We start from the raw sequence: 72,089 nt of genomic DNA on the forward strand, positions 1-72,089 counted from the left end.
GGTATAATACGCTTAATAGGGTTATACCTAATGTATAATGCTCTTACGAGTGTTTCTGGGTATGCATGGGTGTTTATACTCCTCACAGACTAAGTCTTACTATTACGGATAGTCCTTATCTCTTATGGACCCTAAACGGGTCAAATCTAACCATCCAAAGTGAGTAGTATCGATACCCTAGGGTCAATTATCGATACCTCTATGAGTATCAGTACCAAAAATACATTCTGTTACGAAATTTGGGTCACAATATCAATATTGTCACCCTGAGTATTGACACTGCATGGGCAATATCGATACTCCCCTTGGCAGTATTGATACTCCAGTCTAAAATCCCTAATTTTTGCCCCAATTTAACCAGTATCGATATTGTTTATTTAGTATCGATACTCGAACCCTGAAATAGGTTTTAGGCTAAAAAAACTAAAAAAACCACCCAAAATGACTTTGTTTAGTTTTTAAACTTATTATGAAGCTTTTGCAAGTTGATCAGGGTCTTAAGGTATCATAAAAACATAATATGCTTGAGAAATCAAAGATAAACCCTAAAATGCTCAAATCACCAAACAATAACTTGAAATTTATGAAAGTTTAATACTCCAAAAGATAGAAATACCTTACCTTGATTTTAGAAACCTGAAATGAACCTCATTTAGCTAGCAATCACCTTCTTCAAGGCTTGGATGATAAAAACCCTTTTTTTCTTACAAAATAAAACCCAAAGCTTGAATCTTCAAAAATGATGTTGCTAGGGGTTTATTTGGATGAAAAATGAAGTATAAAAGACCTCATGATCTTACCTTGCTATGGAACTTGGAAAGGGAAAGAATAAAGAATAAAAAAAGAAGAAGATACAGAGGAAAATAAAATACCCACATCCAAAAAGAAGTAAACCCCCAAATGTTAGTTTTAAATTCCATTAACGGTATAATTGCACTTTTGTTCCTTCATATTTTGTCCTTTATTTAAAAATTTCATTTTTCTGGCTAATTGGGCCCCAAAACTAACCCAATTAATCCCAACAACTTAATTTATAAAATTCACAAGGTTCACATACCTCTCTAGTAAACTCGAAGCTACTAGCCCAGAAGTTGGGGTGTTACAACTCTATCCTCCTTAATAGAAATTTCGTCCTCAAAATTTACTCAGCCCAAAGAACGACTTATCCTTAAGTCAAACACTTAGGAACCTTGAAGTACTTAAACTTATATCGAAATTATTTCTGAAGGAAAAAATCCTTATAAACTGACATGCGGCTCAGAATTTTTAAAATCGATCAATAATTTTCTGAGGGTGCTACTAATGCCAAACTTCAAGAGAAAACCTTCAAGAAGCATGAAAGTAAAGAAATCACATTGTCAATGTTTGGCACTATACGCTTGAAACGTTCCACAAGGATAACGCTGCTATAAGATTCATTACTATCGTTAAATATCTGTTCTGGTTAACCTTACTTAATCGAGTTAACTCATTGCATAACCCGATAACCTCTTTTACTTGTTGAACATAGGTAACTCATCATACCACACCCCGATATCTTACGACACTTACCAATAATGTCTCGATACCGGCTACTAAAGAGGTGATGACGATTATCGACAAACGTCAATCTCTATGCTTCTAATACACAACTTTGATTCAATACTCAACCACATAATCTGACTGTTTCTCATATACCTTGCGGCCTACATAAGCTTTGCTCACTTGATCGAGCATTTAAGATACTCACAACTAAAAATCGACCACCCATCTAGCGAAACTTGCAATATTTGACTCTCTCGAAGAGTACACAACACAAAGCAGAGATCTTACACGATTGAACCCTGACTTAAGGGTTATGAGACTCGACATCTTGCACTCACTAACGTTTACCATCATTGAATTATTTGATGATATCTATCGCTAGTCATATGCCGCTTAATGAACTTGATTTTTTTTAGTCTGAAGCACCCAAATTTTGTGATACTATGCAACGCTGCATACTACTATGTGTTGTATATATACCAACACGAAGACATGACTATCGAGGTTTGGCTCACTTAGTTTGTTCACTTACCGATCGTGCATGGATACATACCAACAAAATTAGAGGAATCTTTGTACTTCAAGAATAACAACTCATTACCTGACCTTTAGTACGCTTAATACATAGGGCAAAATTTAGGAACTTGTGTATCGAAACATATATCTTTCTAACTTACTCATCGAGAGTCCTTGGGGCATCTGTGCCCAGTTAGCAACTAAAGTACCATGACACTGACTAAGGTATATCTTGACGTTTCTAGAAAATAGAGTGATTGACATATTGGTTAAAACGACTTGGGTATTCTTAACACTTGTGGAGATCTTCATCTTTAAAGCAAAACTTGGGATTTCAAAATTTTCTGCAGGTTGATCATACAACCCCTTGAAGAAAATCTATGATAACTTTGCTTATTCTACTAGGGTCTACCAACACGACACTTAGATCCTCACACGAAGGTTCTCCTTATCTAGTTCACTATTTATCATAAAAGAATGGATGTACTCATGCATACTGAAGCAATATGAAAAACTGAGACATCTAAAAATATACCTGACATCTCTTCTACGTAATCGATATCCTGACCCTACTCTTTTACTATCTGACAAGCGGGATCAAACATCATCAAACTAGAAACAGGTCAAATTGCTCCTCTACTCTCCTGCCCGAGCATAGAACCAACGCCAACCAATCTAGGACATTCCTTCATAATACATGCCAAGGACCCATAATCATAGCACTTTTTAGAAAGCTTGAAGCACATTTTTCGATATTTTTGCCATAATGCTCACACTCTGGATACCTCAAAACTCCATCAGAGCCTCTAGAGCTTGCTACAAACGAGGAAGCTGGCAGTCTTTTACGAGACCCTACGACTAACCTCTGACCCAGTTAGAGTGACGAAGCTCACGTCACTCTCCTCTACTCACGTGGACCTCTGGTTCTGTTGGCTACTGACTGAGATCAGTCTTCTGGCACATAAGTATTTATACTCGGGCTATTTGATTCACCCAACAAACTCTTCCTCATAGCTTGCACACTCTCTACGGCCTGTCGTGTCAAGTCTGAAAACACTTTAGGTTGGTCTACCGCCAACTGCTCATGGATATCAAGATGAAGCCCCTCAAGGAACCTCTTTCATCTCAAAGGCTCGATCGCAACTAACTCTGGTATGTAACGGCTCAACCAAAAAAATCCCTCTCGTACTCGAACACTGAGCGAACCCCCTGAACCAACTAAGAGAACTGCATGCTCAAACCATCTATATACGCCTTGTTGATGTACTTACCTCTTAACTTAGTTAAGAAACGATCCCACGTAGGCTTATCTGACTATAAAGACATCTCTACAATCTCCCACCAATCGATAGCATAACCCTTGAGTAAAGCAGTGACACACTCTAACTTACCTTCTGGGGTAAGATGATGCTACCTCAGAGTCTTCATGGTCTCTCTCAACCATTGATCGATCAAAATCGGATCATCATCGTCTGAACCATAAAAGTGAAATGTCTTATAGCTCATCGTATCTCTACTGGGGTCTCGACCAACACTAACATACTTTGGGTGGTCGGTTGCATAGTTTGTGCTCTAGGAATGAGATTTACTATCTCCCTAAGAGTGGAGGTTAAACCTTTGAAGAAGGTCGCCTCTGTGACTCACGTGCTTAATGGAATCCGCTGATCCTCCACCCTAGGCAGGAACTCCTCACAGACACTGACTGGATAAGAGTCTCAACTTTTCATCCTATCCTCAAAACTATGCTCGGAACTATCGGCCATCACAACGCTCTACAATACAGATTAAGAAATGAGCACTATCAGGATTCCAGACTTATACAAGTACTTTAAGAACCTAGGAACATGTATTCACTCACACCTTACTAAAACTGACCACTGGGTCCTAGGACTGACTCAATCTGACGCTCTTATACCACTAAATGTAACACCCTAAAATCGATTAGGCCTAAAACGCCACACTAAGCCACTGAGGTAACCCCTGAATTTTAAACCTGTTCATTTTCTTTTCAAACATACTAAATGGTATCATAACAAAACATAAATAACTGTTATAAAAATATTTTACAAAATCGAAACTCTGTGACACATAATTTAAAACCAAAATAATACAACATTGATTTTAATAAACTGAATACATAAGTAAGGTTCTATGAATACATATGCCCACTAAAGCTATAATATATTACTCTGTCAGAGATGCTGGAAGCAACTGTGCTCCATGAACTACCCAAGCTACTGACCTGCCAACGAAAAACATCTGAAGGTTGAGCTTACAAAGCCCAACAGTATAATCACTAATCTAGAGTAGCATAAAAATGTCATAAACATAAGCATGCTGAATACATGGTACTAAGCAGTAGGTGCATGTATAACCTAGATCAAGTGCTACCTACTTAAGGCTTTACTGCTCTATCACTAAAGTAGGGGCCTCACACTTCCCTTAATCTTCTGCTAAGGGCCTCGCCAAGGGTCTCTAACCCTAATATTTATACTGATATACATTACCTAAATGACACCCGAACGTATTGTGTTTTATCTGAATGCACCCTGACATACTGTACATTATCTGAATACAAACCTGACTAACATCTGGTCTCGCATAGCTCTCAAACACTAGTTATTCGGGGAACATCAGTGTCATATAGTATCGACGTAATTTCTACATACATAATGAATAATCTCCTAGTCCTTACATAACTATCAGGTAGATCACTGAGAGGAACCCAATGTCACATAAAATCGGTACAATTCTCACACAAACTGAAGCATTGGCTTGGACTCACATAGCCTTCAAGCCAAACTTTAACATATATGACATACTGAACTGATAGGACTATATATGCATGATTGACAAAAACAGACATGGGATAGGTTTGGTGGTGTGGTCGGAGGAATTCATGTGCATCTCGAAATGACACCCCAACCTATCTTAATAGCCTAGAGGTAAGAACCGAAATTTACGTGCATCGAAAGCTTACCTGACTGTACTGAACTGACATAACTAACCATGCATATTTAATGCCCACAGGCCACATAACACTGACATTGCTAACCCACTCCTCGTGATTATTCGAGCCTCACACCTTATTTAGCCCCTAAAGTGCCTCGTGCACTGGTAACACTCCAAAAAGGCAACTAAGATAACCTGGGTATACCTTAACATAGTTGGACTCACTAAAGTGAAATCAACGACACTCAATTGCTAACTCGCTCGTTCTCTCATCTAGAATGTTATGTGAAGGCTTACTTATTATTTGAGGAACTGGCTAGCCCAATGTTTGGCTCGGGTTCATTTTTTAGCTGGTTTCAAGCATTTTTGACCTATGAAGTCTTCTTGACTTTTAATTCTATATTTATTAGCTTTTCAATGTACTTTAAATCGTATTAATCCAATATCAAGAGATCGAGATATATCCAAATTACTGAATAATATACAAGTTGAAAACTCATACGGGATTACAACCATTCATCTCATTCAAAAGAAAACAAAGGAGCCACTATTAACTAAAATACTAAACGGCTAAATATCTTATGAACATAGGATTTATTTAACAACCAACAAACCTTAACACTAAACACGTCTAAATATCCAATTATTCTTGAAGTTAATTTAGAAAATAAATGTTCTCTTAATTAATTTTCGCAACTAATGCATGTCACATCATTGTACATTAAAAGGAAATTTAATGGATATTAATATAATGTTATACATTATTGCATAACTCTCCTCAATATCCTAAATATTAAAACGAAAAAGAATTATAAATTAAGAATGTTAGAGGTGAAAAAATTTAAGAAATTGAGAATTTACAATGTTATGGTACAATAATCTAAGAATTAGAAATAAAAAATTTAATATAAAATAAAAATAAAAAATATATAAGAAGTCAGGTATTGAGTAGTTGGGTATCCGACTAAGTGGAATTTTGTTACTCGAACCTAATCAGAAAACCCGTAAAAAATAACGATCCAAGTACTTGACCCGTAAATCCAGATATTTACCGATAATTTTTATGTTGATCTAGCTTCGGTTGATCTAACTGTATTACTCGATATTTGGCATATGAACTAGTTCAATCTTCTCCTACATGTAATGGGGAAACTAGAACCTGTAACTTAATACGACCGATATATGTGTTCATAATATACTATAAGAGAAGAAGGAAGATTGATCTCGTTGAGTTGGTACTACTCATTTCTTATGTTCCTGCTTCTATTCAAATGGTCTATAGATAGGATCCCATAAAATTAGAAAAAAAATGACAAGGCAATTTATAATGTTATGTAGCGTACTTCCCTTCAAAACCTCTTGAACTAAAAAGGTACTTCCCTTCAAAACCTCTTGAACTAAAAAGGACGACTTGCCCTTCTTGAGTTCACTGAAATTTTCAAAGCTCATGCTTTTCGTAGCCATTGAATCTGACATATTCATCGTACTACTTATCGGATATCTCTTGTAATGATCCTCGCTCAAAACTATCTATATACATCCTCAATTGAAGATATTTCAACGTAATACACTTAATAGGGTTACACCTGATATAATCTGCTCTTACAAGTGTTCCTGGTATACATATTTATGTTCCTCACGGACTAAGTCTTATTATTACTGATCGTACTTAGCTCTTATGAACCCTAAATTGGTCAAATTTAACCATCCAAAGTGAGTAGTATCGATACCCTAGGGTTAAGTATCGATACCCCTATGAGTATCAGTACCAAAAATGCATTTTGTTGCGAAATTAGGTCCCCAGTATATATATTGTCACCCCTGTAATATTGATACTCCTCTTAGCAGTATAGATACTCCAACCCAAAATCCCTAATTTTGCTCCAATTTAACCAGTATCGATACCGTTTATCCCAATATCGATACCCAAATCCTGAAATGGGTATTTCAGGCTCAGAAATCACTCAAAAATCATCCCAAATGACTTGGTTTGGTTTCTATACTTATTCTGAAGATTTTTCAAGTTGATTAGGGTCTTAAGGTATCATAAAAACATGTTATTAACACCTAAAACATGATTTGCTTGAGAAATCAAAGATAAACCCTAAAATGCTCAAATCACCAAATCTTAGCAATTACTTGAAATTTAATACTCCAAAGGACTAGAAATACACTACGTTGATTTTAGAAACCCGAAATGAACTTGATTTAGCTAGCAATCACCCTCCTCAAGGCTTAGATGATAAATACCCCTCTTTTTCTTACAAAATAAAACCCAAACCTTGAATCTTCAAAAATGAGGTTGCTAGGGGGTTATTATGATAAAAATGAAGTATAAAAGAGCTCAATATATTACCTTGCTATGGAACTTGGAGAGGAAAGGAAGAAAGAAGAGAAAAGAAGAATATGAAGAGGAAAATAAGATACCCAATTCCAAAAAGAAGTAAAACCCTAAATTTTAGCTTTAAATTCCACCAATGGTATAATTGCACTTTTGATCCTTCGTATTTTGTCTCTTTTTTAAAAATCTCATTTTATGGCTAATTGGGTCTCAAAACCCATCCAATTAAGCCCACCAACTTAATTTATAAAATTCACGAGGTTTACATACCTCTCGGGTAAACCCAAAACTATTAGTCTGAAATTTGGGGTGTTACAAAACTAGTGGTGACACAACCTCAAAATTTCAATTAGCAAGTCATAGGATAAATCATTCAAAAATCTTTGGTAAGCCATTAAAGATAAGAGGAAATGGGTAAAGATAAAAAAGTTGAAATCATACTTACATGGAACAAGATTGAGCCCTCAATATATTTTATAGAACAATCCAACAACAGAGAATGAAAAAAAAAAATAAAAAGTCTAAGAAAATCTATTCATTTTCCAATAGTAGGGGTAATCTTATAACTCAAAACTATAAAAAAAATGACGTGACATCTTAAATTATGTCACTGTATAATACTCTTTAAACCATATGCTCATTGCATATCATAGTCAATCTAAGATTTAATAGAAGACACTATCTTTTTTTCCTTCCTTTTCCTTTGGATTTATTACTCTAAAAATTCATTTACCTCTCAACAAATTGGCTGAGTCATGATTCTCCATTCAAATAAAAAAGGATGATCATAAATTATGTTGAAAATTTTATTTTTTTATTTAGGGTAAATTATCGAATTGAAGTTACATCTTTAATATTTGTAAATATTAAAAAACTATAATTAATATTATAACATAACAAAAAAATATAACATAACAATATTATAAACAAAAAAATTATGTATTTGATTATAATATATATTTAAATTTTATGATTTTATTTTTAAAAGAATATTAATGATAAATTTATTATTGTTGTTTATTTTAAAGGAAGTCGAAGTGCTCTAGACAATATTTGTTAAGTTTTGGATATTTTCTAATAAAACGAACACCGAATTCACGTTTAGGAGGTTAAAAATGAGTGAATTAAAAATTTTAGGATCTAACAGTTAATGACGATGACAGTCGATATCGATCGACGGTGACGAGCAACGACAATAATGAGTGATGACAATGACGAGAGACTTTGGTAGAATTTATGGGTCAAACTGATAATTTATTTAAAATTTAGGGGGTCCAAATGATATTTTATCAAAAGTTTAAGTTCAAATTAGTATTTTGTATAAAGTATATGGGTCAAACTAAAAATTAACCCTTTTTAACTTGCCACGTCATCATACTAACAATTTACAGACTAAAATATAGTAGGCAAGAACCAAAGTGATCAAAATTTAATAAATACAAAATGTAAGTGACCAAAACTTAATTTTTTTTTAATTCAATTAGAAAAAATGTATAAAATAAAAGTGACCAATCAAGTGGTTTAGCCAAAATATAAACTTAATAAAATAGTATATAGATATTCTTTGAAGCCGTCAACGGCACCGTTATTGCGTTCCCTTATTTTCGCTCCAGTTCTCCATTTTTTCCACATACCAGATTCATCTGAAACTAACTTCCTCTCGTGACTCTCTGCCGTGCCTCCGACTCAAACTGTAGCTGCCACCGGAAAATTTAGTAATGGGCGGAAAATTTAGTAATGGCCTTCATTTCCCTCAATTTTTGAACGAAATATATAGAAAATAATCAGTCTAATTCCCCCCCCCCCTACAATTTTCTTTAATCCGATTTTCTTCACTTCTTTCCTCAAACCAAACTGTGCAGCGACTGATTTCCTACCTCCATTTGTTTGCTTTATAATTCACTTTTTTTTTTTCATCTTTAGATTTCATTTAATTCGGTCTTTTCTTCCCTACTTTACTTATTTCTTTGTTTCTTCAGCTGAATGGAGTTCTAGAGATTGCTAAAATTTCACTCAAGCCTCGGTATTCTTTTTATTCTCCATTGCCTTTCAACTTTATTTTAAATCCGTTTTGGAATTCGGTGGTTCTTTGGCTTCGTTATTTTCAATTTTAGTTATCTATTGGCTGCAACTTTTGTCATGCTGAGAATATGTAGAGCCGTGATGTTTTATTTGGTGTTTAAGAACATGCATGCTTAAATAAATCAAACGAGTGGGTTATGAAGCTGTTTGGCTGAATCATATATGCTTTTTATGATTGTTTTCCGTGTCTTGGCATTCAAAGGCGTAGAATTCAATTCCATTATCAAAAAAGTTGTTTGCTGCAGAAATTTTTCCTTCTGATTCTTATTCAGGTTATCGAGATCATATTCTTGATTAGATAACTTCTGCATAACTACTAGACACCAACCTTTAAGCTACTGCTTCACACCATGTACCTGCAAAAGTTAACAGGAAAAAGTCATACACTTACCATGGGCTATTCTCATTTCTTTTGATCTAGAAGCGTGCAGCAGATCTATCATCTTTTTAAACCTTTTGTATGACAAAGTTGTTATTTAGAAATGTATGTAATTTTTTTGATATGCTAAATAACTGTTAATATGCATCTTATTTTGCTAGGACTGCCGGTTTTTTTTTTTCCATCCTGCACCTCAAGAGATATAGAGGTTTTAGTGCTTAGAGTACACCTTATGTCATTGGTAACACTTAAAATCACATTAATTCAACAGTACAATATAATAAGTTAAGTAGGAGAGGTTAAAAGGGGAAAGAAAAGGAAATAAAGCCAGAAAAAACCATAGCAAATAAGTGATTGGGACACATTTTCTTGGTGGAATCAAGCGTAACACAATAACACAGACATTAATGCCTCTTCAACCACAAGTCAAGGCAATTATATTTAGACAGAAGTCTGCCACCCAAAAAGAAAGAATGCTTACACATATATCAAATAAAATGAAAAAACGGTCCATCTTTCCATACCTGTTCTTGATAATCTCTATTTTGGGTTGTGAAGAGTGCGGTGTGGTTATTCCTATCTTATGCAAAGTAAGATGCTGTGCTGCAGGACAGGAAACGATTTCAAAAAGAAAAAAAAGATTTGATGATGATTTGTTTGCAGATAGCCGATCTGGATTGAAGGTAAATTGTAGATATTACTTTTTGTTGGAACTCCTTAAGTTTTATGTTCAACATGTTCCATGATTTTCAGTTGTCCATCATGTCTGTTCCTCGAAGCTCTGCAGATTAGTTATGATTAGTGACACTAAAATCTCTCGCATTTAGTTGCCCAAAAAATTTAAAATAAATATGTACGAAACATAACAGCCATTATGATGGCAGCAGCAGTTTCCTATTTCAACATTTTGATTTGATTCTACTGCTGTTACCTTCTGCAGTAAATATCCTTACTCCATATTTAATATCTTTATTATTTACATTGTGACTCTAGGTTTAACAGCTTTATTTTTCTTTCTTTTGATGCTCTTTTTCCTTATTTTTGAGAATTGTTCTGACCATTCCAATTTACTGATTATGTTTAATAGTCAAAACTTTCCTCTGCCAGTCTTCAGTCTCTTCAAGACCAAAATTTGCTCCTTCAACTAATACTGAGATTATCCTTCGCCATTTTCTTATTCCATAAAAGAATGCTTTCTTCTCATTTATGCTGCTACATTTGTTTCTGCTATTTGAAAAAAATAAGGTAGACCTGAATTAGATTGCATGAGGAATTCATGTAATTTGCAATGTTTCAATGGGCTGTTCAGAAAGAATATCAGTGCTTAACCTTGCATTTGAATGCTAATTAGTTTCAAATTTCTGAATTGTAACTAAGTCGTTTTTTTCTTTGTATTTGGTTGTAGAGAATGTGGAGGACAACAAACAGAGTATTTTATTTTGGGTTTCTAAAGAAATTAAAGTATTGGCTCAAGTTAGAGATAGTGGAGTATTTAGTTGCTGCATTATCCTCGCATAAACTTTATTGTTATTATTTTTTTTATGGCCTAGCATAGGTTAAAATTAATCACATTTTCCTTGCATGCTTAGTTTTTCTTCTTCTTTTGTTATCTCAAAATTAAGTTGTTGCTTCTGTTTTGCCTATTGACAAAAACTTCAATTGCAATATTATCTTAATTTTGTTTGATTTAATATGCGTCAATAGATGCCGCGGAGGTCAAAAACTTCTTCTGTAAGCAATCTTCCTGTCATCCTGAACATTGATGACTTTAATAATGAATCCAATCACAAAATGATTCAATATATTGTTTATTGCACCAGATGTTCCCAAATTGTTGGTCATATACCAAATTAGTTATTAAACTTCAAAAGATTCTAATTTAATCTCAAACTATCAGTATTGTTCCAATTATGTCCTTCTATTTGCTATTTTGTTCACTTTTCATTAAATGTTGGTGACACATGTCATCATCTAATTGTGACACATTTTTTTTTAAATTTTTATTTTATATTTTATTCTTGTATTTTGAAAAAAATAATAAAGGAACAATGGTAAAAAATGAAGTAAGAAAAATAAGTGTTGAAATCATATGGTGACACGCGTTGCCATTTAGCACTGACAAAAAATTAACAAAATGGATAATGGAAAGACCTGATATGGATATTAGTGATAGTTTGAGAACTCAATTAGAATGTTTTCAAGTTTAGAGACCAGTTCAGCAATTGACCCATAATTTTCTGATGTCTGATGCAAATAATCCTTAAATATAGTTTGAAATAAAAATGGCCATAGCCTGTCTTACTTTTCTCATTAAATTCATTGGATAAGTTTATGATCAAAACTTAATTGGTAGGGTGATTTTTCATTTGATGCATTATTTGGCAACTTGGTTAATGAGCTCCTGCCGTCTTTACGCGAAGATGAAGTAGATTCAGCAGATGGACACGGCATTGGAGGGACTGATGCTCTGCCAAATGGACATGCCCGTACAACTTCTGATGCTACAAAAGTTGCGCAAGGACTCAATGCACCTCTATTCCCAGAAGTAGATGCTTTATTATCACTGTTCAAGGATTCTTTTAAAGAGTTGATTGAACTTCACAAGCAGGTGTGTTCTGTAATATGGGTTTGATGAATCCTGTAGGATTCATATTAATTTTAATATTCTTGGTATTGGTTGAAGATTGATGGAAAACTCAACAATCTCAAGAAAGAGGTTTCTACCGAAGATGCTAAGCACAGGAAGACACTAACTGAGGTCATTCTGCAGAGTTCCTTCATACCTTTTCTTTGAAATCTTCACGTAAAAATGTCAATAAAACAAGAACTTATTTCTTTCATGCCTAAACTTCAACAGTTTTATAGTGAATATTGAGATAAATTCTTCTTGTTTTTGTTTTAAAATTCCTTCACATTTTTACCTTGGCTTAACCACAGCATGACATTACGTAAAAAATCAGATATTTTTTTAAGATCTTTCAAAATTATAAGTTTTTAGGTGAATGTGAATCTAATATGGTTTTGGATCTCCAGCTGGAAAAAGGTGTAGATGGCTTATTCAACAGTTTTGCAAGGTTGGATTCACGTATTTCAAGTGTTGGGCAGACTGCAGCAAAAGTGGGAGATCATTTGCAGGTAAGATTATTCATTATTTCGGCTACCGCTAACTGGTTTATTTGCTACTAGATGGTCTTGCCATTTTTCTAGTTTGATAGCATTTCCTAAGTGCATTTATTTGTTATCTTCTGTGTTCAGAGTGCAGATGCTCAGCGTGAAACTGCTAGTCAAACCATAGAGCTCGTAAAGGTAGTGTTGGTCTATTTTGTGTCCTATATATTGCTTAAATTGCATTAACACGTTCACAATTTTCTTACTTGCAGTACCTGATGGAGTTTAATAGTAGCCCAGGCGATCTAACGAAACATTCACCTCTATTTTCTGATGACAGCCGTGTTGCTGAGGCTGCGTCAATTGCACAAAAATTGCGTAAGACGACTTTACTTTTTTAAAGTTTTAGTTGTTTCACAAATTCAAAAGCTTTTTTATTATCAGATGTGTACATGAAAAGGAGTGACTGCACGAGATAATAATGAATTTGTTAGGGTAAAAACTGTTTGAAAATTTTAACTTGGCAAGTTATAATATATTTTAGTATGGGCAACTTATTTCTAACTACAGCTTTTGGAATATGAATTTTTATTCTTTTAACTACTTTATAAACAACCTTTTTATCTTCGGTAGGATCGTTTGCTGAGGAGGATATTTCAAGAGCTATGCCATCAGTTGCAAGTGGTACAACTGCCAGCAGAGGATTGGAAACTGCAATTGGTAATCTTCAGGAGTATTGCAATGGTATGTAACTGTTTTATTACAGTCTTATTGTATGAAGCCCTTATGATCTATGAGAGTGGTAAAAGAGTTAATGAGTGACTTTTAGATTGCAAGGGGAATTTTGATGAAAAACTTTAGTTACCTAAAATAACTAGTCATTGTACCTAAGTTCTTTTTATCATCCTGGTCCTTCATGAAAGCTTTAGAATTAAATTTTCAAGGGAAAGAATCCACTAATTCTGTCTTATTAATGGGTTTGCCTATCATGTTATGACAAGTTTATCATGTTTCCCATGTGGTTTTATCTCTTTTGCCAAATCTCTGTAGAGCTGGAGAACAGATTGCTGGCTCGGTTTGATGCTGCATCACAGAGAAGGGAATTGTCCACCATGTCTGAATGTGCTAAAATTTTATCTCAGGTATTATAAATTGTATATTACTCTATAAAATTGTAACTCAATTATCAATTTATTCTATTTCAAGCAGGCTATTTAAATTTATGAAAGGGTCGTGTTAATCAATTCGGAATGTCTGTTTCTGGAAATTGCAGTTCAACAGGGGCACTAGTGCCATGCAACATTATGTAGCGACCCGTCCAATGTTCATTGATGTTGAAGTGATGAATTCAGACACTAATTTAGTTCTGGGCGACCGAGTTTCTCCTAACTATGTTGCCCGTGGTCTTTCTAAATTATACAAAGATATTACAGGTCTAGAGATAGGTTAATATATGTAAATTGAAGGGCTTGAATTCATCACCAAATTCTTGTATCTATGTTGTTTCTCCTGCAGATACTGTACGAAAAGAAGCTGCCACAATTATGGCAGTATTCCCTTCTCCTAATGATGTTATGTCAATCTTAGTTCAGGTGCCTTGATGATTATGTTCTTCATGTTCCCATATCAATGCATTTTTTCAATTCATGTGCAGCAGCACCATTATGAATAAAGTTTTTTTCTAATTATGGCTGGTTTCTTATGTCTCTTGCAGCGAGTTTTGGAGCAGCGAGTTACTTCTCTTTTGGACAAATTATTGGAGAAACCATCTCTTACGCATCCCCGTCCCACGGAGGAAGGTGGAATTTTATTGGTGAGTAAACTTATAGAAAATTAATCCATTTTTCCTTATTCTAATTGTAAGTAGATGTGACACTTGACTTCGTATCATATTCCACTTGAGGCTTCAGTATCTGAGAGTGTTAGCTGTGTCGTATGAGAAGACTCAAGAACTTGCTAGAGACCTGCGAGCTGTTGGATGTGGTGATTTGGATGTTGAAGGTAACAATATTACAGCAGCTCCTTTGCAAATAACCTTGTTCTGCACATTTCTTTTATAATGTTAACTACGTTTTTGGAATCAGATAAATTATTATTTGATTAAAGTAGATAGTTTAAGGTTGGTTATTTGGAACTACTGATGGGATTTAATAAAAATAGACCAAAGTAGATAACGCTTGTGTCGGATGAATTTACAATCAAGAGAGGTTACGTGACTTAACAAATGTGAATTGAAAGTAACCACAATCAATAGCTATTTTATGCTCCTTTTATTACTAAATCTGAAATTTGCTTGTTATTACAGGTCTTGCAGTGTCTCTTTTTTCTTCTCACAAAGATGAATATCCTGACTATGAGAAAGCCTCTCTTAGACAACTGTATCAAGCAAAGGTTTACATTTAGATGATCTCCTAAAGATTCAATGGTTGATTACTTCATTGTTGCAGCCTGTAACATCTGTGATGCTATGCAGTTGGAAGAACTGCGTGTTGAAAGCCAGAGAATCTGTGAGCCTAGCGGAACAATAGGTCGTTCTAAAGAGGCTTCAATGGCTTCTTTCCCTCAGGAGATATCTGTTGCAGCTGCAACAGAGTTTGTGCAGTGGAATGAAGAAGCAATATCCAGATGCACATTATTTTCCTCGTTGGTAATAATTTATCCACTGATCGACGTTATGCTCATTTTGTTCTGTACAATTTTTGTTCATGCTAAGAGACATGATTGAAATCACTGGGCTTGAGCACCTCAGAGGGGTTGTAGGGGAAAAAATTGAGTCTTTCCAATTTTTCTATTAACTATATTGCTCTTGAAATTTTGTCTAAATCTTATCATTCCAGGAGTTTCTTAAGCTTCATGTGGGCTAATATTTTGTTTCAAAACTTTGAAACAAAGCAATTCAAAGGCCTTATCCACCACCATGACTGGTACATTAAGTATTGTTACAGTGACATGATTAAATATATGAAATATAAAACACAAAGCTTTTGGTAAAAAGAAATGGGTGGAGTTATCGAAACCATATATAATGACTTAAATGTCATCAACAACTAATTTATTGCAATGTTTTTGACAGCCAGTTACACTTGCAGCCAATGTAAGAGCAGTCCTCACTTGCCTACTCGACCAAGTAAGTTGGTTAGTTAATTAAGCATGTCAATCCTCTGGATGTTTTTTATGGGTACTGAATTAGTCTCATTTTTCAGGTTAGAAAATACATAACAGATGGACTTGAACGGGCTAGAGATGGCTTGACTGAAGCAGCAAGCTTGAGGGAAAGATTTGTGATAGGTACAAGTGTTAGTAGAAGGGTGGCTGCTGCAGCTACTTCTCAGGTAAATATCAGATTATGATTTATCTTATCCATTTTAATTTTCAATTAAATGAAAAATAATGGAAATAAGGGTGGTTAATTAATCGATGAACAGGCAGAAGCTGCTGCAGCTGCTGGTGAAACCAGTTTCAAAGCTTTCATGGTCGCAGTACAACGTTCTGGCAGTAGTGTGGCCATAATTCAGCAAGTATGTTCGATGTCTTGGTTGTTTCTTGTAGAAAAGTTCAATATGAAAGAATATTTGAAGTTGATGATTTTGAATCAATCCTACCTTTCATCTGCAGTACTTTGCAAATTCTATATCTAGGCTTTTATTACCTGTGGATGGTGCTCATGCTGCTGCTTGTGAAGAAATGGCAACTGCAATGTCTAGCGCGGAGGGTGCTGCTTATAAAGGGCTTCAGCAATGCATTGAAACTTTGATGGCCGAGGTAAGGGCTTCACCAACGCATTTGTTTTTTTGTTTGGGGGTGGGGGGGAGGTAGATATACTGAATAAAAAATTGTTATCTGGAGGATTAAACTTTCTTTCCTATGTTTACTGTCATGCTATCTTTTGATTATTCTTTTCGTCACCTACTTGTTGATTCATATTTTCTTAACACTGTTTTTTCCTCTCCAAGCTATTAGATTGTTCCTGTTTATTATTCATCGCAATTATCTCGGTGAAACTCCATTGTAGGTTGAGCGGTTGTTAACAGCCGAGCAAAAGACAGCTGATTACCACCCACCTGATGATGGAATGATTCATGATCATCGTCCAACAAATGCTTGCACAAGGTTTGTTCTTCTAGTTTACGCTTCTACAACTTGATGTGTATAAGAAGAAAAACAACAGTAATAAAAAGGAAAGAACGCCTGAACAAAAGAGTAGGAAAGCAGATGAAATTCAAGAAGGGGAAAAAAACTTAGGGTTAAAGGAAACATATATTTTTCTTTTTACTCAAAAGTAGTAATAATGATAAGTTGTGTTTGTAATATTTTTACAGCTTATTTATACCAAGGTTACAAAGATAATTTAACCCTAGCCCTAGATTTAAAACATAAAAGGAAACTTATAATCTTAATCATAAGAAGAATCTCTAAATTTGATAAAACTGAAATAAATAAATATTATAATAGTATAAGCTCACTTGTCATTCTTCCCGACTTGGAAAACTAGACTTCGTTGAGAAAACTTTCATGACTTTAGCATAAATTTTGGGATCAACTTGCTAGCTGGTTTGCCCAAACATTCACCAAAAATCTCCTATATTGATTACCCCTTGTAGACTTGACTTCTATAGTATCCGATACATCTTCAATAACCTCATTCTTCGCTTCAGTAAGTTGTTGCATCTGATCTGAAAGTTTAAGAACAACCCCATCAAAGCCCTCGAAAGGATATGTCTGAAACCCTCATTCTCCTTTGATTGATGTTGTCAACACTTCACGAACAATCAAGGATTCTCCTTGAACAGGGACACATCAATTTCTCCATTCTCTTTGATATACTCATCATAAATGGGTTCTAGGATAATTTCCTTTTGCTCTACCATCTCGGTTAAAGTCACCATTTGGTTAGGACAAGTACTATGTCCTTCTTCACCAAAAGCAAAACAACTAATATGAGAGTTGCTACCAGTCTTAGAAACCTTCTGTCTGACTTGGCAATCCTCAAGATTTCTCATGTTTCCTCCACTACGACTCATAGAAACCTCATGATCGGTTTCGAAGGTTGTTTGTTTTGTTTTAACACTTAGATAGATCCGAACCGTCTTTGTACTACTACAATTCTTTCGATCACAAGCTTTCTAGCACCAATATTGCCAAACACGTGTTTCAGCCATTAAAGCATGTATTCGTGCATCTTTGAGGTTGAATAATCGAACCACTCTCATCTCATTCTTGATAGACTGATTTAATCCTGCTAGATAACGAGACTTTACCCCTATTCAACCCAACTCTAATAGAAAGATTGTTAAATTCAGAGTTGTATTCTTCCACTAACAATCCCTTTTGCCTTAACTAGTAGACCTTCTCATATAACTCCATCGCATAATCAGCAGGTAGTAATTGTTTACACAATTTTTCTTTCATGTGCTCCCATGTGCTAATTTTGGCTCGTCTTTGCGTGCACGTTGCTCTTCAACTCTCTTCCACCGTTGATGTGCAATATCTTTCAATTTTACTTTCACAGGCATCTCCTTCCTACTTTTTACCATAGGATTCCACTCGAAATAATTCTCCAAACTAGCTTCCCAATCTGAATAATCTTTCGCATGTATCTAACCATGAAAATCAATATGAGTTCCTTGAATCATGAAGGGGGTTTTTAATGAGGCCTCAATTCCTATAAAAAAAAAAACATGAAAATCAACAACTTGAATACCTTTTGGTATTTCAAACTGATTGTGGGCACTTTTCTTAATCTTCATCCTAGCTTCCACCGGTTCCTATCACGGCACATCATGAAGTGCACGCGACAATTCTTCTATTGGACGTCAAATTGCAACCAAATTCGTCTCTTGACCCTGATTTCCTCTTGGACAGCCTTTGCCATGTCCAAACATGACTTCAAAGTAAATATTATTTTAAACCCTTGATCTAACGAGAATGATTACCAAGTTGATGTGGATAAGAAGAAAAACAGAAACAATCAATAGAAATAGGATTGAACAAACGACTAAGAAAGATGGAATTCCGGAAAAACTTTTCAAGGAAATCTCTAGTTTTCTTTTATTTCAAAGAAATGATGACGTTAAGCTGTGATTGTAATACTTTTACAGCGTTTTTATATTAGGATTTCAAAGATAATTTAATCCTAGTCCTAGATTTAAAACATAAAGGAAACTTATTATCCTAACCATCCACAATATCTCTAATATCTAATAAAACTGAAGTAATAAATATTATAATAATATAAGCTCTTGTGTCACAACTCTTCATTTTTCTTGAAGTACTTGTATCCAACTTATGTGTACATGAAGAGCTTCAGATCCTCTAATACATGGATAAACTAAGAAAAATCTGACGATACCTGGCTATATTAGATGTATGCTTGTATCCAACACTCACACACACGAGTCCAAGTGATATAGCTTCTAGTCAACTCTTGTGGAGGCACTACAAACTCAATGGATGCTAAGCTGATTGATTCTGAAACATGATTCGAGACCTTTGTGTGACACCCTAGACCAATATGACACACAGTTGACCGATTTAAGGTGCGACACGGAACCACCAAAGTGGCTGACCACCTTTTTCTTACTTTCTTTAAATATAAAACAACTGTAAAATAAACTGAAGAATAAATAAAATCTTTACACTTTACAAAAATGATACATGCCGCTCTACTGAAACTACGACTCATCTGGACAATAAAGTTTACAAATATACACGCCCTTTCAAAAATGCTGAGACGTACTTTGAATCTGCACTAGTTTGAATTGGATCTCGGTCTATCTACTGCTCGTCACTGCTGGATCTATTAACCTGCCCACGGAAACATCCGAAGGCTGAGCTAACTAGCTCGACTACACACTAATAGCTAAAACATACTGTAGATGCTTAATTTGTCTGGGTAGTTAAGAAACCAGAAAAGAGAGGGAACAGTTTGTAGAGAGTGGGGGGTATTTTGAGTTATCACAAAACTGTAAATGGAGGGGGAGGTCAGTTTTTTTTTTTAACTACTGGAAACCATCAGTTTTTAAGGGGAGACTAATCACCAGAAACAGAGGGGGGGGAGGAAAAGATCAGACAGCAAAAAAAACGAGCAGGAGATTACAGAGATAACGAAAAGGAAAGAGGGGAATTTGTAAAAGTTTATGGTTCAACATTTGAAAAGCAATAAAAAGAAACATTTTTTTTCTCTCCTGATTTTCATTCTCACAATCGCAAGGATATCAATCATTCACAAAAGGGCAGTAGCATTCTTTCAAGCAAAAACAAAAAAAAAAACATCAAGCATTAATAAGGAGGTATTTCATCTTATTTTGTTTATTTTTACTAACTATTCGTATATGTGGTATTTATTTAGGAAGAAAATAAGGGTAAGGAAGATAGAAATAGACAGTTAGATTTACCTCAGGTTCTGTTTTGATTGATTGTCGATGTCGTTGCTGCATCGAGGTTGGGTCTCTGTCCCGTTTGGTTCGTTTTTTTCTTTGGTGTTTAGGGGGCGAAGCTCTCGGGTTTGTAGTCTGAGATTGGTTTAACACCGAGTCATGTTAGTTTCATACGTTTTGAAATTTTGTTTAGACTAGAAGCAAAATCAGAAGAAAAGTTAAAAGAAAGGTTCAACTTAGCTTATCTCGCCGGTTCTGGTCCTCGTCAGAGTCCATAGGTGGTGTTGGTTGTTCGTTTTGGTTGAGGGCTAGAGAGGTCTAGGCTCATTAGGTCGATTCGGGTGCTTCATCGCTGGTGACCACCACGGTAGTGGTCGGAAAAGGGAATCGTGCCTGGGTTATCACAGAGGGTCGAGAGAAGAGGTGAGAGGGAGAGTGAAGAAGATGAGAGTGTATTACGGCTGGGAATGAAAGCAATTAATTTAGGGTTCAGTTTTCACCCTATATTTTATATATATGAATTCATTGAAACGGTAGTGTATAGGGCATACATTTTACGTGTGGTTTATCTGTGGGATGATCATTCAATATTCCAATATTATGCATTTTGGTCCATAACCACCGCGTTTCTGATTTTGTAACCTTGTTTTGCACTTATTTTATTTCGGTCTGTATACTTTATGCACATTTAATTCTCGTCCTAAAGTGTTTATTGTACTTAGTCTTTGCTCTTTAGATATTAGACCTTTTAAATTCTTACATGTTGGATTTTAGTCCATTTGGTTTGTTAAATCGAATTTTGCATTATTTGTGTTTCTAGCCTATTACTTTGAAAGTTTATGCTTTGATCCCTTGCGAATTGTTATTTTATGGTCCCGATGTTTGTAATATTTTGTACGTAAATTCATTGATGCATGTTTAAGACACAAATGCGTGTAAATAAACATATATATATATATTCAATAATTAGGTTTAAGTTTGAATTAATATACTTGAGTAAATATCAATTGTAATATGTTGAATATTTCTTTTTAACAATTACGTGAATTTGCATTGGGGATGTTTTATTATATATATTGGTTTTGTATGCTTAGACTTCATATATTTAATTTAGGTAAGATAGTATAATGCTTAATTTAAGTTCCATTTTATTCATTTGCGTACATGTAGGACTAGTCATTTTATCTTGATTGAATGTTGTATGATATTTTTAATTATAATATTTGTTTAATTAATTTTTGGCATGTGATATACTTTTTGTATAACTTGTATGATATCCTCATGTGCATAACTCGGCCATACGACATAATTGGATTAAGGGTAATATATTTTTAATTTAAAATTGTTGAAGTGGGCAGTCATAACTGATTTGAGGTCCGCTTTTAATGATTTTAAAATAAAAGTGTATCCCGAAAGTGAAACAAAAAAATTGATTTGTCACCTAAAATTTGGGAACGAGAGAAAAAGAAATGTTCGTTTATTTAAATATATCGAGAAAAGGTTGTTATAACTTTTAAGATCTGGTCTCGATATTTGTAAATAATCGAACATTCTTTATCTTTCTAAAATGACTCGGTAATTTTAATTTAATTTATTTGAGTGCTTTTGAATGTTTTTTTTAATTTTACATCATTGTTTTATTGGATCAAAAATCAAAATAAATCCGAATTTGTAAAGTTCATTGCAAAGACGTTAATTAATCGATTAGGTACCGATTTAGGGCGTTGTGGGGGTGCTAATCCTTCCCCACACGTAATCGACTCCCGAACTCATTTTTTTGGTAACGCAGACCTCAATTTGTTGTTTTAATTAAAATTAATTTTTACTTAAAATGACGAAACATTTTTTGGTGCCCAATCACACCCTAATCAAAGATTGGTGGCGACTCTTTGAACTATATTTTTTCGATCGTAAAGGAAATCTGAATTTTTTTCGAAACGAGAGGTTTTCAAATCACATTTGTTTTTAAATTAAAACTCAATTGAAAGAGGTAAATTAAAAATTAATGTGGCTTTTAAATCTCACCTTTTTTCACCTATTAAGGAAAAATCGTTTCGACAGCTTGGCGACTCTGCTGGGGACTTTTTTTAGAGAGTCAAGCCGATAGTCGATTAATTAATTGTCTTTGCAATTGAAAATTACAAATTCGTTTTAATTTGATTTTTGATCCCTTGTTTGGTTTTTAATAAGTTTTGTTTGTATTTTGATTTCTTTAATTTAATTTGATTGACAATTAAATAGTTGTACTGATCTGTTTGCTAATGATTTCAGAATAATTGTGTGTTTTTGGGAATTGATTTTGAGTGTTTTTATTGTTTGTTTTTTCGCTTTTCCTCACACACTGCACAGCTGCATTGTCATAATATGTGCTAAAACCCCGCTCCGTCCTATTTAAGTAGGAGTGAGAGACTATGCCCTCGTGTGGTTTTCACCTCCGCATGGGATAGTGGATCGCTCCTGGAGCTCACGCCTTATGGTCCTCGTGATGGTAATCACCTCCGCATGGACATAAGGAGGTGTGTTCCCTCGAAATTGAACTCGATCCCCTAAAGCCTGTGATGGGCCAGGATTGAGGGTTTGGCAGCCCAATGGGGCACCGGCAAGGACAATTCGAGAACCTATTACTTTAGAACCTAACCCGGCATATAGTGAACATAGAGCCCGAACTTAGGTTGAACCAAACCCGAACCTTAAGAATCCCGTGAGGAGGGTACACAAGGAAAAGTTTTTTTTGAGTCATTTATTTTCGTTTTTTCGAATAAATGCATGCGAACTAGATATCATGCAGTTAGGTTTATTTTTGAATAAGCATGCGAATTAGATATCATGCGGTTAGGATTTCTTTTTATGGATAACAAAGCATGGGGGTAGATATCATGTTGGGTAGGATCTGATAAAGCATGATTGGGTAGCCAGCATGTGGGTAGGATTCTTGAATAAATTATTATCCCGACTTAATTGCTTTATGTTTACTAACCGATCTTTTGTTGTTTTTGCCTTGTTTCTTTTCTGTTTTGCATTGCATTGTCCATTACATGGTGTTGATTTGGGGTCGATGTCCATATAGAAGGCCAGTAATATGGAACGAACGGTTCGGAAAGAGGTTGAGGACAATGCAGATGTTCTGAGGTGGTCAGAACAATCCCAGTTGACCAATGGAGACAGCGTGATGCCTGGATATGTGTCAGAGTTATTTGGTTACACCCACATCAACGTACGTCAGAATGATCTGAGTGAGCTAAGAGAGATATGGGGAAGATGGGAAGCAGCCGATAAGGAGATGTTTTATCAGTTGTACGGCGATATTCCTTGTCTTCTGGATGTTCCTATTGACCGAAATTTGTTTAGAGCATTGGCGCAATTCTGGAACTCGGCTTATAGCTGTTTCACATTTGGTAGAGTGGATCTAACACCAACGATAGAGGAGTATCAAGCTTTGGTCCGTTGTCCGAGGTCCCAAATGGATAGAATATATACCAAGCTGCCAGTCACTCATTCATTTAAGAAGAAATTACTATTGATGACTGGAATGAGTGAAGATTGGGTAGTCAGAAACATTAAGAAGAAGGGAGATAGTGAGTGCATCTCTTGGGCTGCTCTGAAAGAAGTAATTGCTCATCACCCTGATAAGAGAAAGAAGCTTGACTTGTTTGCTTTAGGGATTTATGGGCTTGTTATTTTTCCAAAAGTGCTAGGATATGTAGACGTATCAGTTGTTGACCTGTTTGAAAGATTAGACAAGCGCGTGGATCCTGTTCTAACTATTCTAGCTGAGACGTTCCGGTCTTTGAGTTCTTGTAGGCGCGAGGGAGAATGACGCTTTATAGGATGTGCGCCTTTGCTGCTAGTGTGGATTCTGAGTCATTTCAAACATGTTGAAAGAGCACCAGGACGAGTATTTCTAGACGGTTTCTCACCTTTGAAGGATTTTCTTGCTAAAGAGTGGCCTGGGGGTTTTACTGAAGAAAAATGGATGGTCATCTTCAAGGATATCAGAGATGGAGATATTTTGTGGCGAGCTTCGTGGAATACCTCTTCGGATATACTTTACCGATGTGGAGAGCGAGATTGGGTTCCTTTGCCAGGTATATGGGGTTCTGTTGGGTATGCACCGCTACTAGTTTCTAGACAGTATGGGTCAAGGCAGTTCATTCCAGCCACATGGGACTTGGTAGGGTCGGATTTTGCATTCAAAGGAGATCAATATAAGGGTAAAGTTAAAGGGGTTGCTGAGGCCTGGAAGCAAACTCGTCGTGTGAATTTGGTTACCTATGATCTCGAGTTGTCTCAACAGTACGAGCAGTGGAGAAGCGGTCGAGTAAATGACAATATTCCGATGGTGAATCCAGAAAATATTCAGCCGGTGGAGGAACAGTTGAGAGTGGTGCCATCTCCATTAGAGTTAGCCAAGCGCGATTTCGAAGCAGAACGGAGACAATGGAGAATGACTTTGCAGAAATTGGAAGATGAAGTGTATCAAAAGGGATTGGAGATTGACATTCAGAAGAGTAGAGCATATCGAATTGAAAAAGTAGAGAAGCAACTTCGGCTAGACTTTGACGATCTTCGGTCAACTTATCAGCGAATGGTAAAAGCTCAAGTAGGTTCTAGCTCGAGTAAGTCTGTCGAATTAAGGCAAGAGGTGGCGAGCCTCAAAAGAGTAGCCGGAGAGAGTCAAGAAGAGCTCAAGCAAAACAGACACCAAGTTAAGATTTTATCGAAGGAAAATGATTCTTTAGAACAGCGGTTACAAGAGAGTCAAGCCCAGAATGAGAAGTTGAAGGGGAAAATTTCAAGTTTAGAGACTGTATTACGACGATACCGAAGCGGGGAAGGTAGCTCGAGCCAGGGAGAGGTTGAAAGTATGAAAAGACAAGTGAGTGAGCTTGAAGCCATGGTTCAAGAGTTTTAGAGGCAAGCAAGTGAGCTATCGATAGTTCCTTATGAGGGGGATATACAGTGGCGTTTTTGGTGGGAGCGAGCTCAGGCGAGAGTTAAGCAAATAGAGGACTTTATTGCTTGTTACCTAGACCACGCGCGGGGGATAGCTCAATATTTGGTCATTCTATCTGAGGAAGCTGCTGATGTGACTGAAGAACTGGATCCTGAGGCTGAAGAAAACCAGAAGATTGTAGAGTTACTAGCACATGTACAGCAAATAGGAGAGATGGTGCAGATTTATTTGTGATATGTTTCAACTTTGTAATTGAACGTCGTTCTAATATAAAGAGTTATTCTAAGGAGTCGTTCCGGGATCAACACCCTGCATTTTGCATATGCATTTTTAATGCATTTAATTTTTGCATCGCATTTTATTCATTCATAATCATATGTTTCATATTCATTAATAAATATCAGCGATAACAAAATGACCCTGTGACAGAGTAATACTGGAAAATCCCAAGTATATCTACAAAACCAGGAAGAAAGTTATGGAAGACAAACTTGCCCAAATTGAGAAGGCTCAGTCGGAGTTACAAGATAATATCAAGAAAATGCAAGAAGATATGATGAATGCCCAAAAGGAGATGTTTGCCAAGTTTGCGAGTATGTTGGATGGAAGAAATCCAGAACATGGGAAAAGCCCTATGCCAGAAGGTGTAGCTGAAGACCCACTTCATCATCCAGGGTTAACCCCAAAACAATCTCAGAATGTTCAAGTGACCCCTGTTCATGTCGGGAAGGTGCACATTAATCCGGTCGGTGCTTCTGTTAACGTACAGCCTGGATCTAGTTCGTATCAGGAAGAACATCAATATCATCAAGTTCCGGACCTTGATAAAGAAGCCAAGAAGGACCAAAACAATCTGTTGGAAGAGAAATGGAAGCAGTTAGAAAGAGAGGTCAGAGCCATGAAGGAAGATACTAGTGTCTATGGATTCGACGCAAAGGAGTTAAGTCTAGTTCCTGATCTGGTCTTGCCTCCAAAGTTTAAAGTTCCTGACTTTGAAAAGTTTGATGGTACCAGGTGCCCCTCTGCACATATCACAATGTTTTGTAGGAAGATGACCGGATACATAGGGGACGATCAATTGTTGATACACTGCTTTCAGGAAAGCTTAACTGGCTCGGCAATCCGATGGTATAACCAGCTGAGTAGAGCTAATATTAAATCGTGGAAAGACTTGGCTAAGTCCTTTCTTGAGCAATACAAACATGTGAAGGATGTTAGGCCCAACAGGATGATGTTGCAAGGAATGGAAAAGAAGTCTAACGAGAGTTTTAGACAATATGCTCAAAGATTGAGAGATATAGCAGTGCAAGTCCACCCGCCATTGGAAGAGGAAGAAACAAATATGCTTTTTGTCAATACCTTAAAGGCTCCTTTTTTCTCGCATCTTATCGGTAATCCTTATCGAAGTTTTGCTGATGTAGTTACGGCGGGAGAAATGATTGAAATGGCTGTTAAGAGTGGGAAGCTCGAGGGAGGAGAGTCTAGTAAGAGACCACCAATGAGGAAAAAAGAAAACGAAGTCAGTAATGTGAGGCAGTACGATTCTAATAACATTACTGTTTCCCGTCCTCAAGGAGCAGGGTCATCAACACAAAATGACAATAGACAAGGGGCAAGGGACCAGAGGAGAGAGAGGCCTCAATTTGATCCAATTCCGATGACTTATAAGGAATTGTTTCAGATTTTGTATGATCGGCATGTGGTTTCGCCGTATCACGTGACTCCAATGCAACCTCCTTTTCCCAAATGGTATGATGCTAGTGCTCAGTGTGAGTACCATGCAGGGAACTCTGGGCATTCCATTGAGAATTGTACTGCTTTTAAGAAGGTTGTCCAAGCTTTGAGAACGAGGAATGTCATCAACTTTGGTGACAGTGAGCAGCCAAATATAGCTCAGAATCCGTTGCCAAGCCATGCAGGGGTAGGAGTTAATGCGATTACTGAAGAGAAAGGAAAGAGAATTGCAAAAAATGTTAGTGAGGTGGTATCACCCATGAGTTGGGTGTGGTGCCAGATGGTCAAGGTAGGATTGTTGAAGCCCAGTTTGATGGGTGAACAGTTTAACAGTGGAGAGGTGTGTCAGTATCATAACAGTGAAGGACACAGTATTCAGCAATGTCCTGATTTCCTATCTTTGGTACAAGACATGATAGACAGTAAAGAAATTGAGTTCTTTAGAGAGATTGCTGAAAAAGAGGAAGCGGAAGTTTGCGCTTCAGAAGGATCGTCTAAAGGGGTATACAATGCCAGTTGTCCCCTAATTATTACTCCCAAAAATCGAGTTGCTGAGAAGGTAGCCCCGAAAGTGGTTATTACACCTCCATCTCCATTCCCATATCGGGATAATAAACAAGTGCCTTGGAGATATGATTGCCAGATGGGAGATGTAACAAAAGAGAATGAGGAAATAGATGAGGTGGGATGCTTTACTAGAAGTGGTAGGTGTTATTCTCTTAATCCACCTAAAGAGTCTGAGAAGAAGGTTGTAGTTGATAAGGGGAAAAAAGTTGATGTGCAAATAGAAGAGGATAAGCCTGTTATCAATGAATCAGTAGCCGAGACTGAAGCGGTAGAATTTTTGAAGTTTCTGAAACACAGTGAATACAGTGTTGTGGAACAGTTACACAAGTTGCCTGCCCGTATTTCTGTTTTATCATTACTTTTGAGTTCAGAGGCCCATAGGAATGCTCTGTTAAAGGTTTTGAACCAGACTTTTGTTCCGAAAGAGTTGCCCATTGAAAAGTTGGATCGTTTAGTTTCCAATGTACAAGCTGATAATTTTTTATCTTTTTCTGAGGATGAAATCCCTTCTGGGATGATGGGTAGTCAGAAGGCTTTGCACATTACGGTTAAATGTAAAGGGCATGTGTTGTCCCGGGTCTTGGTTGATAATGGTTCAGCTTTGAATGTGATGCCCTTAGGGACTCTAAAGAAGCTTCCATTAGATAGTACACTTATGAGAACCTGTCAAAGTGTGGTTCGAGCTTTCGATGGGACTAAAAGAGAAGTGTTGGGCAAGATTGATGTTCCTCTGAATATTGGTCCAGCAACTTATGAAGTAGAGTTTCTCGTAATGTACATTATGCCTACGTACAATTGTTTGTTGGGAAGGCCTTGGATTCATCAGGCCGGTGCAGTTCCGTCCACATTACACCAGAGGCTGAAATTTGTGATTGATGGAAGGTTGGTATGTATTCATGCTGAAGAGGACATTATTGCTTCTGTTTCTTCTACTGCTCCGTATATTGAAGTTGATGAGCAAGCCGTCGAGTGTTCTTTCAGATCGTTGGAGTTTGTCAATGCTACGTTTGTGGCCGAAGGCAAGAAGATACCAAAGCCTCGATTGTCAAACTGTACCAAGATGGGGCTTAAATTGACTCTTGGAAGAGGAGCAAAAGTTGGAAAGGGTTTAGGCCGACAGTTGCAAGGACCGGTGAATCCCATATGCCCTATTACTAAAAAAGATCGATTTGGTTTGGGATATCAGCCAACTTCGAGGGATAAGATGAGGGGAATTAAGAAGGGCCAAGAAATCAGAAAAGCCAGATTGGCTGGTGAAGACCTTAGCTGGGAACCCATGACCTTCCCGCCGTTGGGTAGTATTTTCATGTCTGGGGGATATATGTTTCAAGGGGATTCAAGGAACACCGAGGTGATAGTTGAGGATGCCTTGGGAGATTTAGGCATTAACGTTATAACTGATGATGAATTTGAGGAAATGAGAGTTATGGGCATTTATCCTGCACCACCGGGCTTCGTGTTGAACAATTGGACCGCAGAAGAACTGCCTGTAGTTTACAAATCTGTTACAGAGTAATGCACTATAACTTTCTCCCTGTTGTTCATACCCTGGGGCAATAGGTGATTTTATGTAAAGGGTTAAGCTGTTTGTTTTTTTTCTTGCTTTCAATAAAAGATGCATTCTGTTAGTTCCAAATGACAAACATTTTCCCATTCATTTAATTCATTCATTCTTTGTTGTATATATGTATGTATTTATTTATTTCTATTTATTTATATGGGAAAAGATCCTCCCATATGTATATATGTATATATATCTTCTCTTTCATTATTTTTTCAGGAGCTCAGATATCAATAATATGAATGCCAATGACTCTGACCCGGAGATTGATTTCGAGAAGCCTATATGTCAAGGGGAAATCGAAGATTGTGATGATGATGAGAGATGTGAACTACCTTCTGAATTGCTGAAAATGGTGGAGAATGAAGATAAGCAGATTCTGCCTCATAAAGAGTCTACTGAGATTTTGAATTTGGGGACAGATGAGGATAAGAGAGAAATAAAGATTGGTACCACTCTGTCAGTTGGAGGTCGACAAGATTTGATAGAATTGCTTCAAGAATACAAGAATGTGTTTGCTTGGTCATACGAAGATATGCCGGGTTTAGATACAGAGTTGGTTGTTCACAAACTGCCAATAAAGCCTGAATGTAAACCGGTACAACAAAAACTGAGAAGAATGAGACCTGAGATGCTGCTCAAGATTAAAGAGGAAGTGAAGAAACAATTTGATGCCGGGTTTCTTAAAGTGGTCAAATATCCTGAATGGGTAGCTAATATTGTCCCAGTACCGAAGAAGGATGGGAAAGTTCGAATGTGTGTTGACTACAGGGATCTCAACCGAGCTAGTCCAAAAGATAATTTTCCTTTGCCACATATAGACACTCTAGTGGATAATACTGCTGGAAATTCTTTGTTCTCTTTTATGGATGGTTTTTCTGGCTATAATCAAATTAAGAAGAACCCTGAAGATATGGAAAAAATGACATTTGTTACCATGTGGGGAACGTTTTGCTATAAAGTAATGCCGTTTGGACTGAAGAATGCAGGGGCAACATATCAAAGGTCCATGGTGACGTTATTTCACGACATGATGCATAAAGAGATAGAAGTTTATGTCGATGATATGATAGTCAAAGCCAAGACAGAGGAAGAACATATCGGGAATTTGAGAAAGCTCTTTAAAAGACTAAAAAGATGCCAGCTAAAACTCAACCCAAATAAATGTACTTTTGGGGTGACATCTGGGAAGCTGTTGGGATTTGTAGTGAGCCGAAAAGGAATTGAAATAGACCCAGATAAAGTAAAGGCTATTCAAGACTTGCCACCCCCACGAACACAAAAAGAAGTCAGAGCATTTTTGGGGAGATTGAACTATATAGCTCGATTTATTTCACAGCTGACAGAAAAGTGTGATCCCATATTCCGCCTTCTTCGTAAGAATAACTCAGGAGAATGGAGTGAGGACTGTCAAAGAGCTTTTGAAGCAGTGAAGAGATATTTGTCGAGCACTCCAATTTTAGCGCCACCCATCTCAGGCAAACCCTTGATTCTTTATTTGTCAGTTTATGAAAGTTCAATGGGATGTGTGCTGGGGCAACGTGACCAAACTGAGAAGAAAGAAAGGGCTATCTATTATCTCAGCAAGAAGTTCACTGAATGTGAGACAAGATACTCACCCATTGAAAAGTTGTGTTGCGCTTTAGTATGGGCTACCCGAAGGCTTAGACAATATATGTTGTATCATACTACTTGGCTTATATCCAAGCTTGATCCCTTGAAATATCTAATGGGTGTGCCTGCATTATCTGGAAGATTAGCTCGTTGGCAGATCTTATTGTCCGAATTTGACATCCAGTATGTAAACCAGACGGCAGTTAAAGGAAGTGCTATAGCGGAATTCATTGCAAGCAGGGCTTCAGAAGAATATGAGTCGTTGAGCTTTGATTTCCCGGATGAAGATTTAATGGCTATTTCGGTAGAAGAAGCAGTTGTATCCACTAGCAAATATTGGAAATTGAACTTCGATGGTGCTTCAAATGCCATGGGACATGGAATCGGGGCAATTTTGGTCTCACCAGAGGGAGAGCATTATCCTTTCACCAGTCGGCTTAATTTTGATTGTACTAACAATATGGCTGAGTATGAAGCTTGTGTTCTGGGTCTTAGAGCTGCTGTTGAACGCAAAGTAAAAATGCTCAAGGTGTATGGAGATTCAGCTTTGGTAATATACCAGCTCAGAGGAGAATGGGAGACAAAAGATCCCAAGCTTGTAGAATACCGTAAATTGGTTATGGAGCTTGTTGAAGAATTTGAAGAAGTAACTTTCAATTACCTCCCCAGAGAAGAAAATCAAATGGCAGATGCTTTAGCCACACTGGCAGCAGCGTTTAAGATGAACGAGCATTCAAATATGATGCCCATTGAAATGAAGGCTTATGAGTATCCAGCCCATTGTTTTAATATTGAAGAAGAAGAAGATGGAAACCCCTGGTATTATGATATCTTGCAATATATAAGGTATCAGAGTTATCCAGAACAGGCTACTGAGAATGATAAGAGAACCATTAGAAGAATGGCATCAGGGTATGTGCTTGATGGTGAGGCTCTATACAAGAAAAGTCTGGATCAGGTCTTGTTAAGATGTGTGGACGCGAAAGAAGCCAAATTGATTCTTGAAGAAGTGCATGAGGGAATATGTGGTACCCATGCTAATGGGCATGTTATGGCTAGGCAGATTATGAGATTTGGGTATTATTGGTCAACTATAGAAACAGACTGTATCAATTATGCCCGAAAATGTCACAAGTGTCAGATTTATGGAGATAGGATACATACTCCTCCTCATCCGTTGCATGTAATGACAGCTCCGTGGCCATTCTCAATGTGGGGCATGGATGTTATTGGACAAATTTCACCCAAGGCTTCAAATGGTCATCGCTTCATTCTGGTAGCCATAGATTACTTCACCAAGTGGGTAGAAGCAGCTTCTTACGCAAATGTTACCCAGTCTACAATATGCAAATTTTTGAAGAAGGAGATCATTTGTAGATATGGTTTGCCCAAGAGGATTATCTCCGATAATGCGTTGAATTTAAATAATAAGATGATGGACTCGGTCTGTAAACAGTTCAAAATAAAGCATCATAATTCCACCACTTATCGCCCAAAGATGAATGGTGCAGTAGAGGCGGCCAATAAGAACATCAAAAGGCTCATAGAGAAAATGACTGAGACCTATAAGGATTGGCATGAGAAGTTGCCCTTTGCTCTGTTTGCTTATCGAACTTCAGTACGGACTTCAACTGGGGCAACTCCGTTTTCTCTGGTATATGGGATGTAGGCTGTTTTACCTATTGAGGTAGAAATTCCCTCACTTCGGATTTTGTCAGAGGTAAAGCTTGATGAGGCAGAATGGGTCCAAGCTAGGTATGACCAGTTGAATTTGATTGAAGAAAAGAGATTGAAAGCTATTTGTCATGGTCAGATGTACCAAAAACGTATGATACGGGCACATGGTAAGAAAGTTCGCCTTCGAGAATTCCATGAGGGAGATTTGGTGCTTAAAACGATTTTGCCTATTCAGAAGGATTTCAGAGGAAAATGGATGCCCAATTGGGAAGGACCTTATGTTGTCAAGAAGGCCTTTTCTGGGGGAGCTTTAGTCCTAACTGAAATGGACGGATCAGAATTACCATATCCAGTGAATTCCGATGCTGTTAAGAGATATTTTACTTGAAGAAGAAATAAAAGAGAAAAAAATGAGAAAATAAGAAAAAAGATAAATGATGGAAAAAACAAAAAGAAAGAAAAAGAAGAAAAAATGAAAAAGGGAAGAGAACAAATGGAAAAAGGAAGAAAAAGAGAAAAATGAAAAAAGAGAAATAAAAGGAGGGTTCAAGATGAAAACCCGAAAAGGGCGTCTTGGAACCAAAGGAGGTCTCAAGTTGAAAACCCGCAAAGGGCGACTTGAGTTGAGTTTGGAATTCAGAATTCGTGCATGGTGGAGGTTCTGAATCAATTTTGGAAGTGGAAAGAGCTCCTGATATGGATAGTAACAATGACAGTTGGTGATCAGGAATGAGACTAAAGATTAATGAGTCTCGATTGAAATAACCAAGAGAAATTGAATGCATATGAGATTCAATACTGGTTTAGGGCATCCAATGATAGAGATTTGAGAGTTTAGAAGTAGCTTCATACTCGTAAGCATCACAATTTTGGAGATCCTTCTGACAGAAGCTACACTCGAGATATTCTAACGGCGTGTCAGTTCAAAAGCATTTGCATTATTGATATTTGAAGACGCCTACTCTTTTGTTCTTTTACTGTTTCCAGTTAAAAGTTTGCCATTTAGTTGCCTAAAATTCTCTGTATTTATATAAATAAAGAGATGTCTTTTCTTGATAATTTCCCTTTTGCAAACATCTTATTTTGAAAGGTTAAAACATATGGCTTAACTTGAAGTACATGAGATCATTTTGTATTATTGTGTAAAAGGTTTCGGAAAATGCAGGTATTCTGAAGCTGATGATGGTTTTAACATGTAAGCTTGTGTGGTTACGGGAAAATGAAATCTTGAAGTTCGTAGAAAATTTCAGCCATTAAAAGTTGACCCTAAGAGATTGTTGTTTGTTGAGAAGTTGGTCAGGGATACTGGCGGGTTTCAAGAAAGAAATAAGTCAAGGTACTGTTAAGCCGAGAGATATGGAATTGAGATTGTTAACTGAGGTGAACTGGTCAAACGTTCTGTGCCCAAGATGAAGCCGAGTTCCATCGAGATCAAAAGGAGATAGAGTTCCTTCAAAGAAGAAAACGCATTGAATTGCATAATTGCATACATTTTAGGCATGAGTAGGATCATGGCATTCATAATCGCATGATGACTTAAATATCTACAGGTTTCCCAGGGATAATTGAGGATTGAAGATATGAAAGTATCGAGATGAAGATAACTGGTTTGACCTTTGAAGCAAATCATCTATAAGCCTTCACGAAAGAGTAGTGAAGCAAATTCGTTCGTTGAAGATTGAGTCCTATACTCTCTGAATGAATAGGGAGCGGACAAGTTCGTTGAAGATTGAGTCCTATACTCTCTGAATGAATAGGGAGCGGACAAGTTCGTTGAAGATTGAGTCCTATACTCTCTGAATGAATAGGGAGCGGACAAGTTCGTTGAAGATTGAGTCCTATACTCTCTGAATGAATAGGGAGCGGACAAGTTCGTTGAAGATTGAGTCCTATACTCTCTGAATGAATAGGGAGCGGACAAGTTCGTTGAAGATTGAGTCCTATACTCTCTGAATGAATAGGGAGCGGACAAGTTCGTTGAGGATTGAGTCCTATACTCCCTGAAAGAATAGGGAGCGGACCTGTTTATTGAATATTTTTCGAGTTCTATACTCTCTGAAGGAATAGAGAGCGGACCCGTTTTATTAAAGATTGTTCAAGTCTTATACTCTCTGAATGAATAGAGAGCAGACACGTTTTATGAAGATTGTTCGAGTCTTATACTTCCTGAAGGAATAGGGAGCAGGCTCGTCATTTGAAGATTTTTCAAGAATTTATCCTGACGTAACATTCTCAAGACCAGACAAATTCGATCATCTTTTGATCTTTACTCTATTCTCGTTACACGACAATGAACAAAGAGGGGCAGCTGTAGATGCTTAATTTGTCTGGGTAGTTAAGAAACCAGAAAAGAGAGGGAACAGTTTGTAGAGAGTGGGGGGTATTTTGAGTTATCACAAAACTGTAAATGGAGGGGGAGGTCAGTTTTTTTTTAACTACTGGAAACCATCAGTTTTTAAGGGGAGACTAATCACCAGAAACAGAGGGGGGGGGGAGGAAAAGATCAGACAGCAAAAAAAACGAGCAGGAGATTACAGAGATAACGAAAAGGAAAGAGGGGAATTTGTAAAAGTTTATGGTTCAACATTTGAAAAGCAATAAAAAGAAACATTTTTTTTCTCTCCTGATTTTCATTCTCACAATCGCAAGGATATCAATCATTCACAAAAGGGCAGTAGCATTCTTTCAAGCAAAAAAAAAAAAAAAAAAACATCAAGCATTAATAAGGAGGTATTTCATCTTATTTTGTTTATTTTTACTAACTATTCGTATATGTGGTATTTATTTAGGAAGAAAATAAGGGTAAGGAAGATAGAAATAGACAGTTAGATTTACCTCAGGTTCTGTTTTGATTGATTGTCGATGTCGTTGCTGCATCGAGGTTGGGTCTCTGTCCCGTTTGGGTCGTTTTTTTCTTTGGTGTTTAGGGGGCGAAGCTCTCGGGTTTGTAGTCTGAGATTGGTTTAACACCGAGTCATGTTAGTTTCATACGTTTTGAAATTTTGTTTAGACTAGAAGCAAAATCAGAAGAAAAGTTAAAAGAAAGGTTCAACTTAGCTTATCTCGCCGGTTCTGGTCCTCGTCGGAGTCCATAGGTGGTGTTGGTTGTTCGTTTTGGTTGAGGGCTAGAGAGGTCTAGGCTCATTAGGTCGATTCGGGTGCTTCATCGCTGGTGACCACCACGGTAGTGGTCGGAAAAGGGAATCGTGCCTGGGTTATCACAGAGGGTCGAGAGAAGAGGCGAGAGGGAGAGTGGAGAAGATGAGAGGGTATTACGGCTGGGAATGAAAGCAATTAATTTAGGGTTCAGTTTTCACCCTATATTTTATATATATGAATTCATTGAAACGGTAGTGTATAGGGCATACATTTTACGTGTGGTTTATCTGTGGGATGATCATTCAATATTCCAATATTATGCATTTTGGTCCATAACCACCGCGTTTCTGATTTTGTAACCTTGTTTTGCACTTATTTTATTTCGGTCTGTATACTTTATGCACATTTAATTCTCGTCCTAAAGTGTTTATTGTACTTAGTCTTTGCTCTTTAGATATTAGACCTTTTAAATTCTTACATGTTGGATTTTAGTCCATTTGGTTTGTTAAATCGAATTTTGCATTATTTGTGTTTCTAGCCTATTACTTTGAAAGTTTATGCTTTGATCCCTTGCGAATTGTTATTTTATGGTCCCGATGTTTGTAATATTTTGTACGTAAATTCATTGATGCATGTTTAAGACACAAATGCGTGTAAATAAACATATATATATATATTCAATAATTAGGTTTAAGTTTGAATTAATATACTTGAGTAAATATCAATTGTAATATGTTGAATATTTCTTTTTAACAATTACGTGAATTTGCATTGGGGATGTTTATTATATGCTATATTGGTTTTGTATGCTTAGACTTCATATATTTAATTTAGGTAAGATAGTATAATGCTTAATTTAAGTTCCATTTTATTCATTTGCGTACATGTAGGACTAGTCATTTTATCTTGATTGAATGTTGTATGATATTTTTAATTATAATATTTGTTTAATTAATTTTTGGCATGTGACATACTTTTTGTATAACTTGTATGATATCCTCATGTGCATAACTCGGCCATACGACATAATTGGATTAAGGGTAATATATTTTTAATTTAAAATTGTTGAAGTGGGCAGTCATAACTAATTTGAGGTCCGCTTTTAATGATTTTAAAATAAAAGTGTATCCCGAAAGTGAAACAAAAAAATTGATTTGTCACCTAAAATTTGGGAACGAGAGAAAAAGAAATGTTCGTTTATTTAAATATATCGAGAAAAGGTTGTTATAACTTTTAAGATCTGGTCTCGATATTTGTAAATAATCGAACATTCTTTATCTTTCTAAAATGACTCGGTAATTTTAATTTAATTTATTTGAGTGCTTTTGAATGTTTTTTTTTAATTTTACATCATTGTTTTATTGGATCAAAAATCAAAATAAATCCGAATTTGTAAAGTTCATTGCAAAGACGTTAATTAATCGATTAGGTACCGATTTAGGGCGTTGTGGGGGTGCTAATCCTTCCCCACACGTAATCGACTCCCGAACTCATTTTTTTGGTAATGCAGACCTCAATTTGTTGTTTTAATTAAAATTAATTTTTACTTAAAATGACGAAACATTTTTTGGTGCCCAATCACACCCTAATCAAAGATTGGTGGAGACTCTTTGAACTATATTTTTTCGATCGTAAAGGAAATCTGAATTTTTTTCGAAACGAGAGGTTTTCAAATCACATTTGTTTTTAAATTAAAACTCAATTGAAAGAGGTAAATTAAAAATTAATGTGGCTTTTAAATCTCACCTTTTTTCACCTATTAAGGAAAAATCGTTTCGACACATACTAATTGCATATCACTGAAAAGCTAGCTATAAAGTCTATTGATCTGATCTGCTTAGTGAATATCCTTGCGATATCCACTCTCTACGCTACTATAGACATCATGGTGCGTATGAGGGATTACTGCATCTCAGAGCTCCCACACCCCTCTAGTTTACCGGGATATATCCCCCAAAATTTTTGCATTGGACACCATACCCTTGACTAACCCACTCCTTGTGAGTGTCGGGCCTCGGCCTTAGTCGGTTTTAAGGGCCTTGCACCTTACCCAAGGATATATCCGGACTGCACCTATACTTTCGACTCCACTAGCTTTTCTAAAGGAACTTGGGTGTCCGAATTGTTTCCTGAGCATCAAACAAAGCTAGTCTTATTTGTCTCTAATTATTCTTTTTGATAGGAATAGGAGGCCTCATTAAAAACCTCCCTCGTAGTTGGCTCTTGTGAAAGAGGCAACTAGCGAGAGGAGGAAAAGAGTACCTCATTTTATTGATAAGCCATAATTACATAAGATTACAGCTTACACAGTAAACAACCTGAAATAAAATACAGAACAAAACAACAATGAAGCTCTAAACATTCAACCAATCCCCTCCTTAGATAACTTGTCTGCCTCCCAATTATAGCTCCTAGGAATCCATCTAACAATAATATCCCTAGCAGAAACTAAGGCCCCAATATCCCCAACCAAATTACTGAAAAACGGAGGGGCAGTAGAAGGCAGCAAAATCCAGTTAACTGTTGTTTTACAGTCACTCTCTAAGATTAATCTTCCTTTCAATGCCCATTCAGAGAAAATGAATAAATCAATGCCATGTTTGATGGCTTTCAGCTCAACAAACGAAGGTGGACCTGGTCCCACAACAATAGAGAAGGTGGATAAAGTAGAACAATTCGAATCTTTCAAAACTCCTCCAATTCCACCCAGCAACCCATCACCTGTTACCGCCCATCAACATTGAATTTAAAAAAATCAGGAGGTGGAGACCAGCATAGAACCTTCTTCTTCTTAGAGTATTTAATAGAAATTCTGTTTGCGAGCGATGGATCCCCTACTAGTAAATCAACTTGTATATTAGCTTGAGGAAATTTAGCTACAAACCATTTAGCCAGCCTAAATCTGGAAGTGAAGAACAGAGAACTGTCAAAATTCCAGTTTTTGAACACCACCGAATTCCTGGCCTTCCATAAAGATCACAAAACAACTCTGGGGATAAAATTCCAAATAGAAGAATACTTCCTTAGGTAAGACCAAGAACAAAGTAGGGAAGAAGGGTCTTTGGGCAAAACTGAAGAGATATCCCAAAACCTAAAGAATATATTCCACAGCTCCCTTGCAACAGAGCAAGAAATAAAAAGATGTTGAATTGTTTCCTCATACTTAATGACATAAGGGACACATAACATCTTTCATTGGAACCCCTTTTTTCTTTAGTTCTACTTTAACAACCAATTTCTAATGAGTAATCTGCCAAAGAAAGGTTTCCACTCTAGGAGGTGCCAATCCAGACCACACCCATTTGTTCCACTGAAAACTACCTCCAGATCTGCAGGAAAGTGTCTGTCTACAAGACTTAACCGAGAACAAACCATCACCTTTCCCAGACAATGCAAGAAAATCATCCATTGATTTAGTCAGAACTATATTATCAATCAATAACATTAAAGTAATCCACTAATCCAATTCCCAATCACATAAATTCCTCCTTAGCTGAATATTCCAAACCCAACCATTTTTTTCAAAGCAACCAAATTCAGCCACTTTTCCCCATTTGTTAGTCGATAAAGCAAAAATCCTAAGAAATTGATTCTTTAAGGTAGAATCATTAACCCAAACATCATTAAAAAATTCAATAGATCTACCATTCCCCTTTGGATCTTCAAATAAGACCTCAAGAACTCCCCTATCTCGTCTTTTTTCTCATAATTGTTTCGAATACCTCTCCAAATCCATGAGTCTTGAGGAGAAACTGCCTTGCATATCGATAGAGATAAGTTACTGACATTATGTTTGCAACATCGTAGCTTTTTCCACTGAGAGTCTTTTTCATTTGCATACTTCCAAACCCATTTCCCAAGCAACACTCTATTAACCAAACTCAAATCCAAGACTCCCAAGCCTCCCTTTTCAAAGGGTTGACACACCGTTTTCCAATTTACCCAATGAATCCGTTTCTTTGTTGTTCCTTCATCCCAAAGGAAACTAGCCATCAAAGAATTCAACTTCTGATTTACCTTTAAGGGGATTTTGAAAATAGAGTGGTAGAAAATCGATAAGGATGACAACACTGACTTCACCAACACCAATCTTCCCGCTATCGATAATGAGGAAGCTTTCCAACCCGTTAATCTGTTGTAGACTTTCTGTAAAACTGGCTCCCATAACAACTCTGAATTTTTCTTTGCACTTATTGGTAAACCAAGATAAGTCATAGGAAAAGATCCCACCCCACACCCTGCTACAAATGCCCATTCTTTTAAAACGCCCTCTTCCAATTTAACACCAAACAACTTACTCATAGACAGATTAAGTTGGAGCCCTGATATTAAACTAAAAACCCTCAACACTCTCCTGATATTTAGACTATGAGTTGGAGTCTCTGCAGAATAGGATTAGATCATCAGCAAACTGTAAATGTGTTAAACTGAAAAGATTATCTTCCCTACCAATACTGAACCCTTCGAAAAGACCAAGATCAACAGCCTTAATCAACATAAGATTTAAGAGTTCCCCAACTATATTAAATAGAAAAGGGGACAAACTACAACCTTGTCTCAACCCCTTGCCCATTTGAAATTCTTCTGTTGGAGAACCATTAACTAGAACCAAGATTGAGACAGAGGAAATACAATATTCAATCTAAGATATTCATTTAACCCCAAAACCCATGACTTTCATTAATCTCAATATAATCGACCATTCCACTGTATCATAGGTTCTGCGGAAATTGACTTTGAAATCAACTCCTTTCCTCCCTTTTTTATCCAAAAATATATGGATTCATTGGCCATAAAAGCACAGTCAAGAAACTGCCTACCTGGAATAAAGGCAAACTGCGAAGGGCTAATAATGCCTTTAATAACAGAAACAAGCCTTCTCGATAAGACTTTGCAGATAATTTTTTATAAACTGTCAACTAGACTTATTGGTCTGTAATCCTCAATATCGTCAGGATTAAGTTTCTTAGGAATCAATGTGATAAATGCATGATTGACCCCATGCTCCCAATTCCTCCCTCTTTGAAAATCATCCACAAACTTCATAAGATGACCCATCAGGATAGGCCAAAATTTCTTTAAAAAAACCCATCATGAAACCATCCGGGCCCGGGGCTTTAGCACTGTCCGAATGAAAAACTACTTCCCAAACTTCCTGTTCTGAAAAATTGACCTCAAGACCACTCTTCTGTTCATCTGTTAGTTTCAAAAAATTAAGTTTGATTTCCTCTACCTCCATCTTAGCTTTGTTATTATAATTCTCCTTGAAATAATCAAACACAAAGGCTCTCAACTGCTTCGGGTCTGTAGTAACTTCACCAGCCACCTTCAATGCTGAAATGGTATTAATTCTGTTTCTATTAAGAGCAGATAAGTGAAAAAATTGTGTTTTTATCCCCATCATTAATCCACTTCAGTCTTGTCCTCTGAAGCCATTTACTCTCCTCCTTCCTATGCAAATTCAACAGTTCTACCCTCGAAAACTGCAACAGCTCCTTTTCTTGATTAAAAATCCCTCCACACTGTAACCTCCTCTCAAGATCATTTATCATGGCTTATAATTCTGAAATATCCTCATAAATCCCCTTATATTTATTCCTTGGCCACTTCTTGATAACCTGCTTAGTTCTTTGAAGCACTGAAAATAACCCCTACGAGCATTATCGTTCCTCAAATTTAGCAGTGAGTTTTCGACCTCCCTAGTAAACCCATCTTCCTCAAGCAAGTAATTGAAAAATCGAAATGGCTTAGGACCCCAATTCTTTTATTCTTCAAATTACAACACTGGATTGTGATCCGAGAGGGATTTAGGTAGCATTTTTTGGATCATTTTTGGAAAGTGATATAAAAAGAGACTACTTATTAGAAATCTATCAAGCTTTACCCAAGTTGGGGATTCTCTATTACTACACCATGTGAATCTTCCCCCTACTAACAATAAATCCATCAAATTGAAAAGCTGTACAAAGGATCTAAACAAATCCATGGAATGCCAATTCTGAGAAACTCCACATTTCTCCTCTGGAACCAAATAAGCATTGAAATCCCCCATATGCAAACAGGCAGATTCAAACTATGAACAAAACATGTTAACTCCCTGAAGAACTCCTCTTTATCAGCCTCTACAGATGGGTCGTAAACGTTAATAATAACACATTCAAAATTATTCTTCTTAAACTTCCCTGATAATGCCATAAATTTGTTCTGGTTATGCTTTGTACTGACCTCAAAAAAATTCTCATTCCACGAACACATTAAGCCACCCGCAGAACCATCAGCTGGAATAAAAGTACCACCTTTCAGCAAATTGCCCCCTAACTTCCTCCTTAATCCATTTTGAAAAACATTACGTTTTGTTTCCTGTAATAATAACAAGAACGTCTTCTCTCTATTTACCAGTCTTGCCACTGCTCTAATTTTCTCTCTTCTCCCAAGACCCCTGACATTCCATGTAATAATCTTTAATTCTGACATTTGAAGTGGATATTAATACACACCTAAATCCAACCAAAAAAGAGCCTTCATGTTCCCTTTACAGACTCCTTCATCTGCATCCTATAGATCTCTTCCTCTAAAATCTATTGCCCCCCTTTAAAAGTAATCCCCAACATGTCACAAACCTCCCTAGTAGCAGCTGCTTCGATTCTAGCTTCGACAGACTCTTGAGAAGACTGTGAAGTAGCCCTGATTTGTTCCAAAGACCCCTTGACTGCACTACTAAACACCCTTCTATATACTCTATCATAAAAGCTTATAGACACTTCACCCTCCAAGCACACACTTCCCGAATGACTAGGAACAATTCTTAACTTCCTCTGGTTCATTAAGCTTTTTGATCGAGAAGGAGCGTTAACAATATTTTCTGTGTTAGCTAAATAGCTCTCCTCTGCTAATTTTTTGCCCTCCATAATTATTCCAAAAGTAATTCCATCACTGTTTGCAATTATTCTGTCTCTTGCAGTCGAATTTGAGATGATGTCCTCAATTGGGCTGTCCAGATTATCCTCCATAACCATCTTCATCTTCTTAGGACCCACCATTTGAGCAACAGAAACACTACCCCTCTCTAAATATTTATGCGTCTGTGTATCAAAAGCAAAAACCCCATGTAGACTTCTCTGACCAGCAGAATGCTCTCTTTCGACCTCTTGTTCATCATAAACCAATTCCTTCTCCCCTCCTGTAATCATTTTCACAAACCTATTATCATCATCATCTGCAACTTTCATAGGATTGGCTGGAATGTAGTTGGGTTGAAGTATAAATTTCTCCCCAGTCCATTTAATATTGTAAGTTGGCCCAGTAGGACAAAATTTCTTAGTCGATATAAATGAAACCACATCATCAGATTGGGCCTTTTTATCCGGGTAAACTGTTTCTCTCAATCCTAGACCCACGTGACTCCCATTATGAGTTGTCCTATTTTCCAAAAATCCTGACAGCCCACAATTTGATGTTTCTGCTATTGATTTACTTGATGAAGAATGTCCCCTTCTTACTCCATTCACACCACTATCATGGCCATTATTCAACCAAGAGATGACTTTCAGCCTAGAATTCTCTGCTGTCTCATTTCTATCTGCTGCCATAGTTGAAAAACGACCATCCTCCTCGGACAGTGCGTACTCACTGTTCAACCTGTTAGAAAATTTTTCATCCGTCTTCCTCCCCAACTCTTCTGGTTAATTCACCACTGACCCCAAGAAAATCTTAACTTTGAACGATCTGCCATAAGACCCTAATGTAACCGTATCAGGGACATCAGAAGGACTCTCTACCCTGAGTAGAACTCTTGCCGACGAAAGATCTGATTTGTTCTTTGATTCTTCCTTTAAACATAAAAATTTTCCCCAACTCTCAGTAAGTTTTTCCAAGAACGCTTCGTTCCAGCACAAAAAAGGCAGTCCACACATATCTATCTGGCACAGAGCCATTGGAATTCCATTTTCATTCAGTACAGGAGCCAATCAATCGAAACAGAAGAACAACTCCTCCTTATTCTCTTATACGTATGAGAACTCATCAACCGAGTCGAAAGTGATGATGCAAGCCTTTCATGCATAACCCCATCTTGATACCTGGACACCGAATCCCTCAATCTCCAAAGTTTCCTTTATCGAATCATACTTGAAAGTTGATTTCATAATCCCTATTAATAAACGTTTAACCTATTCCGAATTGACAGACGGAATATGCATCTCCCACCATGCACATTTTGCTTTATACCCTCCTTATTTGTCCCTGACCTTGTTTCTTTTCTCAAGTTAAAATCGGACTTCACGACATCCTTGTACGATCTGCTATCCCTGAAGCTTTTCCACATCTCAACGTTCCTTCCATTACTTGAAGTATTCTTTTTACCTGACTTGAACTTCAACATCCTCTTCCCCTCAACAACTTCCCTCCTATTAGCCTTCTGATACTTATCAGCCCCTACAGATATTCTTCTCCCATCAAACCACTTCCCATTCACAAACTGGATTGCTTTCTTCCTACTATCCTCATCAGCAAATTGAACAAAAGCAAAAGTAGATGACTTGTAATTTGGTTTCTCTAAAAAAACGTGGAATGAAAATTCTCAGAATCTGACCACAAGGACTGAAGTAATCCTTTAACACACGTCTTGAAACCCTCTTACTCATATTATTAATGAACACGGTCCATTCTTAATAATCTGATGCACTCATTGACTTGAAAACTCGACAGGACCTCTGTCCCTAATTATTTGGTTTCTTCGTTTGAATTAAACATCAATTATGTTCACTTGTAGTCTTATTTGGTGATATAAAAAAGTCTTGGGTACCTCGAGTCTAAATCCCTCGAAAATAGACTTTTTGACCCAAAACAGACTGAAAGTATCGATACTAGCCAAGAGTGTTGATACTCCTGCAAAGGTTTCGATACTTTATATACGATAATTTTAAACATTTTGTTCTGCCTAGTTTCGATACTTTCTGGTTTTGACACTTTCTGGAAGTTTCGAAACTATGACCTAAAGTTTCGATACTCTTGAAAGAGTTTCGATACTTTTGCCCATAAAACACAATTTTACCCAGAAACGAAGAACAAGTATCGATACTATCCCTATAGTATCGATATTCTACCTGCAAAAGTCATAAAACAAGCACGGAAAACTTTATTTTTCAATCCTAAAGACCCTAGTGAGGTCCCCAAATATTCTTAAAGTCTTATGTGATATTAAGGTAGCATAACTATGGCTTAGAAACATGTTGAAAACATTAAACATAAAATCTACATGGAAGGCTAATAAACATGCTCATACTCAATTTTCAAGCTAAACTTCTTTTTAATAATCCTACAACTGGTATGGAAAAGCTAATATTGTGTTATCTGGATTCTTTGGATGCTAAAACACCTCTTGAATCAACTAAGATCCCACCTTTCTTTTATCCTCAGCCTTTGAACACACTCAACTTCTTTAACTATCAAGGTATGAAAAAATGAGTTATTTACTCAACTCGTGGCTCAATAAAATTTAAATACACTCCAACTCAAATCCTTCCTTAAAATGGCTTGAATCACTTGATTTCTAAGAACTCATAAAAACCTATTTTTGAAAATCTAAACCAAACCTTGAAATTTAGGGATCTAATGGAAGCTTAGGAGATGATGAATAGGTTTCTTACCTTGGTTTCTTCAATTTAGACTTGAAATCTCAAGGGCTCTCACCTCTTTGTTTAAGTGTGGGAGAGGAAAGTAAGAAGACAAGTGGAGATATTTTGGGTTTGGTTTTTACATGGAAATTTCTGGACAAGAAAGGTGTTTATAACCTTTAAAACAGCTGTCGAAACGATTTTTTCTTAAAAGTGAAAAAGTGAGATTTAAAAAAACCACATTAATTTTTGAATTATTCTCTTTCAAATGATTAAAAAAAATGCAGTTTAAAAGACCTCTCGTTTCGAAAATTTTTGAATTTCTTTACGATCGAAAAATACGGTTAGAAGAGTCGCCACCAATCTTTGATTAGGGTGTGATTGGGCACCAAAAAACGTTTCGTCATTTTAAGTAAAAATTAATTTTAATTAAAACAACAAATTGAGGTATGCGTTACCAAAAAAATGAGTTCGGGAGTCGATTACGTGTGGGGAAGGATTAGCACTCCCACAACGCCCTAAATCGGTACCTAATCGATTAATTAACGTCTTTGCAATGAACTTTACAAATTCGAATTTATTTTGATTTTTGATCCCATCAAATAAAAATGTAAATTTAAAACATTCAAAAGCACTCAAAATAATTAAATTAAAATTACCAAGTCGTTTTAGAAAGATAAAGAATGTTCGATTATTTACAAATATCGAGACCAGATCTTAAAGATATAACAACCTTTTCTCGATATATTTAAATAAACGAACATTTCTTTTTCTCTCGTTCCCAAATTTTAGGTGACGAATCATTTTTTTTGAGTTTCACTTTCGGGATACACTTTTATTTTAAAATCATTAAAAGCGGACCTCAAATCAGTTATGACTGCCCACTTCAACAATTTTAAATTAAAAGGGTATTACCCTTAGTCCGATTATGTAATAGGTCGAGTTATGCGCGTGAGGCTATCATGCAAATTATGCAAAATGATTTCAAGAAAACCTATACCTAGATAAATATACAAATGAATAAAAATGCCATGTCAAACAAACATAAGGACTGAAATGGAACGAGCCATAAATTTTAAAGTTAAAATCATAAATTTAGCATAAATAAAGTCCTAACATATAAAACCATCACATTCCATGTACCAAATTTGAAATAAATACCTAAACATATGTAGGACTGAAATTAAATTCACATAAAATAAAGGAACAAAATTACTAACATGAAAAATTCAGCCTAGGGATTCAAACGAAACATGCAAAAACATAGAAGCAAAATGCCTAAAATAACAAGAACTAAATGACACAACATTTGGGACTGAACTTAAATACACATAAAACTATGAAGATCAGATTAAAAATAAGATACTCTATTCATGGATTAAAATGAACTAAACCGAATAAATGCATGACTAACTAAGAAATAAATCCACAATTACATGCTGGACCAAAATGTAGATTTACAAAACCACATAGCAAATGTACAAACAAAGAATAATTCAAAACAACTATGTTCAAGGACTAAAATAGAACGTGCAAACACTTGAAAACCAAATGTGCAAACGAAAGAAAATGTATACCATATCATTCAGGACTAAAATAAAATGTATATGAAAGATGAAGTCCGAATTACAAAACAAACAAGACTCGATTGGGACCAAAATGGAAATCAACGGCAGAGGTGTAGTGACCTTAAAGAAATTATCCCTAAAATTATAATATAAAACCTACTTTAAACTAAACCTAACCCTCATTCTTCATATTTTCTTCTTCCTCACAGCCGCAATGCTCCCTTCTTCTCCCTCTCCATGCGCAGTTCTCACTTCTAACCCACAAACTCACACAGCCATCTCTCGACCACTCATCTCCTTGAACCCCCATGATAGTCACCAACGATGAAGCACCCGAACCGACCTAATGAGCCTAGACGCCTCCTTCCTCTCTAACCCTCAACCAAAACGAACAACCAATGCCGCCTATAGACTCCGACGAGGGCCTAAACCAGTAAGGTAAGCTAAGCTGAACCTTTCCTTTAACTTCTCTTCTGATTTTGCTTCTAGTCTAAACAAGATTTCAAACCGTATGAAACTAACATGACTTGGTGTTGAACCAATTTCAGACCATGAACTCGAGAACTTCGGACCCTAAACACCAAAGAAAAAATGAACCAAACGGGACCGAAACCCAACCTGGACGCAGCAAAACTGACCTTGACAATCAATCAAAACAGAACCAGAGGTAAATCTAACTGTCTATTTCTATCTTCCTTACCTTTAGTTTGTTTTTTTTTTTTGGTTTAGAAATAAAAAACACTCATACAAATTACTAGAATTTGAAATAAAGAGAGAATATACCAAAAGAATGGCTCTTTGCTTGTTATTGCTTTCCTGAAAAACGATGATTGTTACAATGCTTGACCTTGTAATATGGAAATATTGTTTTCCCCTATGCTCGAATTTCCTCACTGAATATTGATGGAATTTCTGCTTGATTAGTTTTGAATCGGACAGTAGAACCCCCTTTCTTTCTTTCTTTTTTCTTGTTTCTGGTCGTTTTTGTCCTGATCCTATGCTTTCTATTTTTTTTTATAATCCTCTGTTCTGTTCCCGTGAAGTATCTCCTTTCTGATGGTTTCCAGTAGTTAAAAAAAAACTTACCTCCCCTGTTCTTTTTTGCGTGTCCCACGTTTCTGGTAGTTAATTGAAAACTGATACTTTACGGTTTTCTTGACTGCTCAACATATCTCTCTCTATTGCTAACGGTTCCCCTCACGTTTTGGTGCTGCCTTGGTTATTATCTTTGTTTGCAGTCCTTTCATTTTCAGTTGGCAAACCGTTCATGCAGAGGCTGGGAAACATTGTTGCTGGAAGCTGAGCTCGGTTCTTAGTTGTTGGGCTGCCAGTTTGGCTTTGATCTCCCACCAATTGAGCACTTTGAGTTGGACCGGACAAATCAAGCATCTACAACAACTATTGGTAAATTGCTAACTTGGTCTCTCTCTTTTTTACCTCAATTTAAAACTATCACTTATCTTAATTTCTGGGCCTACCTTAGGCCCAATACTCTAAAGAATTAGTTTAATTTGACTTGGAAGAATCTAATGGGCTCTATTGGCGGGTTTCAGATTGATTAAAACTACTGACTCAAAAATCAGGGTATTACAATTCTCCCCTCCTAATAGGAAATTTTGTCCCCGAAATTTCTTCGATAAACATCTACTAGTAATCTCAATTACGAAGACATCTAATTCTAAGGGTTGGACACTAATTCAACTACGACGGTTACTAGAATAGGAAATAGGGTAAGGTTACTTGAGATCTCATCAGTTGCACCCTCCTCCACCTCCTGAGCTTTAATCGCAAACTGATGGGTTGCTACTCTCGGCTCCCCACTAGCTCCGGACTGAACTGCACCCCTACCAGCCTGACTAGATAAACTCCCTCCTCTCTGAAATCCTCTACCCCTTTGAACTGTTGGAGCTGACTGCTGGGACTACACTGAGCTTCTGGGAAATCTCGAAGAAAATGATCTAATGACCCACAACAGTAACAACATTGAGCCCCAAATTTGCAAACTCCTAGATGCTTCCTACCACAGTGAGAACAAATGGGATGAGAGGGCACTCTCGACGATCCTTCAACACTAACTTTTGGTGCAATAAAAAATGGTCTCCTACGCTGACTGGTCCTACCCCCTCCTCCGCTAGCACTCTGCATTGGTCGGCTAGTCTGGCCTGCCGAGGCTCCTGAGATTCTCTCGACCTCTTGGATGGCTGGATTGGTTCCACTGACACTGCCACTTCTCTACCCTGACCTGACGTGGTATCTTCTTCTACTGCTCTCCTGGCCACAACTCTCGATACTACTTTTTCCCTGGCGAACTAGCTCGGCGAAAACTCGGGGTGGATTGGCAGCTAAGTGAGTCAAGATATCCAGTCGAAGACCTTCTCTGAACTTTCGACAACGATGATACTTAGATGAAAAACTCTATTTTTCAATCCCAAAGACCTAGTGAGGTCCCCAAACATTCTTAAAGTCTTATGTGATATTAAGGGAGAAACATGCTGAAAACATTAAACATAAAATCTACCATGGAAGGCTAATAAACATGCTCATACTCAACTTTCAAGCTAAACTTCTTTCTAATGATCCTACAACTGGTATGGAAAAGCTAATATTGTATTAACTGGATTCTTTGGATTCTAAAACACCTCGAATCAACTAAGATCCGACCTTTCTTTTACCCTTAGCCTTTGAACACTCTTCAACTTCTTTAACTATCAAGGCATGAAAAAATGAGCTATTTACTCAACTAGAGGCTTGATAAAACTTAAATACACTCCTACAACTCAAATCCTTCCTTAAAATGGTTTGAATCACTTGATTTCTAAAAACCCATTTTTGAAAATCTAAACCAAACCTTGAAATTTAGGGCTCTAATGGAAGCTTAGGAGATGATGAATAGGTTTCTTACCTTGGTTTCTTCAATCTAGACTTGAAATCTCAAGGGCTCTCACCTCTTTGTTTAATCGTGGGAGAGGAAAGTAAGAAGAGAAGAGGAGATATTTTGGGTTTGGTTTTTCACGTGGAAATTTCTGGAGAAGAAAGGTGTTTATAACCTATAACAACTATAGGTAAATTGCTAACTTGGTCTCTCTCCTTTTTACCTCAATTTAAAACTATCACTTATCTTGGGCTTACCTTAGGCCAATACTCTAAAGAATTAGTCTAATTTGGCTTGGAAGAATCTAATGGGCTCTATTGGCGGGTTTCAGGTTGACTGAAACTACTGACCTGGAAATCGGGGTATTACACTTTGCCTATAACAGTTTGCACCAATTGTGGCTTCGTTTATGTTACACTGTTTTCTAATTGATAATCGAACTAAATAAATTCAATTTCATGTTTTAGATCTCTTCTTTAGCCTTGCTGATGTAAAATGCATTTTTTTTAATTTTTGTTTCTTTCGTCTTCTTTTCCATGTCTAGAGTTGTTGCTTATCTTTCTCGGGTCCTCAAGGCTGCATTCACTGCATTAGAGGGTCTTAACAAACAAGCATTCCTGACTGAACTGGTATGTTGTTTATAATTTGTCATTCCCTTGATTATTGTTTAGATATTTCCATGACTTTGAGTCTGCTAATTTAGTCTCTGTACAATCAATATTGAACAAATTACTTTCACTTTGCAAGATTGTTGTTCTATAGTTTATGAATTCATGGATGCTTGCACATATCAAGAACTTCATCCATTCAGTTGAAACAGTTTTTTAAGTGATGCATTCCTTGATAATTTTCAGCATTTTTGTTTTGTGTGGTATGTGCTAGATCTGCTTCGATGTGTAGTAAATTGGCTAGTTGTATTAGACTACTGGTGAAGGAGGTATCTGTTGAATCAAAGGCCATGGTGCCACCATGTAAGGACACATCGTGGTGAAACATGGAAGTTAGGACAACTATCAGTTCAAACAAATTTGCTCTAGAAACTTAGAAAATAATAGGCAATGGTGCCACTAGTTAATCACTTGTTCAAAGGACTAGTTAATCATTGGCATTACTCTCAAGATGTGAGTGACCTGATGTAAATATTTTCTCTATATTCTTTTAAGCACCAGACATATTAGGATCATGTGGTATTTATGTATCTTTCGACTATATTTTTTTGCTATTTATACCGTTTTGATAAGTTCTTATACCACATTCCGAAAGTAAACTGCTGATCATATTCATTTCAGGGAAATAACTTGTACAAAGGACTAATTAATCATTGGATGAAGTTCACTTTTAATCCCAGGTATTTTGCCTCGATTCAATTTCCAATTGCCTGTTGTTTTTAAACAGTGAAATAGCAACCGTTATTGCATATGGTTTTGAATGTGTACCATAGAAAATTGTGTAGGTGTGGTAGTGGTGCATATTTGTGGGAGTCTAAATTACAAACTGTTAATATAAGGTTAAAAAAGACGGTAATCAATTGTAATTAAAAAATTTATTAAGTGTGAAACTCTTTAGAGTAAGCTGGGTAATATTTTAGGTTATTGCGTTCTGCACAACAAATCATGTAAATTGCGTAACTATTCTAGTTGCATCCGTCAAGAAACCCATGTACATTCTCAATTGTTACCAAAATTATTACCAATTGTATAACTTTCTAGAGTAGATAGAGTAATATTTTAAGTTAAAACCCGTTACAAATTAATATTAGATTTTCCTGTCGCACAGTAGAACTACCGGCATATTCGTTTGCATGTCATTTTAATCTTGTGTGTATTCGTTTGCATGTCATTTTAATCTTGTGTGTATTCGTTTGCAGTGGAGGACTAAGACTGAAGCGTGACATAACAGAGTACGGAGAATTTGTGCGCAGTTTCAATGCCCCTGCTGTTGATGAGAAATTTGAACTGCTTGGCATGTAAGTTATTGCAATCGTCATTCACTGCAACTCTATTGTTTTTGGTCACTATTTTACAGATGAACAATTTTGTCTTCAGATTGGCCAATGTGTTCATTGTTGCTCCCGAAAGTCTCTCCTCTTTGTTTGAGGGTACCCCGAGCATCCGGAAAGACGCACAAAGGTAATGTTCTATCATCTGGATCTTCTTGTACTATCTGGTAGGTAGGTGATTGTTGTGCAGTGCAACAGGATGAACAAGAAAACCCTAGGTTAACAGTTTCACTTGAAATACATGTGAAGAAAGTCCAACATCTAGGGTTGTAAATGAGATAAGTTGAGTTCAAGAATTGTTGAGCTTAATTTGACTCAAAAAGTTCAAAGTTGAACTTGACTCAAAAGCTGCTAGTTAAAAATTGTCAAGCTCGACTCGAATTCGAAATAAAAAATTGAAACTCGACCCGAGCTCGAAAAAGACCTCGAAACATTCTCAAACTTGGTTGAAGCTCGAATTCAAACTCAAACCTAAACCTTTAAGTACATGAAAATCTTATAATGCATTTAAAAAAACATGTAAATGTTTAATGTTATTAATGATTTATTTTTTTATTTGTTTGTGAGCTTTTCAAGTCCAGTATCAAAAAATTCGCTTCGGCTCATTAAAAAATTGAGTTGAGTTCATTTAAATTAAAGTATTGATCAAGCTTTAACCGAATCGAACTCGAGTAGCTTGCGATATGTCTCGTCTTTTTTGTTTCGTTTCGTCTTATTTGTTTTGTTTGTGAAGGTTGCTAGTTTTAATTCGGGTAATTGTATTATTCAGGTTTATTCAGCTTAGAGACGACTACAAGAGTGCGAAACTAGCATCCAGGCTTAGCTCCTTATGGTCCAGTTGATGTCTCATCTTGCTGACCCCATAATATCAAGTCAAGAGCTAGCACCTGATTAGCCTTATTGATCTCATTGTTCGACTACATTGGATTCATTTTGTCGCCCTAATTCTATTCTATTTTCATCTTTCTTTCATAAGCTTTTGAGTTGGGGTCAATGTTTTAATAATGGGTTTGATGATTGAACTAATTGTATGCTTAATTTTTGGGTTCAATCAATAGTCAGTGGTTCCACTTAATTGCATTCCGATAATGGAAACAATGATTTCTATGAGAAAAATACAGTACGGTGAAAAATAACACTAGCAATTCATAAGCATATCAATAAATATTTTTTTCTTCCATTTTCACGGTTAATCCTAACGGTATATTTTTAATAATCTTAAATATATGTAAAATTAAATGAATTTGATGTAATGTAATTAGATTAGACACACACATATATTTCTCGATGAACGTTATTCTCTTTGTTATTTTATTTATTGTATCTTTAAATTTTTAAATTTAATTACTAAACTTTATACATTAGCTTTTTTTTTTTGGTCACGCTGCCGTATTCTTCCTATTTTGGAATAAACTGATGTAACTTGAAGAATCAAAGATAAAAGTTCAGAGAGTAGAAAGAAGAAAATAAATTGAAGGGAAAAGCACATATATTTTATTGACGTGTTGTTTAAATACAAAAATAAATAATATCCACCTAAAATCAAGCAACAACTGGATTTTTGACAAACAAACTCCTAAAATCTATAATAATAAGAAAATCAAATTTTAAAAATGAGAAAAATAGAAAGGTTGTTTTGACTAAAATTACAGCAGCTAAAGCACAACTCTAACACTCCTTGCTTTGGTTGCTGCAAACTCTTAATTTCTCTCTAAGAAATTCAAACTTGCTTCTTGATAGGGGCTATGTGAACATATCAGTTAGTTGAAGTTCAAATTTGTAGTACTTTACACCAACTAACCCTCCTTTTGCAATTTTTTTAAGAAAAAATAATTTGATATTGAAGTGCTTCATTTCTCCATGAAAAGATAGGATTACTAGAGATAAAAACTACAGCTTGATTATCAACGAACACTTTTGTGCATCCTTCTTGCTGCAGACTCAAATTCACCAAAACTTTTCTTCATCATAAAACTTGATTGACAACATCTCTAGCTGCAATAAATTCAGCTTTTGTTGTAGATTATGCCACTGCATTTTATTTTTTGCAATATCATGAGAACACAATCGAACTAAACTTGAAACAGTAACCTGAAGCGCTTTTCAAATTTTCAACTGAACCTCCCCAATCACTATCTAAATAACCTTGTAAAACATAATCATGACTTGCACAAAATTTGATTCCATACTCTAGTGTTCCTCTCACATATCTAAAGACTCTTTTAGCAACTCTAAGACGTGTTTCAGTTGCACAATTCATGAATCTAGATAATACACTTACAGAATATAAGATATCAGGTTTTATATTCGTTAAATACATCAAGCAACCGACTAGTCTTTTGTAAAAATTTTCATCGATTTTTTCAATTTCATCTACTTTGTTCAGCTTCTCCTTTTGAGAGTATCTACACTCTTGCATTCATCTATTTTGAATTTTTTTAGAATTTTCTTAGCATACTTCTTTTGACATATAAACACTTTTCAACTTTTGTGTTGTATCTCCATTCCCAAAAAGTAACTCATTTCTCTCTAATCCATCATCTCGAAGGTTTGCTTCATATCTTCTTTGAACTTTCTCACAAGTTCTTTATTGTTTCATGTGACCAACGAATCATCCACATATAATGAAACAACAACAAAATTGATTTCATCTCCTTAGATGTAGAGGGTAGCTTCATTAAGACTTCTTTTGAAACTCAGTTGTATTAAGCACTCATCAATTCTGCTATATCAAGCTCTTGACACATGTTTCAGTCCATACAATGCCTTATTGAGCATGTACACATTATCTTCATGCCCTTTCAATGTAAAACCTTCAGGTTGCTCGACATCGATTTCTTTCTCCAAGAAACCATTCAAGAATGTTGATGTAACATTAAGTTGATAGAGTTTCCAGCCCTTTTTTGTTGTTACAGCAAGTAACAACCTAATCGTATCGATTCTAGCAACAAAAACAAAAGTGTCAAAGACATCAACACCAAAAAATTGAGCATACCCTTTTACAATAATCCTAGCTTTATGCTTGTTGATTGAGCCATTGGAATTCATCTTGGTTCAAAATATCTACTTCACTCTAATCACTCTTCTATTAGTAGATCTTGTTACCAGCTTTCATGTTTTATTATTTTCAATCATGATGAGTTCATCCTTCATTATTGTAACCCATTTTAGATCTTTATCATATTCCCAAAAAAATGTTGATTCAAATAAAGCCACATTGCATCTTTGGTAAATATCATCAAGTCATCTTATACCTCTAACGGGTGTATCATCAATCGACTTATTTTTATTTAATTGCAATTTTATAATTTGATTAGATACCCCAATTATTTGTTTTTATAGCCAATTTCTCTCATCCTTCTCTATAAAATGAACATTTCTGCTTACCAAAATTTTCTTAGATTTTGGTTTGAAAATTTTCTTAGTCTTTTTAGATAATTTGTCCCTTTTAGTCCGAGGAACATAAACAAAGCACAAGCATCCAAATACTTTTGAGATTTTAAAAAGAATGTTTAAAACCACACCAGATTTCAAACGGGTTGAATTCACAACAGCTTTTGTATGAAGCCTGTTGAGAATAAAGAAAATGGTGTGAGCTGCCACTATCCAATATTCTATTGGTAAATTCTTCTCAAGCATCGAACATCTAGTCATTTCTATTACTATGTGATTCTTTCTCTCGCTGGCTTTATTTTGTTGTCAAGTGTGTGGAGTAGTAAGTTGATGTTCAATCCACACCTCTTCATAGAAAAGATTAAATTGATTAAAGGTATACTTCGTGCCATTATCAGATCTTAGGACTTAAATTTTGCATCCACTTTGAGTTTCAACAATTTCTTGAATTGCCAAAATACACCAGTAACTTATGACTCAAAACCTAAGGAAATAGATCTGGCATATTATAGAGTAGTTCTCAATGAAGTTAAAAAAATACCTATTTCCATTTAGAGATGGAGTATTTTGAGGAACAACCGCATCAATGTGCACCAATTATAATTTTTCAATAGCTTTCCAAGTTGATTACTTGAATGAAAGTCTCGACTACTTTGTTTCTTTGTAAGCTCAAGAATATGAAATTTCATATTCAATATAAGCGAGACCTTGAATTAATTCCTTTCTTTGCAAATTCACAACGACTGTATGATTGAAATATTCAAGCCTCTTGTGCCAAACTTCAGCATGGGATTTTATTGTTGAGAATACAACTTGTTCCTCCTCCAATGGATCAAGTACAAAGCTCTTTCTTCTAATTTTTACTTGGAACACATCATTGTCATTTACATCTTTAATTAAACATTGATTTGATTCAAAGATAACTTTAAAACCCTTTTGAATTAACGGGGCAATTCTTAATAAGTTTTGATTGATGTTAGGTACAAATAATACATCTTTGATAAATTTTGTACTTGAAATGCTTTTAATTGTAAATGTACATTCTCCTTGACTATAATGTACTCTTCATTTTCAATCTCTACTTTGGAAGCTACGGAAGTATCCAATTCTTCGAAGAGATAACAATCAAAATTTATGTGATTGGTATAACCACTGTCAATGAGCTATTTCTCACTTAAATGGAAGGCTGGAAGCAAGTGGCGACAAAGAGTTGCTCTTCCTCTTATTCGTCGATAATTTAAGCAACATTCATTTTCTGCAAATTCACTTGTGTGATAACTTTTGTTGAGTATTGCTTTTGTAAATTCTTTGATGTCCAATATTTAAACATTTTTACATTGTTGGTCTGGCTTTCTCCAGCATTTGAAAGGGAATTACTCTTTCTACTACAATGTCTACGATGAGGAAAATCATATTTTGTTCTTGTATTTATATTGGAAATATCAAAACTTGAATTTTTCTTGTCCTTCTCATATTTCTTCCTTTTTTTGCTTGATTATATTGTGCTTTCACGGCTAATGCACCTTCAATAGACCCTTCAAATCTCATTAGTATTCTATGCTCTTGTGCTTGCAAAGCCTTCATCAATTCTGCCAAGGTAACATTTGAAAAATCCTTGGTGTTTTCTGTTATCACCATTTTTTGGCATTATATTATTATCATTATTAATTACAAAAAAAAATGGAAAAATGGAAAAAGAAAAAGAAAAAAATAGACATAATCCCTTAATATTCGCCCAGTTACTGCCACCATCTCTCTGCCCTCTTTGCTGCTACCACTACCCTCACTGCTGCCGACACCAACACCAGGCGCCTGATCCACCGAACAAGCCATGCTCCACTCCAAAGCAATCACATGGAAAGCAAGAAAAAGATAAATGTGATTTTGTTTTTTCTTGTAATATGGGTTCTATAAAACCCCTAACAAAACACAATGTAAGGAGGATGAGCTCTCCCCATTTTTACAAAAGCAATACAAAGGAGGCTTCCTCCATTCAATTCATACAAGAAAATAAAGCAAATCATTTCCATATTTTTAGCAATCAGAATACCAAGTTTTTATTTATTATTTTTCTTTCCATTTCATTTCGACAGAATCAAGCATCTCTTCCCCATATTCGAAACAATCAATAGAACAAGCAACCCATTTCATATTTTATAAGCAAAAATACAAAAATAGAGAAAAAAGGATCTTACCCTTCGGTCGAAACCATTCACCGACGTTGGGGACCCTTGTCGATTAATCTTAATGATGAGAAGGCGCATCATATCCCCGAGAGCAACATACTTCAAAGGTAGCTCGATCCAACGGCTGAGAGATGAGATCCGCGGGGTAGAAGTCAAAACGTTCTTGGCCATTTTCGTGGAGTTAGACACAGATTCTCACAAAACCGAGGCCAAATCTGAGATGCCAACGTCGAGGCGAGTCTATTCGTGACTTTTGGTATTGAATGACCACCGGGGAAGGCGCCCAACGCAGTGGCGAGGCGATGGCCAGCAGTGGAACTATTCGTCGATTTCTGGAAGGTATAGAGATGGTTGAGGGAGAGTTTAAGCTTTTTTTAGCTTTATGATTAAAATGAATCAAAAAAAAAAAATTAGCTTAAATACCAGAAGTTCAGGTGTTAATCGTTTAGCAATCCCCTTAGTTTAGCGTGTTTTTAAAGTTCGGTCAATGATTTATGTCATTTTAATTTTTTTTCGAATTCATATGTCCTTATTGTGTTATTTTACATTTTTGTGTTTCATTATTTATCATGAAGTAGTTTTCTGGGTTAATTGTGTTTAAGCCGTCAGACATTTACCATGTTTTTACACTTTAATCTTTGAGTGGTCGTTTTCTTTACTTTTAATTTGATGCTCTATTTTATGTTTATTTTAATTTGGTCACCGAATAATAAAAATGATGTTTTATTTCAGGTCTTATGTTTGCCTTCTATTTTATTTTAGTCCTTGTTTTGCCTGTTATTAAATTTATAGGCATGCTTGAATTTCTGGAATTATTTTTGCCATCCTTTAATTTTAGAGAAAATAACCTCAGTGACCAAAAATGCCTTATAATATACGATTTTAACCAACTTTTTTTGGATTTGCCAAAATGACCAACAAAATCGCAATGCGAAATAAAAATCGCAACGCGATCTCCAGAATCGCAAATCAGTTCCCAGAATCGTAACACGATTATGAAGAATCGCAATGCGATAGTACAAATTCGCATTGCGATTTTCCAAAATCGCAACGCGAACATATAAATCGCAACGCGATTCTGACTATCGCAACGAGTATCCGTAAAATCGCAACGCGTATTCGTAAATCGCAACGACAATACGTAAAATCGCAACGATAATACGTAAATCGCAACGCGTATCTGTAAATCGCAACGAGAATACGTAAATAGCAATGCGTATCCGTAAATTGCAATGCGAATACGTAAATCGTAACGTGATTTTTAAAGCGCCATTATAATCGCTACACGTATTTTATTTTCAAATTCCAAACACGAATATTAATTATCGGAACACTGAACCGTCCACAGTCTATCCCGTAATCGCAACTCATAACCTAAAACCTAAAAAAAATCACAACTCAGTCCCATCTCCATCTCTCACTCTCTACGGCGAAATCCGTCCCCATCTCCGAAGATTTCCGTCCCCATCTCCGGCGAAATCCCTCACAACCATTCACGGTCAGAAATCCCTCACAATCATTCAGAAATGGAAAATCAACCTCCGAGGGTTAGTTTTTTTAATTATTTTTATATTGAAATTTTTGCATTATTTTAGGTTTTTCATATTGAAATTGATGATAAGTTTACTGGTAATTTCAATAATAGATTAACCATTTCACTTAGATTTCTTATTAAATTCATTCGATTGCTGCCAATACTGCTAAACTGTTTAGTCTTTAACCATGTGAAGTTAGTAATTGTCTTTGTTTTGTCTTTTGGTTGAAGTAATGCAATCCATTAAAGTTTCAATTTGCAGAAGAAGAATAGTTTCTAAACTTAAAATCGCAACATGAAAATGAAAATCGTAACACGAAAATGACTATCACAACGAGAGAAATGAAAATCGCAACAAGAGAATCGCAACGCGAAATGAAAATCGCAACGAGATAATCGCAATGCGAAACCAAAATCGCATTGCGATTTTCATTTCGCGTTGCGATTTTAATTTCGCGTTGCGATTCTCTCGTTGCGGTTTTCATTTCGCGTTGCGATTCTCTCGTTGCGATAGTCATTTACGCGTTGTGATTTTCATTCTCTCGTTGCAATTTTCATTTCAACCAAAAGACAAAACAGTGTTGCAAATTTTAGTTTCAAGAATAAACTACTACTCTTTATGTTTATTGTTTTTGGTATATCTTCACAATGTAGTTTTTGGTATATCTAACTTGGTATGTTTATTGTTTTTGTAGAAATTTTTTTCGGCTTCATTGACATTAAGGAATAAAGTTAGCCTAGCCACTACAATTGCTTCGAAGCTTTCACCTGCACAAAGAAAATTGTTTGAGGAAACCTGCTTCGGGCCATGGCTGAGAGTACAGCATCCGGGTGGAGATGCTAATTTGACCCATTTGTGGCTTCAGACCATGACTAGCGATCTACCCGACAGTATACAACGTGGTGAGGAAGAGATATGGTTTCATTTTCCACCGGCGTATACTTGTTTTGGGCAGAAGGAGTTCTGCTTAATCATTGGTCTACGATTCGGACACGATGATGTAGGCCGGTACACTCGTCATATCACCCGCCCATGATGGTTATCCCGGGTTTTTCCTGATGAGTCAATAGAGAAGCCGAACTTACACGTCGAAGACCTGAAGAAATTGTTTAATAAGAAAGATGGTTTTACTCGGATGAATGACGTCGATGTTGTCCGAGTATGCCTTCTAGTACTTGTGTATGCCGGCTTTTTAGGCATAGAGGCCAGACAACCTATTCCTCAGGAGCTAATATTATTGGTAGAGGACCTAAATGCATGGAATCTGTTTCCGTGGGGTTCGTATATATGGAAAGCTACCTGGACTAAGTTGTCGTCTGCCTTTGATGACCGCAAAAGTTTGCGTGGCGATGGGTCGAAATACACTTTGTCAGGCTTTGTTTGGGCCTTTAAGGTAAGAATTTCTATATAATGTTTTCAAAATTATAATTAATTATTTAACAATTACTAATGTTTATTATTATATTGTTTGTAGATTTGGATATTCGAGGCTTTCCTCAGCATGAGGACATATGCATTAAAAACTTCAAATGATATTCCTAGGGCTATTTCCTGGAAGAGGAAACGTCTGTTGGATTGGGAAGACTTAATACCATATGCGACAATAAATAATGTAAGTTAACACAAATACTATCATATATAAACAAGTTATTAATAGTAGACGTTTAACTTTGTTTGAGTTTTTATATTTTTAGGAGGCCAACACTCCATTACAGAGACTGACACCCATGAAGGCTGAGCTTGCCACTGATTGGTGGCAAGCTAGTCAGCGTTTTTTTGATGGCACGAATGATGAGCAGCCTCCAGTTCCTCCACTTCGAGAGCCATCACCTCACCCAGAGCCATCACCTGATCGACCCGACTATACACCTCTACAACGAGAGCCATCACCTATCCCGTCACATCATCGAGCCTCTTCTCCACCATCAGCTCATGATAGGCGACCGGTAAAGATGCCACGACTTCTATCTCCCTGTTCTCCACCTCCACCTCCACGGGATGAGTCAAGGGAGTTATGTGATGAGGTCAATGCCTTGCGTGAGGAGATCAGTACTCTACGCGATAACGATGGTGCATGGCGTGTGGATGTGTCTACTTTACGTGGTGAGGTTGCCGCTCTACGTGAGATGGTAGTATCGTTGCAGAATGAGGTTCATACTCTACGCAACGAGGTAAGTTTAAGATTTTCCATATTTAACTTGATGATAAATTTACTCGTAATTTTCACTTAGATTAACCATTTCACTTAGATTGCTTAGTAAATTTATTCGGTTGCTGCCAATACTGCTAAACTGTTTATTCTTTAACACTGTGAAGTTAGTATTTGTCTTTTGTTTTGTCTTTTGGTTGAAGTAAATTTATTCGGTTGCTGTCAATTCTGCTAAACTGTGTATTCTTTAACACTATGAAGTTAGTATTTGTCTTTGTTTTGTCTTTTGGTTGAAAGTAAATTTGTTCGGTTGCTGCCAATTCTGCTAAACTGTGTATTCTTTAACACTGTGAAGTTAGTATTTGTCTTTGTTTTATCTTTTGGTTGAAAGTAAATTTGTTCAGTTGTTGCCAATTCTGCTAAACTGTGTATTCTTTAATACTCTGAAGTTAGTATTTGTCTTTGTTTTGTCTTTTGGTTGAAGTAATGCAATCCATTCAAGTTTCAATTTGCAGAAGAAGAAATAGTTTACTTTCGCAACACGAAACTTAAAATCGCAACGTGAAAAATGACTATTGCAACGCGAAATGAAATTCGCAACGCGAAATGAAAATCGCAACGAGAGAATCGCAACGCGAAATGAAAATCGCAACGAAAAAATCGCAACGTGAAACTATAATCGCGTTGCAATTTTCATTTCGCATTGCGATTCTCTCGTTGCGATTTTCATTTCGCGTTGCGATTTTCATTTCGCGTTGCGATAGTCATTTTTCACGTTGCAATTTTAAGTTCCAGAAACTATTCTTCTTCTGCAAATTGAAATTTGAATGAATTGCATTACTTCAACCAATAGACAAAGACAAATACTAACTTGACAGTGTTGCAAGTTTGAAACATATTTGTCTTTGTTTTCTGATACATTTTGTGAACTATGATAGAATAATGACTTGGGTGAATACAATGCAAGTTTGAAACATATTTGTCTTTTTTTTCACTATTTAAATATCATGTCTGTTTATTTACTGATTTTTGTATTTAATTATTTAGCGGCCCGATAAGGTGGATGCTTTATGTCAGGTTTTTCTTGCACGACGGAGTTCACGCATCAGACGGCGTGCACGTGCTATTAAGTCTCCGTACACCCTAATAGTACGAAGACACCGCAAGAAGAAGCCCGACTCGCCTGTCATCCCTCAAGAGTCCACTCCTATCGTTGAAGAGGCCCCTATCATTCCTCGAGAGTCCCCTTCCACCGTTCAAGAGGCCACTGTCATCGTTGAAGAGGTCCCTCCCACCATTCAAGAGCCCGATTCACATGGCATCATATGTAAGATTCTTGAGAAACCCTCTGATGTGCCTGACATGATGGATGAGAGTTGGCTCTCGTATGAGTTACCGGCCAGTACCATTCCGGTATCTGAAGTGGAGATGAGACAACTACCGGACACAATTCTGGATAACACCCTTTGAGCTAAGACCGCAATTGATTTTTATCTACATGAGCGGAGCCAGGGGTGTTTCACTGACATATGCAAGCTCAACGATGATATCTATTTGTTGCTTGATCGGTCTTGGTGGGGCGTATTATTAGGGGTCGAAGACAATGACTATTTCGATGGAGGGGTAAGTCTTATATTTTTCTTATATTTCAATTTGATTATTTTTTTTAAATTTATGTAAGTCACTAATATATGTCTTTTTTTGTAAAACAGCATATCGATGCGTGGGTGTCACGTCTTCTAATAATTAGGAAACTTAAGAAAAATAAAAGAAATACACGATATACAATTATGCCGACGTCTTTTAACGCCGTTCACTTGAAGAATCAACGAGATGAATAATTTGCGTTGGGCAATGGATAAGCTAAACTTTATCCTGCATGGTGGTAGGTCGATAAGGTTAGTATTTATTTTAGATTGAGTTTAAAGGTATTCATAAATAAGTGCACAAATGAATGAATTATTACTTATGATTGCAAGTATTTATCCCTGTTTTGGAAAGTAAACATTGGCTTCTCGTCGAGCTTCAGCTCCCATCCCTTAAGGCAATAGTATATGACAACATGATAAATTACATATCATTGGTTGATTTAAGAGATATTATTAAGGGATGGAGCTCTCATTTGGCTAAATTCTTGGATGCGATAAATTATTGGACTCGTTCTGGAAACAAGAAACCAAAGAAGCTCAATATTACAGTTAGCAGAGACGAGACCGCACCACAACAAACGAAGGAAGCCAGAGGGGATTGTGGTCCTCTCGTATGCATGTGCTTGGAGTGTTTGACGATAGGAAGTACACATTTTCTACCTTCCACCGATAGAGATAGAGGTGCAGTAGGCTTGTGGTTTCGGAATTTTATGGCTAGAGCGATATATGCGAGACGCTGCCTACCTGCATCCGCGTTATGAAAGTGTTTGAACATGGTTCAACTCTCCATGACGTTGACTTCACAACACGTTTCGTTATCTTTTTTTCTGTCCATGGTGTAACACGATATTCCAATGTTCCTGTAAATTTAAATAAATAATACTTAGTAAAATATATGATAAGTTACGAATTTAAAGAAATAATACCTGCATAGTTTCTTTTCTTGTAGTACCACTGTTGAATAGAGGCTCAAAAAACTCCATTAACATAGTAATGGGTAATTTCCGGGAATGACGACTTAGAGCGTTGATTGATTCTGCACTATTAGACGTCATGAAACCATATATTGCTCCAAGTTGATGTACTCTTGACCATCTTTCAAACCCGACATCTTCTAGTGTTTGAGCACACTGAGGCAAAACACGTCTTAAACAGTTTATATGCTTATTAAAATCCACTTCCCGATAAGCTTTTACAGCCTTCTAGTATATCCATTTGTGATTTTTTATACCAGCAGACCTTGATTTTAGATTTCTATACAAATGAACACCACAAAGTCCATGAAAAGCATCTGGGAAACACCTTCTAACAGCGTTGTCAATTGAGTTTGCCCTATCGGATATGATTGTCAGATTGCTAATAGGACCTATGCAATCCCTAAGATGCCCCATAAACCATGTCCATGAATCAGAGGTTTCAGATTTGCCAACCCCGAAAGCTATTAGCAGTATCCCATCTTTAGCATCCATGGCTACTGCTAATAAGTTTAGTCCAAGGTATCGACCTTTTAAATGTGCTCCGTCAACTATAATAAATGGGCGCATGCAATTAATAAACGAACGAATCTACAAAATCATATACATAAGAAATATAATCATTTAAATGTGAAATGCATGTAACTAACAAAAATGAGTCAACAAAATTATATTGATTTATTAACCGCAGCACCAATGGCGATAAACAGTAACTCAAAGCGTCCATCTCTATCTGTTTTGATATGAGTTACCGACCCAGGATTTTTCAGCTTTAAATTGTGACAATAAGCCGGCAGTTGGGCAAACGATGCTTCTGGCGACCCCCTCAACAATTCCAAGGCATAACATTTGGCTCACCAAGCTTGAGAATATGAGATACTAATCTTGAACCGAGCATTCATGTCAGTCATAATTTCATGTCCCCAATATACCCTACCATTCAAAAACATTAACTCAGCCAGAAAACCACCCAACACCTTTTTGTTTGCCTGTCTATGGTGAGGAAAAAATTGGGTTCTTGAACATATATGTTTATCAATAAAAGTCCTAACTTGAAACATTTCGCAATCTTTTATCCTCTTTGCAATCATATGCCACAAACAGTTTTTGTCAATCATACACCTTGTTTCGAAACGATCTTTGCTTGATTTGTTAACTTTTAGTTGATAGCCATCTTCCACACATTTCGTATACAAAGCTATCTTCAAGTCTTCCTTTGTATCAAAACAATCATCTTTCTTGATACGAATAATTTTTGTGTAATAATCAACTGCTATCTTTACCAACTCTTCTTCTGGTATCTGAAGTAATTCTGGCATATTCCAGTTATACTCCCGTGGCATTTTCTTCGGGGACTTTTCTTTGGGGAATTCTTCTTCAGTGTTATATGAATTACAGAATGGATGTTCAACATGTTCATTTACAGTCGTAACTTCCTCCTCATTATCATCAACAACATCTTCCTCGGCAACGGCTGTTTCATCATCAAAATTCGGGTATTGACCAATATCAAAATCATTACATGCAGGGTCTGTTTCTTCTTTTGAAAAAACATCAAAATCCGAGTATTGACCAAGATCAAAGTCTGGGTATTGACCAAGATCAAATTTCGAATACTGACTAGTACTCACAATTTTTTCTGTTGGCTCATCATCGTCTAAATGATCAATACGAAAACTGGAATTTGGTGCTGAAAGTTGATTGGGATTTGGATTAGGGAAAGGTTATGGGTTTTGAGATTGTGTTTGGTATTGGAAATGTGGTGAAACAATATTTTCTTGGTGATGAAATTGTGGTGGAACCATTAAATTTTGAGCACCATAAACTGGGGTTGAAAAACTTAGTTGATTACTACCCGCTACTGACCCAACTTCACTACTTCTAGGTTCAATAACATACATGTAACATCATCACTTGAAACACTAATGTAAGCAATGAATCGTTCAACATCTTTTAATGACAGTTTTAGTTGAAGATTCATGGGTAAAGGCATATATTGTAAAACACCATGAACATTCTCTCATGACCCTCCAAAACACAAATCTATCCAAACATGATCAACATTAGATGATTTCATTATTGTAAATTAATTTACTAAACAAACGAGCTGCGAAACTAAAACCTGTTGCCGGATGGGGAAGAATGTCGTTGGATATAGGAATGGATGTCGCCGGAGAGAGTGATAGATGGAGATGGAATGAGTTGCGATTTAGGGATTTAGGTTATGAGTTGCTGCTACTGCGTAGTTATATACCCAAAACATTTGTGTTGCGAAATTAAAACTTGTTTCGAATTCAGAAATCGAGTTGCGAATTTGAAATTCAGTATTGCGATAGTCATAATCTCGTTGCGATTTACAGATTCGCATTGCGATTTACGTATTCGCATTACGATTTACGTATTCGCATTGCGATTTACGTATTCGCATTGCGATTTACGTATTCGCATTGCGATTTACGTATTCGCATTGCGATTTACGTATTCGCATTGCGATTTACGGATACGCATTGCGATTTACGTATTCGCATTGCGATTTACGGATACGCATTGCAATTTATGTATTCTCGTTGCGATTTACAGATACGCATTGCGATTTACTTATTCTCGTTGCGATTTATGGATACGCGTTGCGATTTTACGTATTGTCGTTGCGATTTACGGATACGCGTTGCGATTTTACGGATACTCGTTGCGATAGTCAGAATCGCGTTGCGATTTATATGTTCGCGTTGCGATTTTCATATTCGCGTTGCGATTTTGGAAAATTGCAATGCGATATTACGATTCTTCATAATCGCGTTGCGATTCTGGGAACTGATTTGCGATTCTGGAGATCGCGTTGCGATTTTTATTTCGCATTGCGATTTTGTTGGTCATTTTGGCAAATCCAAAAAAAGTTGGTTAAAATCGTATATTATAAGGCATTTTTGGTCACTGAGGTTATTTTCTCTTAATTTTATTCCTAAAACGTTGATTGAGTTTTTACCCCCCTTTTTGTTAATTTTGCCTTAACCCTTAATTCATGCATAATTTCTAATTAATAACGTGTATGTTGTATTCATATTTTTTTTACTTTAGTGTGTAGTATGCTTTTAGTTCAATTCCCATTATTGTTTTGTTTTTCCTTCCTTGTTTGTTTATGGTTGATATTTTTCCATATATACGAAATAATGATAATCCTCAACCTTTAACATATTAAACTTTTAGACCCCATTTTTTAATTTCTAGATCCGCCCTGGTTACATCCTCTTTGGCAAGTGACAAGATAACTAGGACCCTTGATCCTACTCCAAAGGATACACCCAACGTCATACCTTTCTCTTGTAGGGATTAAGATATCCTTCTCCTCTCACGACGAGACAATCAAAGGGCTTGCATTAAGGTATGTATAGGAGCATAAAAAATGGGGCAACTTTTATATGCGAAGTTGCGAAACCAATTAGAACACACTTATGTTGAGAACGTTCAATGATGACCCTAATCTTCACATATAGAATAATAGAGTAGACGAATTTAGTTTAGGTCAGTCGCTTGGGGATTAAAATCTAAAGACGAAATTTTTTTAACTTCAACGACACCCAAACTATAACAAGTTCTTCTCGATGAACTTAAGAAATCATGAAGTTGAATACTCAAAGGTTGAGGTAAAATGATTGTAATAAAATGGAGCCACTACGCTGAAAATAATAAGTTGATAAATTGAAGGTAATTTCAAACAACTATTGAGGTAAGTCTGAGTTTCATGAAGTGATTATATTCAAATCGTGACATTAATTATGACGTAATGAATTCCCTGAGGTAAGGGAAAGAAACGAAAAACAAAAAAAATGTTTCAAAAAAGGGGAGAAGAAGAAAGAAAAAGAAAAAGAGAAGAGAAAGAAATGATGATGAGTATATGTAGACGGTAATGCCTAAGGCTTAAATTAGGAATGCGTTTAGGTGAAAGATGGATTAAGGGAGTTGAGAAACACTTGTCATAGTCAACTTCACAATAGCACTCAAGAATTTTGTTTTAAGATTGATATTTCTACACTACCTATGCTGAAGGAGTTTACGAAGCTTGAACAAATAGAAGGTTTCAGAGAACCAAAATAGAAGCATTTTAAAAGGTCTAGCAATTAAATATGCTAGTTGCTACATTTTTTCAGCATCCTATTTAAGTACCAAGCCTAAAAAGAGGGGCATGATACAACATTCACAAGGACTGACAAAAAATGACATCTCGATAGTTGGAATCCTAGAAAATAGGAAGCTAACCTGAAACCAACTTATCAATCCTAACACATGTCAAAGGGTTATAACTTTAAAAATTCAAAGAGCAGTTAATTGTTTTGATATTCAGTGAACTCTTATTTTGTGATTTACTTTATTTGTGAACTCGAAATAAGCGGCACTATTTTTCAAAACTTCTTTATCAAATTTTTTCGCATTTTGGAAAATGAAAGAGGAATAAAAACATTTTCAAACAAGATAATCTATTGGGAAAGGTCGCTCTAACTTAAAGGCTCAAAATAAGAAATTGGGGCAAAGGAATTGAACGATAAAGGCCAATGTATTTGGGGAAAGAGGAACAATTCGTCATGAGATGAAGACTTAAGCAAAGATAAAGACTCAAGAAAAGATAAGGACTCAGCAAAGAGAATGAAGCAAAGATGAATGAGACAGTGGAGCTCGCAACACTAAAATGACATCATGCATGCATATTTAGGCATTTTCACAATAGGAGCATATGCATCCATTCTTTCAGCAAAGTCTTGAATGCTCAACAGGAATTCTGTAATACCCCAAATATTAGGTCAGTGACTTTATTGAAAAGATTTAAAATGGGAGAATTAATTTGAATAAATGGTAAAGTATAAAAAACGATTTGGAAATAGTGTTTATGACCAATTAGTAACAATTGATGAATAAAGAGGGCATTTTGGTCCTTTAAGGGGAAATGAATTTAAAATTCATTTTTATTAGGGATTTAAGAAAGGGAAAAGGGGGAAAGTTAAAACAAAAGAAAGTCATCTCTTATTATTCTTCTTCCCGTGTTCACGTGCTCTCTCTATAGTCAAGGTAAGTTTTCTTTGAGTTATTTTATTCTTTAGTTTATGGACAAGTTTTGAAATCTTAAGTAATATAGAGGCTTAAGGAAAATTCAAGGATGTTTAAAACTAAGTAATTAGTGAAATATTTGTGATTTAAGGAAATGAGTTTTTGAATGATATGTTGGAATGTGAGTTTTTATCGATGTTTACTACTATATTTAACTTATCAAAGAAATGAATAAGAGATTAGAAGCCTTGGATGTGATTAAAAACACGTTAGAAAAAGTGGCATGACTCTTGGTTTGAGATGTTCTTTGGAGATTTTAGATGTTATAAGAAGCTAAATGAAGGAAAGTTAGTTGGGATAAGTAAAGAATAGTTTAATAGTATTGTTAGAGGTAAAAATAAGGGAATTTGACCAAATTTTGGGTAAAAATCGAGCTGACAAAATATGGGTGATGGTATCGATACTGGAAGAACAGTATCGATACTATAGGTTTAAATTTGGGAAAATAGGATGAACAATATCGATACTGATGCAATTAGTATCGATACTGATGCAATTAATATCGATACTGATATGGGTATCGATACTATGAGGAAGGTATCGATACCATGGATTCCAATATCCAGAAATGGTATCGATACTAAATGGAGTATCGATACCATAATATAGAAGTATCAATACCATGGTATGCGTACTGATACTACTTAGTCTGGAAAATTAAAATATGGCGAATTTTGATAGAAATTGAATATAATAGTACTTTTGAGTATTATTAAAAGTATAAATATTAGAGAGTATACTAATATTGGTTGGTATGTGTACTTAATGGATGCTTGTATAGATCATAATCAAGCTCCCGAGTTAAGCAAGAAAAAGGGCAAAGATAAAGTTGTCGAATAGCTTGACATCCTCAAAGCATACTAACGATGCATATCAGGTGAGTGCATTTATTATGTACTTATATGTGATGATAACCACAGATGCATTTTTGCTTGATGTATGCATTACATTTACCAAATGGGCACTATGTTTGCAACTTAAGAAATTCATAATGAGTTTATGAATTTCCGTATTGGCACTGTATGTGCAACTTAAGAAATTCATAATAAGTTTATGAATTTCCGTATTGGCACTGTATATGCAACTTAAGAAATTCATAATAAGTTTATGAATTTTCGTATTGGCACTGTGTGTGCAACTTAAGAAATTCATAATAAGTTTATGAATTTTCGTATTGGCACTGTATGTGCAACTTAAGAAATTCATAATAAGTTTATGAATTTCCGTATTGGCACTGTGTGTGCAACTTAATAAATTCATAATGAGTTTATAACTGGTAATGTTATGAAAACAATGTATTTTGATAGATATGATATACTTATGTTTTAATTAAGGCATTTAGGTGCAACTCATGTACCATGTATTTTTGTCCATCATATACTGGGCAAATAAATGATAAATTAGAAAATATTGATTGAAAGGTATGTTGGGCATACTAAAGATAATTATCAGGTTAATTGATTGAAGATTAGTTCGCCAAGCCTATTTGATGTATTGATTTGAATTATACGATTTTCATTTGTATTTTGATATTTTGGAATATGCTTATATTTAAGTATAATTCATTTTGTATTACTATGCCTCACTAAGTATATACTTAGCGTGTGTTGGTTCATGCGTAGGTAAAAGTCGAGATTAGAAGTAAAGAGTATCGAGCAACTCCAAGCATCAAGGAATATACTGCAATATCAGTAAGACATCCTATGATGGAATTTTTGGCTTAGTTTAGTGGCATGTTCTTACGAATGTCCTATTAGCTCTATTTTAATATTTTGGAAATTGGTTTGTAATAGATTAACTGGATAGTTTTGTATTGATTTTAAATATGGATAACATGAACTAGTATTGTTAATCGGAGTAAAAGTGTTTAATATCTTCTTAAATGGTTTTATTTAAAGAAAACGAAAAAGTTTTATTGATTTTCAAGTATAGAGAATGTTTCAAAAGTCATGTGACATTTGTGACTCGTGTACGAAAACGTATATGGGAAATGGGTGTTACAAATTCAAAAAGATTTCATTCCATGATGTCATGCTCAAGAAGAGGATTTCATCAAAGATTCATTACACCTTTTAACCATTCGATGAAGTGGATCTCAACAAAGAATTGAGGACCATCGGATCATTATCTTCGAGTACTTTAAATACATATCACTAACATATGATAATCTTTTTATAGGTTTAAAACTCTTAAAAGGAGAGGATGTACCAATCAACATTTCCAATTGAAGGGTTTATAATGAGAAGAACTCATCCGATAAGGGAGAATAAGTTCCTACTAAGAAAAACTTGTTCAACCATGGACAGTCCATCATATAAGGAGTTTGATCAACATTAACTCACTTGAGATTGTTTCCCTTGAAACATAACTTCATTGGCTCTTCCATCATAGAAGGAGGTAGATTACAGTTCCTAGTAGAAGGATTCATAATGAGAAGAACTCATCCAACGAAGGGGAAGAAGTTCATAATGAGAAGAACTTGTTCAGAACTTGACACATCAATCATACAAGGAGGTGGATCAACATTTTTGAGGAATGGTTCATAATGAGAAAAACTCATCCAACGAGGGGAAAATATTCATAATGAGAATAACTTGTTTAGAACTCAACACATCCATCGCACAATAAGGTGGATCAAAATTTCTGAGGAAGTGTTCATAATGAGAAGAACTCACCCAACAAAAGAGAAGAAGTTCATAATGAGAAGAACATGTTCATAACTCGATATATCCATCTCATAATGAGGTAGATCAACATTTCTGAGGAAGGTTTCATAATGAGAAGAACTCATGAAATGAGGGAGAAGAAGTTCATAATGGGAAGAACTTGTTCAGAACTCGACACATCCATCGCACAAGGAGGTGGATCAACATTTATGAGGAAATGTTCATAATGAGAAGAACTCATCTAAAGAGGGAGAAGAAGTTTATAACAAGAAGAACTTGTTCAGAACTCGGTACATCCATTACACAAAGAGGTGGATCAACAAAGAGTTCGTACTGAGAAAAACTCGCAGCTCAACGAATAAAGAAGCCAAAAAATGGTGCTTTTATATATTTACTCTATTCCAGCTCCACAACAATGAGCAAAGAATGGCAGTTGTAATCACTATTTTTTTGGGCATTATATTATTGTCATTTTTAATTACAAAAATGAAAAAAATGGAAAAGTAAAAGCAAAAAAAAGAGACATAATCCCCTAATATCCGCCCAGTTACTGCCACAATCTCCATGCCATCTCTGCTGCTACCAGTGCCCTCACTACTGCCGACACCAACACCAGGCGCCTGATCCGCTGAACAAGCCATTCTCCATGCCAAATCAATCACATACAAAGTAAGAAAAAAATGTGATTTTGTTTTTTCTTATAATATGGGTTCTATAAAACCCCCAATAAAACAACGATGCAAGGAGGAAGAACTCTCCCTATTTTTACAAAAGTAATACAAAGGAGGCTTCCTCCATTCGATTCACACAAGGGAATTAAAGCAAAGCATTTTCATATTTTTAGCAATCAGAATACCAAGTTGTTTTTATTTATTTTTCTTTTCATTTCTTTTCAACATA

General features: G+C 36.1%; 1 protein-coding gene across 2 annotated transcripts; it reads left to right on the forward strand.

The window, feature by feature from the left end:
* Nucleotides 1-8,931: 8,931 nt before the first annotated feature.
* Nucleotides 8,932-52,622, forward strand: LOC120124910 (exocyst complex component SEC10b-like). Of its 2 annotated transcripts, XM_039143468.1 has the most exons (27): nt 8,932-9,067; nt 9,313-9,356; nt 10,404-10,477; nt 11,499-11,565; nt 12,146-12,402; nt 12,478-12,552; nt 12,828-12,929; nt 13,050-13,100; nt 13,175-13,280; nt 13,536-13,646; nt 13,953-14,044; nt 14,176-14,335; nt 14,418-14,494; nt 14,617-14,715; nt 14,813-14,903; nt 15,208-15,293; nt 15,376-15,549; nt 15,976-16,029; nt 16,106-16,234; nt 16,328-16,420; nt 16,518-16,664; nt 16,915-17,012; nt 50,083-50,167; nt 50,828-50,886; nt 51,406-51,504; nt 51,584-51,667; nt 52,307-52,619. In XM_039143468.1, exons 4-27 carry the CDS (start codon nt 11,499-11,501, stop codon nt 52,377-52,379), a joined length of 2,469 nt encoding a protein of 822 aa, XP_038999399.1. In that variant the 5' UTR covers nt 8,932-9,067; nt 9,313-9,356; nt 10,404-10,477; the 3' UTR covers nt 52,380-52,619. The 2 variants fall into 2 exon arrangements, with proteins under 2 accessions (XP_038999399.1, XP_038999398.1); XM_039143467.1 differs by lacking the exons at nt 8,932-9,067; nt 9,313-9,356 and having other exon boundaries at nt 10,186-10,477; nt 52,307-52,622.
* The last annotated feature ends 19,467 nt before the right edge of the window (nt 52,623-72,089 follow it).

This window comes from Hibiscus syriacus, unplaced genomic scaffold (genome assembly GCF_006381635.1).
Source record: "Hibiscus syriacus cultivar Baekdansim isolate YM2019G1 unplaced genomic scaffold, ASM638163v2 tig00110429_pilon, whole genome shotgun sequence".
In the NCBI taxonomy this organism is placed as follows: Eukaryota; Viridiplantae; Streptophyta; class Magnoliopsida; order Malvales; family Malvaceae; genus Hibiscus; species Hibiscus syriacus.

What these genes read in the sequence shown, in the direction of transcription:
- LOC120124910 (XM_039143467.1), top strand. Translation starts at nt 10,202, where the DNA reads ATGCCTCTTCAACCACAAGTCAAGGCAATTATATTTAGACAGAAGTCT. An exon ending in TCTTCAGGAGTATTGCAATG is followed by an intron (nt 13,647 to 13,952) that starts GTATGTAACTGT and finishes AAATCTCTGTAG; the next exon opens with AGCTGGAGAACAGATTGCTG. An exon ending in CCAACAAATGCTTGCACAAG is followed by an intron (nt 17,013 to 50,082) that starts GTTTGTTCTTCT and finishes TTCCATGTCTAG; the next exon opens with AGTTGTTGCTTATCTTTCTC.